The 72,089-nt window shown below is 46.3% G+C and overlaps 1 long non-coding RNA gene across 1 annotated transcript; it reads left to right on the top strand.

Annotated features, from left to right (window-relative positions):
• Positions 1-31,001: 31,001 nt before the first annotated feature.
• LOC139263053 (uncharacterized) lies at positions 31,002-37,999 on the top strand. The gene is made up of 2 exons (XR_011593030.1): positions 31,002-32,671; positions 36,627-37,999. It is a non-coding gene; the product is annotated as an uncharacterized lncRNA (long non-coding RNA).
• The last annotated feature ends 34,090 nt before the right edge of the window (positions 38,000-72,089 follow it).

The raw sequence follows: 72,089 nt of genomic DNA, 5'->3' as shown, positions 1-72,089 counted from the left end.
TACTGTTTAACTAAGCAAGGTACAACCTTGGCTCTGCTTTAATTAGGCCCAAAGTGCCTGATTCTCAAAATAGCTGGCCTTTTATACCTGAGCAGCACCATGTGCGTGCTGCTCAGTGGCCTCCAACAATGACGCCATCTGGTGACTACAAACAGAATATACATACATGACATACTGCTGATGATTATTATATTTTTCCCATATATACAACTCTGCATCAGATAATTCTGATACCTTCTGATAGATTTTTTTTCTCAATCTTACTCTCTCACAAGCTGGGGATTAGTAATTGATTAATTAATTTACGCACACCACTGCCACATTTAAAGCAACCATTACCGCTGCCATTTTTTAACTTTACTGTTAAATAAAAATGTACGCCACTTCCACTGATAACTCATTTGTTGTTCAGTGTAAAACTGAACCATACGGATCAATGAGGTCCTAGTTTACTATCGCTAGCTAATCTCATCTCACCGTGGCACTTGTCACTGTCTCCTCACGAGCAGCATCCCCAACTGTCCAATCCTACTGTCTCACCGACCTTGCCATCCAGCTTGCCCGGGGGGGGCTAACTTTGGATGTTGTGTATGCAACACCTTGTAACCAGCATTCTACCACCACCAGAGGGCGCATCTGTTGGAGTCCCAAGGGATCCCAGCATCCCTTGGGAGCACTGCCAGAAAAGCAGGCCTCCCATGCTGTGCCAGCACTCTGGAGTCAGAATAAAGGGACTAAGATTACACTTACTCAAGTCTACAGTACTCAATCACATCGCTTTATTTGAGATATAACAACTGGCGATGAGGATGGGATAACGAACCATCACGTGAAAATGCAGAGAACTGTTGGTATCCTGGAGAAATTCTCAGAAGGTGATGATTGGGAAGCCTTTGTGGAGCGACTTGACGAATACTTTGTGGCCAATGAGGTGGAAAGGAATGAGAACGCTGCCAAATGAAGGGCGATCCTCCTCACCGTCTGCGGGGCAACAACCTATGGCCTCATAAAGAATCTTCTTGCTCCGGTGAAACCAACAACGAAATCATATGAAGAACTGTGTACGCTGATCCGGGAGCACCTAAATCCGAAGGAGAGCGTTCTAATGGCAAAGTATCGATTTTATACATGTCAACGGTCTGAAGGCCAGGAAGTGGCGAGCTACGTTGCCGAACTAAGGCGCCTTGCAGGACATTGCAAATTCGATAGATTCGTGGAGAAAATGCGAAGAGACTTTGTTGTGCTTGGCATTGGCCATGAGGTTATCCTTCGCAAACTATTGACTGTTGAAACACCGAACCTGAGCAAAGCCATAACGATAGGCCAGGCATTTATATCCACCAGTGAGAACACCAAACAAATCTCGTTGCATAAAGATGCATTGGCAAGTATTGTACACAAAGTAACATTGTTTTCAGGCAAGAATGCATATAGCAGAACGTACACGCCTGCAGCTGCATGACCTCAGATGACTCCGAGTCTGCTATCAAGTGTGAAGGCGAGGCAATATACACCTTGTTGGCGCTGCGGAGGTGATCAGCGAGCCTATCAATGCCGCTTCAAACACTATTCGTGCAAAGGCTGTGGAGCATTGGGACACCTCCAGCGAATGTGCAGACGAGCTGCAAATCCTGAAAACCACCATGTTGCAGAGGAAGACCGATCCATGGCAGATCAAACTGAACTAGAGACTCGAACCGAGGAGGCAGAAGTGAACGGGGTACACACCTTCACCACAAAATGTCCACCAATCATGTTAAAAGTTGAACTGAACGGAATTCCAGTATCCATGGAATTGGAGACGGGTACGAGTCAGTCTATCATGAGCAAAAAGGCCTTCGAGAGGCTGTGGTGCAACAAGGCACAAAGGCCCAAACTCAGCCCTATTCATACCAAGCTGAGAACCTTACACTAAAGAGCTGATCCCTGTAATTGGCAGTGCAGCAGTAAAAGTCTCCTATGATGGAGCGGTGCACAAACTATCACTATGGATTGTACCAGGAGATGGCCCCACACTGTTCGGCAGAAGCTGGCTGGAATAAATCTGCTGGAACTGGGACGACATCCGAGCGCTTTCGTCCGTCAACGAAGCCTCATGTGCCCTGGTTTTGAGCAAGTTCCCGTCGTTGTTGCCAGGCATCGGAAATTTCTCTGGCAGATCCACTTGGTTCCCGGTACACGACCCATCCACCACAAGGCACGAGCAGTGCCATACATGATGCGAGAGAAAGTGGAGATTGAGCTGGACAGGCTGCAATGAGAGGGCATCATCGCACCGGTTGAGTTCAACGAGTGGGCCAGTCCAATTGTTCCGGTTCTCAAGGACGATGGCACAGTCAGAATTTGTGGGGACTACAACATAACGATTAATTGTTTTTGGCTGCAGGACTAGTACCCGCTACCCAAGACAGACGACCTATTTGCGACGCTGGCAGGAGGAACGACATTCATCAAGTTGGACCTGACCTCAGCCTACATGACGCAGGAGCTGGCTGAATTTTCGAAAGGCCTCACCTGCATCAACAAGCACAAAGGTCTGTTCATCTACAATAGATGCCCCTTTGGGATTCGATTGGCCGTGGCTATTTTTCAAAGGAACATGGAGAATCTGCTAAAGTCGGTTCCGCGCACTGTGGTTTTCCAGGACGACATATTGATCACAGGTCAGGACACCATCGAACACTTGCAGAACCTGGAAGAGGTTCTAAGTCGGCTAGATAGTGTGGGACTCCGGTTGAAAAGCTCGAAGTGTGTTTTCCTGGCGCCAGAGATTGAGTTCTTAGGGAGCAGAATCGTGGCAGACGACATCAGACCCACTGCCGCCAAGACGGAAGCCATTAAGAACGCGCCGAGACCACAGAATGTGACGGAGCTGCGGTCATTCCTGGGACTCCTCAATTATTTTGGTAATTTCCTACCCGGGTTAAGCACCTTGCTAAAATGTCTACATGTGTTGCTATGCAAGGGAGATGACTGGGTATGGGGGAACTCACAAGAGACTGCTTTTGAGAAAGCCAGAAATCTGTTATGTTCCAACAAACCGCTTGTTCTGTATAACCCATGTAAAAGTTTTGGATTAGCTTGTGATACGTCTTCGTACGGGGTCGGGTGTGTGTTACAACAAGCAAACGAATCGGGAACATTGCAACCAGGAGTTTGTCCAAGGCCGAGAGGGCCTACAGCATGATTGAAAAAGAAGCTCTGGCATGCGTTTATGGGGTGAAAAAAATGCACCAGTATCTGTTTGGGTTTAAGTTCGAGTTAGAAACTGACCATAAGCCGCTCATATTGCTATTCTCAGAGAGCAAAGGGATTAATACAAATGCCTCTGCTCGCATCCAAAGATGGGCGCTCACGCTGTCTGCATATAACTATGTAATTCGCCACAGGCCAGGCACAGAGAACTGTGCTGATGCTCTCAGTCGGCTACCATTGCACACCATCGGAGTGGAAATGACACAGCCTGCAGACTTGCTCTTGGTGATGGATGCATTTGAAAACGAAAAGTCACCCATTAATGGCCTGCCAGATCAGGACCTGGACTAGCCAGGATCCTTTACTGTCCCTTGTAAAAAACTGTGTCCTCCATGGGAGCTGGTCCAGTGTCCCAGCGGAGATTCATGAAGAGATCAAGCCATTCCAGCGGCACAAAGACGAAATGTCCATGCAAGCGGACTGCCTTTTGTGGGGTAATCGCATGGTTTTCCCTAAGAAAGGCAGGGAACCATTCATACGCGACCTACACAGTATCCACCCAGGCATAGTAATGATGAAAGCTATAGCCAAATCCCATGTGTGGTGGCCCGGCATCGACTCAGATTTGGAGTCTTGCGTGCGCCAATGCAACACTTGCTCTCAACTGAGCAATGCACCCAGGGAGGCACTGCTAAGTTTGTGGTCATGGCCCTCCAAACCGTGGTCTAGGATCCACGTTGAATTTGCTGGCCTGTTTCTAGGCAAAATATTTTTGGATGCTTACTCAAAATGGATTGAGTGTGTAATAATGTCTGTAAGCACGTCCACCATCGAAAGCCTACGAGCCATGTTTGCCACGCATGGCCTGCCTGATGTCCTTGTCAGTGACAATGGGCCGTGTTTCACCAGCGCTGAATTCAAGGAATTCATGACCCAAAATGGGATCAAGCACATCACATCTGCTCCGTTCAAGCCTGCATCTAATGGCCAGGCAGAACGGGCAGAACAAACCATCAAGCAAAGCTTGAAACGTATGTTGGAAGGCTCCCTGCAGACCCGTCTGTCCCGAATCCTGCTCAGCTACTGCACAAGACTCCTCTCACTCACCGGGGTTCCCCCTGCCAAGGGCACTCATGAAAAGGGCACTCAAATCAAGGCTCTCTCTAGTCCACCCTGATCTCCATTATCATGTCGAGGGCAGGCGGCGTCAACAAAGCATGTACCATGACCGTGCAAATTTGTCACGCGATATTGACGTCAATGACCCTGTATTTTTTCTCAACTATGGACATGGTCCCAAATGGCTTGCTGGCACTGTCAGAGCCAAAGAAAGGAGTAGGGTGTTTGAGGTCAAACTTGCAAATGGATTAACTTGCAGAAAGCATTTGGGCCAAACCAAACTGCGATTCACAGACAGCCACGAGCAATCTGAAGAGGACACCACCAACTTCGACCCTCTGATACACACATAAGTGGCAACCGACATTACGGTTGACCACGAAGCTGAACCTATCATCCCCAGCAGCCCTGCAAGACCAGCTGCGCAGCAGCCCAGCAAAGTCCAACTCACCTGCACCTGTGTTTGTACCGAGACAATCGATTATGGAGCGGAAAGCCCCAGATCATCTCACTCTGTAAATAAGTGTACTATTAACTTTGGGGGGGGGAACTGATGTTATGTATGCAACACCTTGTAACCAGCATTCTACCACCACTAGAGGGCGCATCTGTTGGAGTCCGAAGGGATCCTAGCATCCCTTGGGTGCACTGCATATAAGCAGGCCTCCCATGCTGTGCCAACCCTCTGGAGTCAGAATAATGAGACTAAGCTCACACTTACTCAAATCTACAGTACTCAGTCACATTGCTTTATTTGAGACATAACATTGCCAATCTCCTCCCTGTCCAACTCATCCCTCCAAGCATTGACCCTGCGTATGCTGTCACGGATCCTCTCCAGATCTCCTTGCAGAATATCCGTTCACTTGCGAACAAGGCCCTTGCCATCCATGACTTTATCGTGGATGATTGGATCGACATCATGGCACTGACGGAAACATTACCTTTAAATGAAGCCTCCCCACCCAGCTCTACCTTCCATCACTTGCCCCGCCCAGACCGCTGTGGTGGCGGTGTGGCTCTCATCACCAAATCACACCTTGGTCTGTTCCCCCTACTCCTCCGGCACTTTCTCATCTTTTAACCATCTCGCCTTATTCCACCCCTTTCACCTCTCATTTAAAATTCGCATTCTCTACCGCCCACCCAAGTATGATAAAAATGTTATCACGGATATGTCCTCACTGCTTTTTTCCCTCAACCTCTGCACCGAGCGACTTCTCATCCTTGATGATTTCAACCTCCATCTCAATTCATCATGCTCTCTCTCCTCTGAGTTCACTACCCTCCTGTCCTCCCTTAATCTCTCCCTCCATGTGAATTCCTCAACCCCTATTCACAGCCATTCCTTTGACCTTGCCATCTCTTGGCCTCGCTATTCCAACCATGTCAATTAAAGATAAGGCCATCTCTGACCATTTCCTTGTATCACTCTATACCCATATCTCCCTTCCCCCACCCAATCCCACTTCCTTGTGCATCCATCCCTGGAAAACAATTCTCTCCAAACTCTCTTAAAACTGCACTTATCAACTCCAAATTTTCCAGCCTTTGGCCCTCCTTTCACAATGACATTTTTGCAGCCGCCGATCTGCTCAACCACATCGTCACCACCACCTGTGATGCCCTGGTCCCAATTAAAAAGATTATTCTCTCCCATGCTGGCCGTTCCCCCTGGTACAGCCCTCATCTTCGCTCCCTGAAATGCGAGGGGCGCAGACTTGAACAGATGTGGCGAGTCATGTATTCCACTATCATTGTAACCCATGTATAAGTTGACCTAAGTTGTACACCTTTGAGAACACTGACCACAGGAGGCGAACTTGTGGGAGACACTCCTCATCTGGACTTTCCGGTATAAAAGGGGAAGCTCCACCCACCTTCATCACTTGAGGTCTTGTTAATAAAGGTAACTGGTCACAGAGTGACCTTCTCTCAAGTATGGGCCTCGTGTGCATTTATACTGTATAGTAAGGACATATTATTGGCGACGAGAAACTGGGATTTAAACCATGCGAGCATGGCCACTAGCAGTACAGAAGAGAGGTACTGTGTTGGTGATGATTGGGATGACTTTATTGAGAGACTACAGTAAAGTTTTGTCACTAAGGAATGGTTGGGACAGGATTTGGCCAACAAACGCAGAGCTCATCTCCTGATGGTTTGTAGATCCAGAACGTACTCCCTGATAAAGGACCTTCTAGCGCTAGAGAAGCCGGCAGACAAGACGTTCGAAGAGCTCAGTAAGTTGATCGGGGAACACTTTAAACCAGCGAGCAGCATGCACATGGCAAGAAACCAATTTTACATGCACCGGTGGCGAGAAGGGCAAAGCATTCCAGACTTCGTGGCAGATCTCCGGCGACTGGTGAGCCTTTGTAAGTTCCCAGATGCATGCAGAGCGGAGAAGCTGCAAGACATTTTTATTGAGGGCATCGGGCATGCTGGGGTTTTCAGGAAACTGATTGAGATCAAAGACTTGACCTTGGAAGCGGCAGCTCTGATAGCCCAGATAATTATCTCAGGGGAGGAAGAGGCCAGAATGATTTATGGCAAAAATCTTGGCTCAAATGCAGCAAACAACCAGGGAGTCAATATTATTAATGCATCATACAGTTCTCTCGGCAGACAAGGGCAATCGGACATGCCCCAGCATGCAGTCGAAACCAAAGGGGGAATTCAACAGAGACAATGGCAAGCTGAACGGCGATTTATGCCATCGCAATGGACAATGCGGTCAGTAATGGGGCCATCAGCACCTGTTAATGTTGCGCTTAAGGACAGTTGCAGAGACAGTCAGAGACGATCGACTGGTAATGGACCTTTTGTTTCCAACAATGGGGCCTCCAGCTCATGTTGGAGGTGTGGAGGCAAACACCCAGCCAGAGCTTGCAGATATCAGCAATATACCTGCAGAAACAGCATCGTCAGCGGTCAATTGGCATGTATGTGCAGGAAGCCTGCAGCCAGGTTGATGTACGAGGAGGACAGGCCCGATGTAAGCACTACGAGGCCAACTGAATACTGAGGGAAATCGCTGGAAGCTGAAGTTCAGCGAGTTCATGTGGAGTACATATACAGTTCATATACCAGGACGCCACCGATAATGATGAAAGTGCTCCTCAATGGCATCCCAGTATTAATGGAGCTAGACACGGGGGCTGGCCAGTCCCTGATGAGTATCAAACAGTTCGAAAGGTTGTGGGTGTCCAAGGCCAGGAGGCCAAAATTATTGCCGATTGACGCACTGCTACGGACATATACAAAGGAGATCATTCCGGTGCTAGGCAGCGCCACGGTAGTCATGACCCACAAAGATTTGGAGAACAGGTTGCCAATCTGGATTGTCCCGGGGGACGGTCCCGCACTACTGGGGAGGAGTTGGCTGGCTATCATGAACTGGAAATGGGACGATGTCAATGCAATTTCTTCTGTGGAGCGAGTATCATGCTCACAGGTCCTGGACAAATTTGACAATTATTTCAACCCGGCATCGGCACTTTCATGGGGACCAAGGTCGTGATTCACATAAACCCGGATGCCAGGCCAGTACACCACAAGGCCAGAGCGGTGCCGTACGTGATGTGGGAAAAGAATTGGGCTGGTTGCTGAGGGAAGGCATCATCTCGCCAGTCGAATTCAGTGACTGGGCGAGCCCAATCGTGCCGGTGCTCACGGCGGATGGGTCGGTCAGGATATGTGGCGATTACAAGACCACCATCAATCGGGTGTCACTCCAAGACCAGTACCCGCTTCCGAGAGCGGAGGACCTCTTTGCAACGCTATCCGGTGGCAAACTTTTTTCAAAATTGGACCTGACCTCAGCTTACATGACCCAGGAGCTGGCGAGTGAGTCGAAGAAGCTGACCACCATCACGACACACAAGGGGTTGTTTGAGTATAACAGATGTCTGTTCGGGATTCGTTCGGCCGCCGAGATCTTTCAGCGAAAAATTTGGAAAGCCTCCTCAAGTCGATTCCAAGGACGGTGGTTTTTCAAGACGACATCCTCATCACGTGTTGTAATACTGAAGAACACCTCCACAACCTGGAGGAGGTGCTACGCAGACTGTACCGGGTAGGGCTGCAACTGAAAAAGGCGAAGTGCGTCTTCTTAGCTCCAGAGGTAGAATTCCTGGGGATGAGGGTAGCAGCAGACGGATCAGACCTACTGCGTCCAAAACGGAAGCGATCCAGAGAGCACCCAGACCCTCTAACATGACGGAGCTGCATTCGTTCCTGGAACTCCTGATCTATTTTGGTAACTTTCTTCCCAAATTGAGCACACTGCTGGAGCCGCTACACATGCTCCTATGCAAAGGTTGCGATTGGGTCTGGGGGGACAGCCAGGAAAGGGCTTTTGATAGAGCACACAATTTGTTATGCTCCAACAAATTGTTAACGTTATCTGACCCTTGTAAGAAACGAGCTTTAACATGCGATGCATTGTTCTATGGGGTCGGGTGTGTGTTGCAGCATGTGAATGCCAATGGTCAGTTACAGCAGGTAGCTTATGCCTCCAGAAGTCTGTCCCAGGCAGAAAGGGGCTGAGGGATGGTAGAAAAGGAAGTGCTAGCATGTTTATATGCAGTAAAAAAAAATGCACCAGTACCTGTTTGGCAGGAAATTTGAGCTGGAGACAGATCACAAACCCCTAACGTCCCTTTTGGCCGACAACAAGGCCATAAATGAGAATGCATCAGCCCGCATACAGAGGTGGGCACTTACGTTAGCCACCTATACAATTCGGCACAGACCGGGCATTGAAAACTGCGCCGATGCACTCAGCAGGCTCCCACTAGCCACCACTCAGGTGGCAACTGAGCATGATGCTGAGATGGTCATGGTTGTTGAAGCTTTCGAAAGCGAAGGCTCACCTGTGACAGCCCATCAGATTAAAGTCTGGACAAATAAAGACCCACTACTGTTTTCAGTTAAGAAATGTGCCCTGAATGGGGACTGGGCAGCGACGTACGGGGCATGCCCTGAGGAATTTAAACCGTTTCATAGGCGTAAGGATGAACTCTCGATTCAGGCCGATTGCCTACTGTGGGGAAACCAAGTCATCATGCCCCAGAAGGGCAGAGAGATGTTTATCAGAGAACTTCACAATGAGCACCCGGGCATTGTCATGATGAAGGCAATTGCCAGGTCACACATTTGGTGGCCAGGGATATATGCAGATCTGGAACTTTGTGTTCGCAGGTGCAGCACGTGTGCTCAGCTGGGTAACACACCGAGGGAAGCCCCCTTAGCCCCTGGTCATGGCCTGCCAAGCCATGGTCACGCATCCATGTGAACTACGCAGGTCGTTTCATGGGAAAAATGTTTTTGGTTGTAGTAGACGCCTACTCCAAATGGATTGAGTGTGCCATTTTAAATTCAAGCACATCCTCTGCCACGGGCAATGTTCGCCACCCATGGTCTACCGCACATCTTGGTCAGCGACAATGGCCCATGCTTCACAAGCACTGCATTCCAGGATTTCATGGCAGGCAATGGAATCTACCGTGTCAGAACGGCACCGTTCAAGCCGGCCTCAAACGGCCAGGCGGAACGAGCAGTGCAGATAATCAAACAGGGGATGCTCAGAATCCAAGGGGGTTCCCTACAAAGCTGCTTATCACGCCTCCTGTTGGCCAATGGATCCCGACCACACTTGCTGATAGGGGTTCCACCCGCAGAGCTGCTAATGAAAAGGATGCTCAAAACCAGGTTATCCCTTATACACCCTACTATGAAAGAAATTGTTGAGAGCAGGCGTCAGTCACAATGTGACTACCATGACAGGAATGCAAGGGCGCGATGTATTGATATCAATGACCCTGTTTTTTCCTTAATTACGCTGCAGGGCCCAAATGGCTTGCAGGCACTGTGATTGCCAAAGAGGGGAATAGGGTTTTGGTAGTTAAACTTACCAATGGACAAATCTAAAATGAGGTTCAGCAACCCCATAGAAGAAGCATAGGAAGAACACGATGTAGAGTTTATTCCACCACAGGTGACCGAACACCGGAACCAAGTGGAGGAGAGCCCAGTCACTGTGGGCTGTCCGGACAGGCCTGAGGCACCACAAACAGCAGACACTCAGGCTAGCGCCCAACAACCGAAGCCCCAACTCAGGCGCTCTACAAGGGAGCGTAGACCACCAGAGAGACTTAACCTGTGATCCCAATAAGACTTTGGGGGGGAAGTGATGTCATGTATTCAACTATCATTGTAACCCATGTATAAGCTGACCTAAGTTGTACACCTTGAGAACACTGACCACAGAGGGCGAACTTGTGGGAGACACTCCTAAACTGGATTTTCCGGTTTAAAAGGGGAAGCTCCACCCACCTTCATCTCTTGAGGTCTTGGTAATAAAGGTAATTACTCACAGAGTGACCTCCTCTCAAGTATGGGCCTCGTGTGCATTTATACTGTATAGTAAGGACATGTTATGGCGGACAATTGGTTTAACCATTGACCGCCAGATCTGGCTTGAACACATAAAGCATTATCAGGTCCTAGTCTTGTCTACAAAAACTGCTCACTATTCCAGCATCATTCTGGAATGCAAAGATAACACCCGGCTACTATTCTCTACTGCTAACCGTCTTCTTAAAACCCCTCTCCCCTCTCTCTACCACACTCACCTCCAACAACAAGTGTGAGGAGCTCATGGACTTCTTTGTCTCAAAGATTGAGACCATCCGATCAGCTGCTTCTGTGAGTTCTCTTCCTTCACCTAACCCACAGGGCCAAACTTCATCTGAAGCTCCCACCTGCCCTCGCCCTAAACTCACATCTTTCTCCAGTTTCTCTTTGATCCAGTCTCTTGACCTCTCCAAGCTCATCTTGTCCATGAGACCACTTCCTGCTCCCTTGACCCTATTCCCACTAAACTGCTGACCACCCAACTTCCTTTTTTGGCTTCCATGTTGGCCAACATTGTTAATGATTCTCTCTGCTCGGGTACTGTTCCCCTCTCCTTCAAATCTACCGTCATCACCCCTCTCTTCAAAAAACCAACCCTTGACCCCACTGTGCTTGCTAGCTATCGCCCCATCTCCAACCTCCCTTTCCTGTCCAAAGTCCTTGTCACCTCCAAAATTGTGACTATCTTTCCCGGAGCTCAATGTTTGAATCCCCTCAATCTGATTTTTGCCCCTGACACAGTACCGAAACGGCTCTCATCAAATTCACAAATTACATCTTTTGTGACTGACAAAGGTAAACTATCCCTTCTTGTCCTTCTGGACCTGTCTGCAGACTTTCACACAGTTGACCATTCCATCCTCCTCCAACACCTCTCCACCATCGTCCAGCTGGGTGGGACTGCACTCACCTAGTTCCATTCTTATTTATCTAATCGTAGCCAGAAAATCTCCTGCAATAGCTTCTCTTCCTACTCCCACTTTGTTAACTCTGGTGTCCCCCAAGGATCTATCCTTGGCCCCCTCCTATTCTCATCTATATTTTGCCCCTTGGCGACATCACACGAAAACAGGGAGTCAGTTTCCACACCGGCACCAATCTGAGGGAGCTCAGGTCGGTGCTGTGGCACCACACCGGAAGATCCCCCTGTGGCCCATGGTGGACCCAGCCGCGAAAGCAACACTGAGGTGTCAGGTGGCATCGAGCTGAGACTGCATGAGAGCAGCCACAGTCTGAAAGCCACCAGAGATGACAGCAGTTTGACGCTCCATGTCCAGAGTGCATAAGAGCATTCTGAGCTTCCAGGGCTGCGGCCATCCTCTCCAAACCAGCACTGATGCGCCCGTTCCCTTGCACCTGTGCTGCAATGGCAGCTGCCACATCACCAATGAGTCGCGGCATCACAGCTGGATCCGCACGGTCACTCTGGGAGTCCACCATCGTCTGCACACTGGCAATGATGGGCCCCATGGTGTGTGCAGAGCTGTCGACAATGCGGGAGGTGGACTCCTCCATGCTCCTGACCACTTCTGACAGCCTATCAGGCACCCTTGCCACTGTCCGCAACATCTGGGAATGTATGGCCTCCACCCTTCTTTCATAAGCCCCAACATCAATGGGCTCGTCTGAGTCCTCTTCAGCAGAACTCCCATGCGCACTCACCCCCAGAGAGATGGCATCAGAGGTTCCCTATGCCCGTCATCATTCGACAGCCCGCTGGGCCCCGGTGCAACACCCAGTGCAGACCTCTCTGCTACGTCTAATAGATCCAACCACGTACTCCCAGTATCTGAGCTAGTGCGTGTGACTGTAGGAAACAGTGACACGGTGCTGACAGCATTGTCCCTCTCTTCCTCCACCTCATCTGAGATGGCACCAACAAATGGAGTGGGCTCCAGGCTCCCATCCAGGCTCCAGCGCCCAATGTCCTCCAGCGTGTTGGGATTACATTGGTGTTCAAGGCATTGCCTTCAAGGCTGTCCTCCAGGCCTCGCCTCTCAGTCTCTAGTTCATCCTCTCCCTGGCCCCGGCTGGCACTGCCTTCAAGGCTGTCGTCCTGCACTGCCCTTCCACTCATACCAGCTAGGACCCTAGCCTTGTCTCTCACTTGGCCTCTCATCTGCAAGCATAAATGGCACAAGGGCTGCCGTGAGGGGGAGGTAGGGGATTGACGCACGGAGGCTGAAACTTGCACACTTTCGGAAGGATAAGCACAGTAGGCGCTGGCGCTTTCAGAGAGAGATATCATTAAAGGAGAGCCTCACTGACCCATGCTGCCCACAGCGAAATCAGCAGTATCGGAGGCCACAGGGAATGCAGCATGTCTGCCCACTAACGCCTCAACCGTCTCTTCCAAAGGTGTAAGGATCTGAAGCTCGGTCTCGCCACCACCAGTCCTCCTTTGCTCCATGCGGTTGTGAGCAACCTTGGCCTGCAACACAAAGAATGGTTGCTGAATAGCACTGTCGTGAGGCATCAGAAATGAGTGCACAAGTGTGTGTCCCTGACATGCAGTTGTAATTGTGACATGGACGAGAGCCTCCATTGCGAGAACACCACATATATATATATATAGAGGCCTCAACAATGAAATGGTGCTTCAGTGACTATATAGTGAAGGTGAGAAATAAGAAAAGGGTAAAGGAGAGGCTAACAGATGGAAGGTCAGCAGTTGGTGGAACAAGTACTCACTTTCATCAGACGAATGAAGTCGTTCATCCTTTTTCTGCATTGGGTGGTGGTCCGATCATGAATGGAGGACCTGCACAGCTATCTCTCTCCAGGCATTAGTAAAAACCTGCCGAGTCAGTCTGCGTGCATTGGGGTACAGGACTCACCTCCTTCCCTCCACAGCCTGCATGAGTGTCTCCAGTTCTGCCTCAGAAAAGTGGGTTGCCCTCCTTGCTACAGATGCAGCAGCCATGGCCTTCAAGCAAATGCTAACAAGGGAAATTAAGCATAGTGTTAAATCCAAGGAAGAGGCATATACATTGGCCAGAAAAAGCAGCAAACCTGAGGACTGGGAAAAATTTAGAAATCAGCAGAGGAGGACAAAAGGTTTTATTAGGAGGGGGGAAATAGAGTATGAGAGGAAGCTTGCCGGGAACATAAAAACTGATTGAAAAAGCTTCTATAGATATGGGAAGAGAAAAAGATTAGTGAAGACAAATGTAGGTCCCTTGCAGTCTCATTCAGGTGAATTTATAATGGGGAACAAAGAAATGGCAGACCAGTTGAACAAATACTTTGGTTCTGTCTTCACAAAGAAAGACACAAATAACCTTCTGGAAGTACTAGGGGACCGAGGGTCTAGTGAGAAGGAGGAACTGAAGGATATCCTTACTGGCGGGAAATTGTGTTAGGGACCTTTTCAGAATGGCAGGCAGTGACTAGTGGGGTGCCGCAGGGCTCAGTGCTGGAACCCCAGCTATTTACAATATACATTAATGATTTGGATTAAGGAATTCAGTGTAATATCTCCAAGTTTGCAGATGACACTAAACTGGGTGATGGTGTGAGGTATGAGGAGGATGCTAAGAGGCTGCAGGGTGACTTGGACAGGTTAGGTGAATGGGCATATGCATGGCAGATGCAGTATAATGTGGATAAATGTGAGGTTATCCACTTTGATGGCAAAAACACGAAGGCAGAATATTATCTGAATGGCGGCAGATTAGGAAAAGGGGAGGTGCAATGAGACCTGGGTGTCATGGTACATCAGTCATTGAAAGTTGGCATGCAAGTACAGCAGGCGGTGAAGAAGGCAAATGGTATGTTGGCCTTCATAGCTAGGGGATTTGAGTATAGGAGCAGGGAGGTCTTACTGCAGTTGTACAGGGCCTTGGTGAGGCCTCATCTGGAATATTGTGTTCAGTTTTGATCTCCTAATCTGAGGAAGGACATTCTTGCTATTGAGGGATTGCAGCGAAGGTTCACCAGACTGATTCCCGGGATGGCTGGACTGACATATGAGAAGAAACTGGATCGACTGGGCCTTTATTCACTGAAGTTTAGAATGATGAGAGGGGATCTCATAGAAACATATAAAATTCTGATGGGATTGGACAGGGTAGATGCAGGAAGAATGTTCCCAATGTTGGGGAAGTCCAGAACCAGGGGACACAGTCTAAGGATAAGAGGTAAGCCATTTAGGACTGAGATGAGGAGAAACTTCTTCACTCAGAGAGTTGTTAACCTGTGGAATTCCCTACCACAGAGAGTTGTTGATGCCAGTTCATTGGATATATTCAAGAGGGAGTTAGATATGGCCCTTACGGCTAAAGCGTTCAAGAGGTAGGGAGAGAAAGCAGGAAAGGGGTACTGAGGTGAATGATCGGCCATGATCTTATTGAATGGTGATGCAGGCTTGAAGGGCCGAATGGCCTACTCCTGCAGCTATTTTCTATATTTCTATGTCTCTATGTTTCCCTCCTCAGGGTCTAGTTGCAAACTTTGGCCTTTAAGGAGGTCAGGGAACAACTGGCTCGTTAAGAGCAAATCAGCAGAAGGTGAATTTCATCGTGCAAGCTGTGCTCCAAGCTCCCCACCCACACCATTGTAAAGTGATGATTCTCGCCAGCTAATACCGCTTGGTACTATTTAAAAAGAAATGCTGAATTTCGATCAATTGGCCGCCATAAACATTGCAGCGGTAACAGCGGCCCAAAAGCTGACCTGAATTCGGGCGGACCTGAATTTCGACTCTATTGTCTTTGGTCCATGCCACAAAGTGTATTCCCTAGCCACTCTCCCTCTCCCTAGCATCAATCTGAGGCTAAACCAGACTGTTCGCAACCTAGGCATTATATTTGACCCTGAAATGAGCTTCCTCCACATATCCGCAGAATAACTAAAACTGCATATTTCCACCTCAGTAACGTCGCCTGTCTCCACCCCTGCCTCAGCTCATCTGTTGCTGAAACCCTCATCCATGCCTTTGTTATCTCTAGACTTGACTACTCCAATGCACTCCTGGCTGGCCTCCCACATTCTACATTACGTAAACTTGAGGTCTTCCAAAACTCGGCAGCCCGTTTCCTAACTCGCACCAAGTCACGATCACCCATCACCCCTGTGCTCGCTGACCTACATTGACTCCCGGTTAAACAACACCTCGAGTTCAAAATTCTCATCCTTGTTTTAAAATCCCTCCATGGCCTCACCCCTCCTTATCTCTGTAATCTATTTCAGCCTCAAAACCCCATGAGATGTCTGCGCTCCTCAAATTCTGCCCTCTTGAGCATCCCTGATTATAATCGCTCAAACATCGGTGGTTGTTCCTTCAGCTGCTTGGGCCCTAAGCTCTGGAACTCTCTCCCTAAACCTCTCCGCCTCTCTACCTCACTTTCCTCCTTTAAAATGCTCCTTAAAACATACCTCTTTAATGAAGATTTTGGTCATCTGCCGTAATTCTGTCTTATGTGACTCGATGTCAAATTTATCTGTTTTGACTTGTAACACTCCTGTGAAGCACGTTGGGACATTTTACTACGTTAAAGGCACTCTATAAATAAAAGTTGTGTTTGTTGTTACAATAGGAGTACTACAGTTAGCCTCAATGCCCTTGAGCTTAGAAAATGTAAAACAGCAGCTAGGTTCCCAGATTCTAACTGTAATTCTGTGATTGATGATGGAAGGAACATGCAATAAGGACCGGATGGGATAACAACAGAAAATGCTGCAAACACTCAATATATAAGGCAGCACCTGTGGAGAGAGAATGATACGACCAACGAAATGTGTTCAAGTTCCAAGCCAGCAGTGTGCTAAAGATTGCTGCATTGAAAAAAATAAATGGTAGAAAAATTGCAAAGGAGAAAATCTTCCATAAATGGAAGCTGATCTCCGCTCCCCCCGCCCCTCCCCGCACCCCCGCCACCACCCCCCATCGCTGTCTGGTGGAAATTAGTACCAAGCACACCAGAAGTGTTTCCCATAGGGACCAGGAGCAGAGCAGAACTTCCTCTGGGCCGCGTTTGAATTTAAAAAACAATTCTTTATTCATTCACATGATGTGGGCATCGCTGGCAAGGCTAGGAGTTATTGCTTATCGCTAATTGCCCTTGAGAAGATGGTGGTGGTGAGCCACCTTCTTGAACCGCTGCCGTCCATGAGGTGAAGGTACTCCCGTAGTGCTGCTACGTAGGGAGTTCTAGGATTTTGACCCAGTGACAGTGAAAGAACAGCGATATACTTCCAAGTGAGGCTGGTATGTGACTTGGAGGAAAACTTGGAGGTGATGGTGTTCCCATGCGCCTGCTGCCCTTGTCCTGCTGTGTGATAGAGACCGTGGGTTTGGGAAGTGCTGTTGACCGAAGCCTTGGCAAGTTGCTGCAGTGCACTTTATAGATAGGACACACGGCAGAAATGGCGCGTCGATGGTGGAGGGAGTGAATGTTTCAGCATTCAGCATTTGAATTCTTTGCATCTCTTTGTTGACTCTCTGGTCAGCTCATACTTGTCTTCGACGATATGAGATGTGAATTGGCTAGGATAGACTGGCGAACGATACTTAAAGGGTTGACAGTGGATAGGCAATGGCAGACATTTAAAGATCACATGGATGAACATCAACAATTGTACATCCCTGTCTGGCATAAAAGTAAAACGGAGAAGGTGGCTCAACTGTGGCTACCGAGGGAAATTAGGGATAGTGTTAAATCCAAGGAAGAGACATATAAATTGGCCAGAAAAAGCAGCAAACCTGAGGACTGAGAGAAATTTAGAATTCAGCAGAGGAGGACAAAGGGTTTAATTACGTGGGGGAATTTGGAGTATGAGAGGAAGTTTGCAGGAAACATAAAAACTGACTGGAAAAGCTTCTATAGATATGTGAAGAGAAAAAGATTAGTGAAGACAAACGTAGGTCCCTTGCAGTCAGAATCAGGTGAATTTATAATGGAGGACAAAGAAATGGCAGATCAGTTGAAAAATACTTCGGTTCTGTCTTCACTAAAGAAGACACAAATAACCTTCCGGAAATACTAGGGGACCGAGGATCTAACGAGAAGGAGGAAAGGAAATCCTTATTAGTCAGGAAATTGTGTTAGGGAAATTGATGGGATTGAAGGCCGATAAATCCCCAGGGCCTGATCGTCTATATCCCAGCGTACTTAAGGAAGTGGCCCTAGAAATAGTGGATGCATTGGTGGTCATTTTCCAACATTCTATAGACTCTGGATCAGTTCCTATGGATTGGAGGGTAACTAATGTAACCCCACTTTTTAAAAAAGGAGAGCGAGAGAAAACCGGGAATTGTAGACCGATTAGCCTAACATCGGTAGTGGGGAAAATGTTGGAATCAATTAGTAACGATGTAATAGCAGCGCATTTGGAAAGCAGTGACAGGATTGGTCCAAGTCAGCATGGATTTATAAAAGGGAGATCATGCTTGACAAATCTTCTAGAATTTTTTGAGGATGTAACTAGTAGAGTGGACAAGGGAGAACCAGTGGATGTGGTGTATTTGGACTTTCAAAAGGCTTTTGACAAGGTCTCACAAAAGAGACTAGTGTGCAAAATTAAAGTACATGGTATTGGGGGTAATGTTTTGAAGTGGATACAGAACTGGTTGGCAGACAGAAAACAAAGAGTAGGAATAAACGGGTCCTTTTCAGAATGGCAGGCAGTGACTAGTGGGGTAACGCAAGGTTCAGTGCTGGGACCCCAGCTATTTACAATATACATTAATGATTTAGATGAAGGAATTGAATATAATATCTCCAAGTTTGCAGATGACACTAAGCTGGGTGGCAGTATGAGCTGTGAGGAGGATGCTAAGAGGCTGCAGGGTGACTTGGACAGATTAGGTGAGTGGGCAAATGCATGGCAGATGCACTTTAATGTGGATAAATGTGAGGTTATCCACTTTGGTGGCAAAAACAGGAAGGCAGAATATTATCTGAATGGTGACAGATTAGGAAAAGGGAGGTGCAGCAAGACCTGGGTGTCATGGTACATCAGTCATTGAAAGTTGGCATGTGGGTACAGCAGATGGTGAAGAAGGCAAGTGGCATGTTGGCCTTCATAACGCAAGGATTTGAGCATAGGAGCATGGAGGTCTTACTGCAGTTGCACAGGGCCTTGGTGAGGCCACACCTTGAATATTGTGTACAGTTTTGGTCTCCTAATCTGAGGAAGGACATTCTTGCTATTGAGGGAGTGCAGCGAAGGTTCACCAGACTGATTCCCAGGATGGCAGGACTGACATATGAAGAAAGACTGGATCGACTAGGCTTATATTCACTGGAATTAGAAGAATGAGAGAGGATCTCATAGAAACATATAAAATTCTGATGGGATTGGACAGGTTAGATGAAGAATGTTCCGATGTTGGGAAGTCCAGAACCAGGGGTCACAGTCTAATGATAAGGGGTAAGCCATTTAGGACTGAGATGAAGAGAAACTTCTTCACTCAGAGAATTGTGAACCTGTGGAATTCTCTACCACAGAAAGTTGTTGAGGCCAGTTCGTTAGATATATTCAAAAGGGAGTTAGATGTGCCCCTTACGGCTAAAGGGATCAAGGGGTATGGAAAGAAAGCAGGAATGGGGTACTGAGGTTGCATGATCAGCCATGATCATATTGAATGGTTGTGCAGGCTCGAAGGGCCGAATGGCCTATTCCTGCACCTATTTTCTATGTTTCTATGTTTCTAAGTGCTCAGTCACTCTGTCTCTGATGGTAGATTTTAATAACTTCCCCACAACTGATGTTAAGCTGACAGGTCTATAGTTAACTGGTTTCTCTCTCCCTCCCTTCTTACATAATGGAGTAACATTTGCAATTTTCCAATCCAAAGGCACAATTCTTGAATCTAAAGAGCTTTGAAAATTATGATTAAGCATCTTTCATTTTTTCACCTATTTCTTTTAATACTCTGGGAAGGAAACAGTCAGATATTGGAGATTTTTCTATCTTAAGCCTCATTATTGTCTCCATTAACTTTTTAAAATTTGTATTAAATCCAATAAGTACCTCCCCTTGACTTGTTTTTAGTTTACCTTGCACCGCTGGTATTTTGTCATCTTCGTCCACTGTGAAAATGGATTCTTATTTAAAACGTTTGTCATTTTCTTATAGTCTTGTCTTTATCTGTCTTTAATGGACTCATAATTTCCCTTACCACTCTATTTCTCAATATATTTTGTTGTTAGCTTTGACATCCCTTGAAAGCTTTTTATCATATTTCCTTTTTGAACCTCTTTGCATCACTTTGCTGCAATTTTTTATAGCACACCCAGTCATTGGATTTCCCTTTCCTCATGAATTTGTGTGTGCTTTTTCTTTGAGCTTGATACTGTGTATCTTACCTCATTTGTTGACCATGAATCATGTGCTCATCTTGGATGTCTCGCATTCGCTGCATGGATGGTTGGTAATGACTGCAAACTATCTGTGAATTCATGGAAAAGAACACTTTGCAATTCATGTATGGGATACATCTTCCTGGAGGAAATCTAAGGGACAAATTGATTCAATTTACTACGCTCTGAACTCTGGAGAAATCTGCTGCTGTTGAGCAGATGAGAAGAAACTCTGTCCCCTTAAAAATGGCACTTGTGACCTGGGTCATGCATCAATCAGTAGAAAATTAGCTTGTGCTGCACCACGGATAGAGTCCGTTGCAAAGAAATTGGGGGCTACTTTGACTTTGACTTCCACAGATGGAGCAGTGTCTATCTGAGAATGTAACTGAAAGTTGTATATAGCAGGTCACCGCATTTCCCCCTCCGCCACGTCTTTGGGAAATTTCAGTCAATGTAGTCACCGCTCCTCAAAACCTTGCTGCGGCCTGTACAGTTGTCTTGGGGATATTGATAAATTGGGGCTTTTTTCCTTCTGTGGTAGCTCTCACCTTCAGCTATTTCTGCCTCTGCCTTTCTTTCTCTCCTCCTCATCCACCCACCCTTATTCATACTCGTATAAGGGCATTCTAAATAGTACACTCACTTTTTTCTACTGCTGAGCTGAAGAAAAAAATTTAACAGTTTCCAGCATCTGCAATATTTTACTTCTAAATTAAACAGCCTTCTTGAGTACTGCCTTTACAGACGCAGCTGTAGATGCAGCAAAATGAATCAACAAGTTTCAACACTTGTTAGAATCTAACGAGTTGTCTCTTTAACACTGCTAGCACCCATATATCAGCATTGATAGCACTAGTTCCTGGTTTTTATTAGGACAATCTGTGCTGTTAGATGAAATCTGTTTGGTCGGACCTCGGACACTCATCTTAAAGTAATTTGCCTTGCTGCACCATCTTCAGACACAGACATGGGAAAGGGCATAGACAAAGTTTGTGTACAGTGCTAACCAGGAGCAAAATGGAAGCAAAGAATTGTCACCTACTTTTTCTCTGCATAAATTTGGGAACAGGGCAGAGAAAAATCAGCTCTAATAGCTCGTTGCTGTTCACTGTGTGGCCATTACAATGTCTGAGGAAAAGAAGATGACTACCTCAGTGTGGAGACGATACAGGGGCAGGTAACTGAGCAGGTTGACTCTCTGATTAAATTACTGACACAACCTATCTGCCTTGAACACACAAACCAACCAGGACACAGTCCATCAAATCTCCATCAAGACGTCATGCGGAATATTTTAACAGAGCATAATCCTTCGAGATTATGGTTAAACTACTCTGGTCTGATTTATTCAATAGGAAATAGGTTTTCCTCCTGTCTCAATATTGAATGGAAGTGACACTGTAAAATTCTTTAGAAACCATGGCATAATTCCTGGCCCATCTGGAACATCTGTTTGCTGCACAACCCAGGACTGATTGATTCATCTGTGGTTTCATTTCTAAATACTCATCGAAAATAATAATTTGGCTTTGGAGTTAATAATCTCAATAGCGACTAAACAGAAATAAAACAAAATGGAATCCTGTTGTGCAATCATTTTTAAAAATAATTTAAACTACAAATACTATGTTTAAGATTTGAAGTTTATATAACTATCAAAATATTGAACTTTTATGTTTCATATAAAATACCTTAAATTGTTGAATTTCAGATTTCTCTCTCACACACACAATGTAATTATTGAATTTTCCATCTACATTTACAGTTTTCTCCTGAGCAACCCATGAGAACATGCTTTCTGGAGGACATCAATATGTTATTGTTGGCAAAAGATTCCATTTGTAAATATCCAAAGAAAATACTACTTATTCTATTTCTGTTCTGGTTGGGCGGAGTCTATCATTGCACATGGTCTGTGGAACATCGCCTTGATGGTTTGAATGACCTATTCTTGTTCCACGTTTTATATAGTTTTCAGTGATGAGCCTAACACTCTCGCTGCTTCTTCTTCTTTTCTTGCTGGAGGAGGATATTCAGTGGGGAGAAGCCGATGACTAAGAAGAAAAGGATTAAGATAGAAATATTTAAAGTAAAACTAGGCCCACACCTCTCCCCTCTTGAAATGTGAAAATTGAAGTTTTGTGGAAAATAGGGGGATGGTTGGGAAAATTTGAATTTGTACTTCAATAACATTTGTCAGGTTTTTTTAAGTGTACTTTGGATTACTGATTCAGAGCATCAGCATCAGATATGAAATCAAATGCTATAGTTAGTTGTTCCAATTACTTTCAATTTTGATGATTAGCCTTTGAATAGTACACTTCTTGGCTTCTTCCAGTAAGAAGCAACTGAAAAGGAATAGGCAAAACACAGGCATGTCTCTGAAAGGATTGCACATTGGGACTGAGCTCCAAAACAGCCCGGCTGTGGTATCTCTCCAATGCATTTTAATTGGGAATAGCTGTAGTGCCCTCCGCAGTCAAACAGTCTCTGATACGACCTTTGCTCATAATGAAGAGTGGCCACTTGAGCGTGCTACTAAAGGATCACCGAACACCCATGGAACTGTACCCTAGGCAAGCAAGTGGGCAGAAGGGGAGCATCTCGGCAAAAAGAAACATGAGATAGCCACACTTAAAGTACACGCCTTTACGTGATTTGCACAGCATCAAGCACACTCTAGTCAGCTGGAGATGAAAAGGGAGGACCAGGCTTACGCTAAAGATATTTACTAAATCTGCACATCACCACTTGAACTTACACCAGCGAGTGGTGTAATCTGAACAGTTTCATTTTATAATGAGAACAGAAAATGTATTTGTGCTGAGAGGGTTAGATGTAGAGGGTGGGAGGAGGCTTGTGTGCAGCATAAACACTGATATGGACCAGTTGGGCCGAATTCTATGTAAGATGCTGGAAATACACAGCAAGTCGGTCAGCATCTATTTGGAGAAAAGATGGATTGTGATGCTTTGGGTGTATAAGCCTTCATGGAAGCAACAGAACCTGACTTTTTGCTTTACAGATGCGGACTGACCTGTTGTGTATTTACCACAGTTTCTAGTTTTATTTGAGATTTCCAGCATTTGCAATTTTCCCCGGTTTGTAGATTTGCAATAACTGTTCATTACGAAGGAGCAACAAATATACTGGCTTAAACACTTCTAATTATGGAAGCAATTATTTCTTGAAGAAATATGTTGTTTTCGAACTCCATGTCTTCAGGCATCTCACCAGCAATATTTGAATGTGAAATCCCGGATAATTGTTGGCCGACCTTGAATTATGAGACTGTAATTCAATCGAAAGATACTGATGACGTCTTGGACATCAGCAGAATCCAAAGATTCAATTTGTGCTCTGAACTTACTGTTGGTCTCTTGTTATTTTTTAATATTTGGAGATTTATTTTTGCATTATGCAAAGATTGTACTGAGCGCAGTGTCATATATGTGAAAAATAAAAACTGTAGGAGTTATAGGTAGATACCATTGTGTGCCTATCTACTGTAGTAATCGAGTGCAGTTAGCAATCTGAAGATTTGTGCCTGGAGTTTCTGCATAGTTGCACTGGCCTTTTCGGTGCAATTCACCCAAAATCTGTGTAACCCACGCAAAAAATCACGAATTACGTTCAGCGCAAATCAAGTTTCCACATTTTTATGCGCTAATTTAAATGAACATCACACTAGAAGCTGGGCTTGCCTACAAAACTGGATGAATTAATTACCATTGTAAGTTTCCACTAATTGCACTTGTTTGCAGGCCTTCAAGGAGGCTCGAAAAATTAAGCTGGTTCTTTGGGGCGCAAGGACACCAGTAGGTACGTTTTTAAAGCTTTTCAATATAATTTTTAAAAATTTACTAAGAAACTGACTACTGTACCCCAATATAACTAGAGAATGGTTCTGTATTTTTTAAAAGCCATTTTCAGTCATTTAAAATATGGTTTCTCGCAGGTGGTGGATTGAGACGGTGATTAAAAATGATTATTTTTTGTGATCAACCCACTTTCAGCTGTATTAATCAAACTGCACCAAGTTTCCATTCTTCAATATCTCAAGGAATATAAATTATTTTTGAGGAAGAAATTGCATTTTAAAAGGCTGCCCGATTGTATTGGTTTATGGCAGATTTTGCATTCAGCGATGTGCAAATGAGTTTGAGCGGAAACTCAAGAACAAAAGAGACTTCTCAAAACGAGCGCAATGTTGGGCGCTATTTGAGCTCAGATTGGAAATTACGCTAACGCGTAAACTCTACCCCTAGATACTGCTCCCCCCCCAGCCCCGTGTTATGATTTCCCCAGCCATCCATTCATGGGACGCGAGCCCGGGCACACACTTTTCATACACTTCCTGCTCAGTAAACAACATTGTGACTAATCAATGATCCTCCGAAGCCCTGGCAGCTGCTGCCAACACTATGCTGCAATAAATGTGAGTGAAATTTCTTGGATCATGGACATGATCCTTGGTAACAAGTTGCATTCTGTCAATACATTACGCGCATCCATCAGAGGAAATACATAGAATTATGTTATTTTTGTACATGCAAAATGCATAATTTGTGCAGTTAGCGGCAAATGATACAATGCCAAAAATTGAATCGCAGGAATGTGATGATATGACACACTTTGCTCTTATCCCCCACTCTCTAAAAGAAGTAAATGTTTGCCAAGCACTTTCTCATGAAGAAATGTGCCTTTTTAAGATCAATAACAACCGGAATTTGTACTTCTTTTGGAAAATGATCAATTATTTTTACAAGTCTTCAGAATCCGTACAATATTTCTGATTTTCCTTTGGTTTTCTATGGGATGCACTGTTGTTGTTTTTCTGTGATTAGGCAATAAGATAATACAATAAATTAAATAATGTATCCATGTCGCTTGAGTATTTTCTAACATTTTAAAAATTACTGTTCAATGATTGCAGTAGCACATCTTCAACCCTGCCATCCTCCACACTGTCTTCAAGTCAAGTCAGTGACTCAGATATAATGAGTTGCCACAACTGTTCCTGTAGGATATTATTTCAAGATGATTGCCTATCTTTCACAGCATTACATTTTGGCTGTTTAAATCCTTGTCTACAAAAAAGAGTGTTTTCTGCTCTAACATACGCAGCTAATAATATGAAGTGGTGATAAGATGTCAGGCCTTAAGCATTGCTCTTCTACAGCTTCAACCATGTTCCCAGCCAGGTATTAGCTGAATTGTTGTTTTTATCCCTGAACAGAATGGGGAACCTGTGCCACACCATGACATGGCGCAATGCATTGCTGCTCTATGGCATTGCTACCGCATCACTCAGATTGATTTTTTAGTTTTTCAGCTATGAGACTTGTGTCCTTTTAAGAATATAAGAAATAGGAGCAGGAATAGACTATGCTGCCCCTTGAGCCTGCTCCGCCATTCAATAAGATCATGGCTGATCTTCGACCTCAATCCATTTTCCCGCCAGATCTCCATATCCCTTGATTCATAAGAACATAAGAAATAGCAGCAGGAGTAGGCCATACGGCCCCTCAAGCCTGTTCCGCCATTCAATACGATCATGGCCGATCCGATCATGGACTCAGGTCCACTTTCCTGCCCGCTCCCCATAACCCCTTATTCCCTTATCGGTTAAGAAACTGTCTATCTCTGTCTTAAATTTATTCAATGACCCAGCTGCCACAGCTCTCTGAGGCAGCGAATTCCACAGATTTACAACCCTCTGAAAGATGAAATTCCTCCTCATCTCAGTCTTAAATGGCCGACCTCTTATCCTGAGACTGTGGCCCCTAGTTCTCAACTGTCCAGCCAGGGGAAATAACCTTCAGCATCTGTCAATCCCCCTCAGAATCTTATATGTTTTAAAACCTTAACATAAACCTTTAAATACATTTTTTATCCCAACACCGAGTTCCAGTTGTGAGGCTGCTGTGATTTTTTATCTACTGTGGCTTTTCCCATCAGTTTTCCAGCAATCGCAATCCTTTTATTTTATTCACAATATGATTATTTCTGCGCTCCTGGCAGGAAACCAAAATCCTAAAATGGATGCATTCTGTACCAATCGGCTACTCCTTGCTCAATCCATTTGTTCTGCCTGTTTATCTAATATAACACCAATACAATAGGCCCAACACATTCACATAGTTATAATCCAGGCACGAAAAGAAAATGACAAAACACTTGGTGCTCAAAAAAATTGAAGAATTCGTGTTACTTTTCCAACAGCATTAGCAAATTGTCTCTGCAATTGTTCTTGAGCTCGTTATGAAAACCATTATAATCAATCAAATGTTGTAAAATACATTAAAAAAAGTGGTATTAACATCTGCCCAACCTGCCACTCTCTCATTATGCCCATGTCATAGTCGAGCATAATAAACAACAGCAGATGGCTGAATGACAACTAAGCCCAATGCATTTCTTTCATTAACAAAAAAACACTTTTGTTTAGCCTATCTTTATTAAAACACAATATTGACAAATACCCCAGGGGCTGAAGGATGTCATAGTAGCACATGTTTCATAGTAAGTGGATTGTAGGCTCGAGGCAAATTTTGACCCGTATCTTGCTAAAAGCAGTGAATACAAACATGCAGTTGGCAACTGGAACTATAGGTAACAACTAGAGTCAACCCAATTACTTTAAGGAGGAGCTCCAGCTTTTTCTTGGACAAAAAGGGTACAGAAAGAAAGATGTGGATTTCTATAGTGCCTTTCATGACCACCTGATGTCTCAAAGCACTTTACAGCCAATGAAGTATTTTTGAAGGACAGTCACTGTTGTCATGTGGGAAACGCGGCAGCCAATTTGTGCACAAGCAAGCTCCCACAAACAGCAAAGTGATAATGACCAGATAAACTGTTTTTTTGTTATGTTGATTGAGGGATAAATATTGGCCAGGACACTGGGGATAGCTGCCCTGCTCTTCTTCAAAATAATGCCATAGGATGTTTTACATCAACTTGAGAGAGCAGGCATCTCTCGGTTTAACGTCTCATCCAAAAGATAGCACCTCCGACAATGCAGTACTCCCTGGGGTAGGGTTATAAAAGATTGATGTGACTATTTGTAGTGTCCTTTTGCGGTCCTTCTGCATCTGCGTCCCCTCGATCCCCTCGAGACTCCGCCCCCGATGCCTCCCGCCCGAAATCGGAACCAGAAGTGGGCCCCAAACCAGAAGTGGGACCCTGCAATCAGTCTGACCACATTGTTGATTTCTCCAGGAGCCTCTGGGTGACCGGGGGAGAGAGAGAAATGGCCGGGTGGACAGGGAGAGAGATAGCTGAACAGCAAGCTCCTGAGCCTCCTGTTGAGCCACGGCGGAGGCAGGCGGCAGGGGCGGAGACAAAGAGACTGGGAGGGTGGGGGGAGGGGGCGGGGAGAGAGAGAGAGAGATTGGCGGGGGAGGGGAGAGAAAGACTGGGTGGGGTTGGGAAGAGAGAGAGAGTGCGTGGGAGGGGGAGAGAGAGAGAGAACCTGGTTGGGGATGGGTGGAGAGAAGAGAAAGTAGGCCGGGGGAGTGGGGGGGGGATGGGGATGAGAGAGAGAGAGCCTGGGGGGCCAGAGAGAGAGAGAGCTAGGCGGGGGAGGGGAGAGAGAGAGCCTGCGCGGGGGTGGGGGGGAAGAGAGAGAGACTAGGCCGGTGGGGGGGGGGGGGGAGGGGCGGGAGAGAGAGAGAGAGAGAGAGAGAGAGACTAGGTGGGGGGTGGGTGAGAGAGAGAGGGTACCTGGGGAGCGGGGGGGGTGGAGAGAGAGTAGGCCGGGCGGAGCGGGGGGGGGGAGAGAGAGAGCTAGGCAGGGGAGGGGAGAGGGAGAGCCTGGTGGGGGGGGAAGAGAGAGAGACTAGGCGGGATGGGGGGGGAGAGAGACTAGGCAGGGGGCGGCGAGGGGTGGGGTGGCGGATGAATGAGAGAGAGAGAGCCAGCGGGGGAGAGAGGGCCTTGGGGTGGAGAGAGACATGGGGGGGGTGGAAATCGGATGGGAGAAAGGTTTTTCCAATCCAGAATTAACAACACTGGCACTATTCACTTCATAGCCAATGAACCGGCTAACAATCTGCACACAATGCCCCATCTATGGCAGGGGGGGATGGGGGTTAAGGTCTTGCACTTGTGCTGGGGTAACGGACTTCAGCTGGCACTTGCTGGCTTTTGGAGAGATCTATCCTCTGTGGCTTCTGAAGTCAAAATGGATCGAGTTACAATTTGCGAACTCAGTCAGAACTTGGGCTGGGCGGTTCCAAGTACACATTCCACAGAAAATTCAGGGTGTGGCTTATCCTCCAAAGGGGACCAATCAGCAATAGGTGCAGTGAAATTGGAAAGCCAATGAGAGACAAGGCAATACAAATAGATGCATCTATTAAGGATGCTGATGCTGAGGGACAAAATATTTTTACAGTTTTAGCACTACATCTCTACATTATCGCATTAAGCACAATCAAGTTAGGTATAGCTGAGTTACTAAACAGTTCAACTCACTCCCTGCTCTGCCTCAACAATAGACCTAGTTGCTTGCCTTGGAAAAGCACCCTTTAATCCAGTCTGCTATTTCTCCTTGTGGCCATTTTTCTATTAAAGATATACACCAATAAGAATGTAGCTAACTCTGTCACATAGTTATGTCACATACGCCTCTTTCAGTCAGCAGAGCCCTTTATTCCATTAGGCTGGGCTGGATTGGGACCGAAGTCTTGAAGGTGAAAGGAGTGTTAGTTGTAATTTATGTGAACTTAATTGAACACGATAATAATTCCCTTTGATGTAGTGTTTTTTGTGATTCCTAAAACTCTCGAAATCCTAAATAATCAGTCTGAAAGAAAATTAGTGAGAATTTGGGCTAGACTTTCCACTTCACATTACTGGGCAAGTGCCCATATATCGCCCAAAACGGCCTGCTCTCACCCATTTTGACTAAAAAGTGGAAAATTGAGCTGCAACATTGCTGGAAAAATCTTCCCCCAACTTTTGGCTCACATCGCCGAGGTGATCGCTGAGGTGATCGCCCGCACATCGCCCAGCGCTACTTTCGGCACATCGCCGGCACATCACCGGGCTGATCACTCGCCGAGAACATCACTAGAGAATAGTTGTTTTCCCGGGCCATCCTCACAGAGCTCAGCACTACGGACGCCATTTTGAATGTCGCAGGAAGAGAGGAGGCTGCTTAAACAGGGGCTTAGATAATTTGTGAATTATTTAAGTGCCTTTTAAAGATAGATCCACTCACAATTAGATGTTTTATTATATTTATATCAATAAGTGACATTTCGTCCTTACTTGGTCTGGCCTGGCCATTGTTTTACAACAGTTGCATTCATGTTTTACTAAAACTTACATTATTAGAAGACACTGCACAACAATTGTAAACTGAAACAAAATTGTTTCAATAAAATAAGAGCACTTGACTCTTATTTTTAAATAACAAACACAAAAACACCCTCCCACCTCTCTCCCCCCACCCACACGCCAACAGTGAAACAACAATAAAAACACCAACAATAAACAATGTGAACAATATGTACAATATAAAAAAGATTGCACTCCTCCCTACTTGCGGCCATGTTTTCCTCCAGATCCTGGACCCAAACGTCTCCTTACCTCACCCACCCGTTTTAGGCCCTGGGTACTGCTACAAAACTGGCGTGCAGTGGGCAACAGCTAAACTTCATGCCATGGTGGGGGATTTGGTGGCACGATCGCCTGTTGGGAGGCTGTTGGAGGGGAAGAAAAAACAATGGGAATCGCCTTCCGAGTCAGGAGGTGGTGCTTCCTCTGGACCCGCCTGTGTGCTGGTGTTTGTGGTCATGGGATCTTGGGGTGCAACGCCGTGTGCTGCCAAGAACGCATGCCGCAAGGCATGGGAGGAGGCGGTGTTTTCACGCATCTCATGGATCATCTGCTGCGTCGCCTCTGCTCGGCGAGCAGACACCCGGGAGAATTCCTCCATGAACCCCACAAACACCTGGTGCTGCTCGCGATTGATCGCGACAGACTCCTCACACAGTCATGCCAGGCTGTCTACATGATCATCCAGGGCAGGCCTTTGCTCAAGCCGCAGATTCGGCCTCCGTGGGGTCTGCGACAGCACCCTTGATACCACGTTGACTGTGGTCGGTCGCTGCTGCGATGGTGATGTTCTTCCTTCCTTCAGGACATCAGGACTTCGAGGCTGGAGAAGTTAGTTTACAACTGTCACGTTGGTTTCTCTCCTTCTATTGATGACACAGCGTAGTGTGTTACTAGTCTGTCAGTCAAAGTGTCATCTGAGGTGGTAGCAGCCTTGTAGCTATCTAGCAACTGTGGATATCTGAACGGAATATATGGAATTAAGAACAGTAAAGTAAACGGGATATATGAAAATGTATAAGCCATGGAAGAATAGCTGGGAGAATGTCAGATTGCAAATAGTGCAACATCAGCTTAGCTAACAGTCTGTCTCAAGGTTTCAAGTCACTAATCCTGCCAATAATATATAATTGTAACATGAAATACATCTGCAGAATTGCAAGGTCTCAGTAAATAGTCACACCATTAGATTGAAACATTTGGAGGCAATACTTGAGCTTTCAAGAAGAACATCTCATATAGATTGACTAATGAGTGGCTGAGTTAGACTGTCAATCCATTTGTATTTTGTTATCTGATTTCAAAACTGTATAACTGTTAACGCTTTACGATGTAACTTCACCTATCCGTAGGGAGTGTGTACGCTCTATCCAGAGAGTATATCTTCTGTCTGATAGGTCTTACTGGCCGGTAATAAAGACTGCTTTGTTCAAAGCACAAGAGGTATTCGACTCAGTAATTTTACTGAACCAGATTGAAGTAAAAGAATCCAGGAATTAACATTTGGTGTCAGAAGTGGGATCTCAACGGACGACTGCCGAAAACTTGCGAATTAAGAGCCAGACTAGCCTTGGACGAGACGAGGGGAAAATGGCCACTGGAGTGAGTATGATTTCAATACTGCTCCAGTTTCCCCCGGTTTCAAAAATCTGAGGAAAGTTTGGCCACTCGCTGGTTCTCAGGTAGTGTCTGAACGAGATCCAGGACAATCTGGTGAATACCTTTCAAACTTAGAATAGGGATAGAGATAGGGAAATTGTGCGATGACGCAAACCAAGCGGCGACTTGGAAAGGGAAAGATAGTTAGAGCTAGATAGGGATAGATGATCAATCATGGATCCAAAAAAATTTAATAGGAAAGAAAAGAGACTCTTGTGAATGTCTGTTTAAATGAGAAATGCTTCTGTGACTTTTACTGTAAAAAAAAAGCCGGGGAGTTGTGGTTTGTTTTATCTCAAACAGAATGAAAGTTTGTTTTAACCCTTCGTAGTGTTGTCCTGTATGTGGGAAGTTTAAGAGTGTGAACCTTATTGAATTACGTATATTCGGATGATAAGTTGCGGAGCCAGGAAATGCCCAAAGGATAGATTTGTTAAAAAAGAAAAAATTACATGGTCCCGGTGGTTAAAAAAAAAAGAAAAACTTGTTGAAAACAAACATTCAGAGAAGGCACAGCAAAACAACTGAGATGGATTCAAAAGGATTTAAAAAAAATAATAATTTATATTAAATAACACGACCTTGAGGCTGGAACAATTGAGATAACGAAAAGCAGTCCACAGCCTACGTGCCAGACTTCTCTCTAGTTATAAAAAAAAAAGTAACGTACTAAATAGATGCCGAAAGAAAAAGATGTTCTGAGATTTTAAATTATGAAAAATATAAAATCACTCCTGTCCAGTTGGCAGAAAAACTCCATTAAATTAGGGCTTTCATTGACTGATTGAATTTAAACTGCGCAGTAACGTCAAAGGATAGGGAAATTTGGAGACTAAAAGAAATTAATTGAGGCTCATAAGAAATCAAAATTAGAAAATTAGGCTCACAGGGAATAAAATGGGGATTTAAATAGAGGATAGGTGTTCAACTCAGGTACGACGAAGGGACCTTGAATATCACTTGGCCCGTCTAGGCTCTGATTGAATTTAAAAAAAAACCCTGCAGCAACTCGGAAGGTAGGGCCGACGCGAACGCGCGGCCGAGAGAGAGAAGGGCCGAAGCGAACGCGCAGCGACGTAAACGCGCAGTGAAGCGAACGCGCAGTGACGTCAACGCGCAGTGACGTAGACGCGCGGTGACGTAAACGCGCAGTGACGCCGACGCGTAGTGACGCAGAGGCGCAGCAACGCGAATCGCGAAAGTCAGTGCTAATGGCAGTAAGTCTGTAAGTCTTAAGGTGTTTAGAGTTTTAAGTTTAGTATTAAGATCGCACGGCTATGCGGACCGTGCGGTGATGCGGGTAATTTTGTAGATCGTGCGGCTATGCGGACCGTGCGGTGATGCGGGTACGTGTTAGAAGTCTTTGTCTATTTTGTAGATCGCGCGGCTATGCGGACCGTGCGGCGATGCGGGTAAAGTAAAGTTAAAGTATCTTAACTCGCGCGGCGACGCGAGCCACGGGTCGACGCGGATTGCGCGGCGGCGTGAACTGCGAGGCAACGCGGATTGCGAGGCGACGTGAGCTGCGGGGCAACGCGGATTGCAAGGCGACGTGAACTGCGAGGCGACGTGGTAGTTTAGTATTAAGATCGTGCGGCGACGCGGACCGTGCGGTGATGCGGGTAAGTGTTAGATTTGGAGTTAGTTAAAGTCCGTGTTAGTTCTGTAAAGTCTGTGTCTATTTGTAAGTTTGTTTAAATTGCACGACGACACGAACGCGTAGCGACACAGTAATACGAGGGGCAGTGTGAAAATGGGAAATCAGTTAGATAAAACCACGGATGCGGATAGTCCGCTACAAAAGTTATGTGAGGAATTCCCTGAAAGAGCTGAAGACTTTAGAAAATTATCAGGAGCCCTGAACAAATTATTAGGGGATGACCAGTGGCCTCTAAGTGACACTAGAAGCGTAGAGGTAAAAAAAAAAGCACAGGGATTAATTTGGAGAAGGGGACGAGGAAAAGGGGATAAAAAAAATTTAATTGCAACCTGGCGACATTATTGTCAGAAATTAAAAGATGCATCACTTCTATCGAGTTGGCAAACAATGCTATTAAATTAGGACTTGCATTGACAGAGGGAACACATGTTAAAACTGTAGACGTCTTTAAAAAAAAAGAATGAATGTGCGCACGAGAAACTTGCTAAGAGATCCTCTGGGACCTCTGAGAAAGGTATTGATCAACTATAAGTTAAAATGGCTGGCTTTGTGTTAACCGAGGCTGATGATGAAATTGATGAGTGGCCACTGACTCAGCGCCCAACGGCGCCTCCCGCACCCCCTGGCCTCTTGCTCCAGTCCTCTTCCCAACACCCTCCACCTAACACTCCGGTAAAAAGAGTTAGGAACAACCACATATCACCAAAGCAACAAACCCAAACTGACTCCTCATCCTCTGATAGCGATTCGGATCCCCAGTTTACAAGCAATACAGCCGAAAGGACCAGATCTCACACTCGAAAGGGCAGAACTATATCTCAACATCACAAACAGTCCCGTAAATCTTCTAGTCAACCTACCAGTCCAAGTTGTGAAAGACATAGCAAACACCCCCGCCGATCGAGACACAGAACTGTCAAGCAGTCAGACAGCTCTGAAACATCCTCCGGCCTAGAAATGATTTCCAAGATCCCAAAGTCCCGACACCAATTCCCTGTCAGACCAATGCCAAACCCTGATGCACAACAAGCTGCAGACCACCTCTCTATAGATGTCTGTGATCTTCAAACAACTATTTGATTGCTCACGCTATCCGGACAGATGGAAAGGGCAGTTAGATATTATTGGCAGAAAAAGAAAGGGGAGGGGGGAGGTGCGCCCCCAACCCGGGTCAAAACTGAATACGTGACTAGAAAGGAAGAGCCATCTCGGGAGGAAGGATCAATAGAACCGCAGTGTTGCATACAGGATTGGATGGATAAGCAAGGATACGGTTATACTAAACAACCAAACGGACCGAGCCCTGCTAATAAACCTCCCTATTGTCCCCGGCATGGTATGGGAAGAGGCTGGGACTGGGTAAGAGGAATTGACTGTTTTAATTGTGGGCAGGAAGGATATTGGAATAAAAATTGCCCCTACCGTCAGCATGGAAAAGGAAGAGGAGGAAGAGGAGGGGGGCAAGGGGGGAGAGGAGGATCTTACACTAACTTCTCCCAGAACAACCCCTTTGGTCAATTGTCCCCCAATTGACTACACAGCTTGATTGTGCAGGGATCCTCCCCGGACGACGAACCCATTCTGAATGAGTGGCAACCCTTTTTGATAGATACGGGAGCCTTCATGTCTTCTGTACAATCAAAGCTTAAACTCCCTGCTTCTACTGAAACACAGGAACTTTCAGGATTCCTGGGACAAATCTCGACATTCCCAGTGTCAGAACCGGTTAAAATGGGTTACCAGGAAGAATCGGTGGAACATCGAGTTGTTATCACAACCAATCTGGACTGTAACTTGATGGCTAGAGACCTCCTTTGCAAATTCCAGTTGCATTTGGAGTGTGGAGATAACGGGATTATTGTAAAACAGGAAACCCTTAAGCGGCAGTATTATACCACTAGAACCCCTCAGTGGTGGTCTCTGGACCTGCCGCAGGCACCCTGTCACGTGACCCTAGCATACGATCCCAGTGGAAAGAATCAGGTCCTGCAGAACTTTTATCAGGATCACGAAGGGGAAGTGAAGGGAATTCTATTTAGGGCTAGAGTGACTGGACTGGAAAGAGAGGCAGATTTTGTGGAAGTGGATAAGAATCTGTGGAAACAGCCCCTAACAATGGCACCGCATATTGCTCGTGAAGTATTAGCCCCTCACCATGCTAAAGATTTGGGAGTTATGGTACACAAGGCCATAGATGAGGCTGACCCTACCAGCCGGGATGTGCAAATCGTAAAACATGGCCGAACAGTCCAATTTAATGGGGACCCCGAGAAAGTATTAACAACTCTATGGCATCATACTGGCTCGGACATACCCGACTATGTGGATCCTCATGTGTGGGCAGAGGACCCCTCCCAAGTGGGTTATACTCCCATTAATTGAGATCCCAGTGCAGGGCAATGTGGACTGGCCCTCTATCCGACAGAACCCACTGAAATCACAGGCAATCCTAAACTGACTTTTCGGCACTGTACTGCAATTAATCCGGCCTGTTTTCTTACTGAGCCACCCCAAGATGAGGAAGAACCCAGTCATGATTGCTTATCTTTAATTTAAGAGGCCACATCAGTCAGGGAAGATTTAGTTGATGTACCAATGGAAGATCCAGACTGTATTCTTACTGAGCCAACCAAAGATGAGGAAGAACCCAGTCATGATTGTTTATGTATGTTGACGGAAGTACTTCTATTAATCCAGAAGATACACGAATCTCAGGATACGCCATAGTAAACCAGGAGAATCAGGTCTTGGAATCTGCCACTTTGAAACCGCCTATTCTGCTCAACAAGCTGAACTATTCGCCCTCACCCAAGCCTGTATCTTGGCCAAAGATCTCAAAGTCAATATCTATACCGACTCTAGGTATGCCTTTGGGGTGGCGCATGATTTCGGACAATTATGGAAAATAGGGGATTCCTAACCTCACAGGGGAATGAGATATCTCAAACAGCTAGTATCTGATTTGTTGCAAGCCCTCATGTTCCCCAAACGCATTGCCATTGTACCAAGAGGCCAAACAGGCCTCTCATGACCAACAGATGGTAGTGCCCAAAATTATGAGTCAGACTAAAAATCCTGCAAAGGATAAGTTAGCCTCGAAAAAACCAATGCCAACCATCCAAGATGTTATAAAAGCACAGGGGGACGCTCCTGAAAAAGATAAACTGTTGTGGAAATATTATGCATGTACTTATGACAATGTTTCTAAACTCTGGACCACTCCCGCGGAACAGACTTGCATGTCTGACGAGTTGGTTTCATGGGTTATAGAATGTCTGCATTTTGCTACTCATTGTGGAGCAAGGGCAACAAGTGATACGCTTTTGGCTACTTGGTGGCACCCTAAACTCCAGGCGCTCACCCAGAACATCAGTAGTCGTTGCCTGGTTGGCCAGCAACATATTCCAGGGAAGGGAGTCCCCTGTGATTGGGGTAAAACGCCCCTACCCGAAGGTCCCTTTGAGATATTTTAGTTGGACTACATTGAGTTGCAAAAAGTTCAGTGTTACAGATATGTGTTAGTAATAGTAGATGTGTTTAGCAGATGGATTGAAGCCTACCCTAACCTGGACAATAAGACTCAGACTGTTGTTAAGGTGTTAATGAGGGAAATTGTTCCTAGATATGAGATCTCAGCTAGACTGATGACCACCTATGTTCTTTCTCTGACTCAGGCTCTGCGACTAGTTCACAACCAGGTTCAAGATGCTTACCCGAATAGTCCCTCGTGGCACCAGGGAAGTATGGATTCGGAAGGGATTAGAGCCACAATAGGAGGGGCCTTTTTAGGTGTCACTCACTACCCCCACTGCAGCCAAGGTTGAGGGGAAAAGTGTCTGGGTTCACCTGCACCACTGCAAGCTCATCACCATTTAAACAAATTTTGCTGGTTAGTCTAATTCCTGTTTCTATTCCAGATCTCCTCCTCCCTATAGCTGAACAAGGCAGTTGAAGGAGGATCAGTTTGACCAAATACACTGACGGAGACCTGAAGGGAAACGTGAAAACAGAACTCTTTTTATCAGCTAAATAATTGGACTATTTATAAGATGAGACTGTGTCTGTATGCTACTGTCTGCATAATAGTGTTGATATATGACAGTTTTGGTGCACGGGAAGGAAGACAAAGGCGAGAGCTCCATGTAAACACCTTTTTGTTTATGTCTTACGTTTATGCGGAAAAAGGGCACTGCACTAGATGCTGGGTGTGTTCACATATCCCTATACATTCCAAAGGGGGAATTCCTTTGCGCACCGTTCCCCTGACCCTAACTGAGACTGTTAGATGGATTCAAAGAAACGATATTGGAACAGGTAGCTAACCGCACTGCTGAGGCTCTGGAGGGCATCACAGCTGAAATGGTAGCGATAAGGACCATAGCATTACAAAACCGAATGGCCCTCGATTACCTGTTAGCTGAGAAAGGGGGAACGTGTGCCCTGATAGGATCTGAATGTTGCACTTACATTCCTGATAGTTCAGAAAACATAACCCACCTTGCCGATCACATAAGGAGGGAGGTGAAAAAGTTATCCACACCAGCAAAAGAACTTAGCAGGTTTGATTGGTTTCTGGGTGGATCTTGGAGATCCTATCTAATACATGGGGCAATTGTTCTCATCATAATAATTACCTGCTGTTTGATTGTTGGTTGCCTTAACCTCTGCTGTAAAGCAATGACAAGGTTAGCAGACCCTCTTGTGGTCAAGGGTTCCCGGGTTATGATCCAACAAACTAGAGAACTACTCAACAATGCAATACTCATAGAATGATCCTAAATGTTATCATAGAATGATAAAAGGGGGGATGTGGATATCTGAACGGAATATATGGAATTAAGAACAGTAAAGTAAACGGGATATATGAAAATGTATAAGCCATGGAAGAATAGCTGGGAGAATGTCAGATTGCAAATAGTGCAACATCAGCTTAGCTAACAGTCTGTCTCAAGGTTTCAAGTCACTAATCCTGCCAATAATATATAATTGTAACATGAAATACATCTGCAGAATTGCAAGGTCTCAGTAAATAGTCACACCATTAGATTGAAACATTTGGAGGCAATACTTGAGCTTTCAAGAAGAACATCTCATATAGATTGACTAATGAGTGGCTGAGTTAGACTGTCAATCCATTTGTATTTTGTTATCTGATTTCAAAACTGTATAACTGTTAACGCTTTACGATGTAACTTCACCTATCCGTAGGGAGTGTGTACGCTCTATCCAGAGAGTATATCTTCTGTCTGATAGGTCTTACTGGCCGGTAATAAAGACTGCTTTGTTCAAAGCACAAGAGGTATTCGACTCAGTAATTTTACTGAACCAGATTGAAGTAAAAGAATCCAGGAATTAACACAACCACCTAACCTCTGTTGAAAACAGGGGTCAGTTATACGATTTCAGTGTTCTAATCTTGCCGCCAAATCTGTTCAAAATCCTTTGTATAATTTTGTCGGGCTTGGTTCTTCTTTGTAATATTTTGTCGGGCTCGTTAAAAGTTGATATGTCTTGAGTGGGTTGATGTTCAAAAACTGTTTTCTGATGGAAATATTAGTTTGGTAATTGCAATGTCCTTTTGTGCTTTTGTCTTTCGCATACAGGCTGGATTGGGCCTCTTTGTGATGTATATGCTGAAATGGTTGTTCAGACCCATGTTGATGGGTAGCTACCTCTGGGTGATTTTGTGATGTTAATGTCTCTTGTGGGGGAAGGATTTTCAAATACTCATTCTTCCAGACAGGTTAACTCAGTCCTCACATCCAGGGAGCTTTACTTAATTAGACTGTCTCTTGCTAGTTCCGTAGGTTCGCCCACAGCCTTGAGTTTGTCTTTTAAAATCCAAAATTCTACAAAGGTCGTAGTTTCTTCCATAAGCACTTTAGAGTTCCAAACTTTTCGGTAGATAGTCCCAAATTAAATTTCCTTTCGAATGAGCCCAAACACAGGGGAGGTTTCTTGTGAATTTTGCATTCCTTCAGCCTCTGGAGCTGGGAGTCCTGAAAAACACAATTGAGCTTATTAGAACAGAAGGGATCGTTGCGCTGCGCTGGCATACGTAGGAGGAACAGCACTACTCCAATAAATGAGAGCGAGAGACGTTACATATTAATGCATCATATGATAGTACATATGGTGGTGCATATGATGTAATTCTCTGCACCAGAGAGTTGTGATCTAGATCAGTCGCAGATAGACAGAATGATAAGGGAGCGAGGGTTTATGGGGTGCAGACAGAGAAGGGCACAGATGGCCAGGTGGTCTGCTCTTACATTCTTATGTTCTTATGTTGTCAACCTGAGAGTAGCACAGAGTAGCACAGAGGAGGCATGCATAACATGACATCATTTGTCTATTCTTTTACAAAGAAATGATGTTACATTACTTTAACACTGCTTGACACATTACTCACATGGCGCATGGGAGGGTCCGGCAACACCACGGGTGGCCGAGCGACTGTGGGCCCCCACTAGTGCTGCAGCACGTTCCTCAAGGCCAGTCAGTGGCTGTATTACAGCAGTACCCCCTCCGGTGCGCCTCTGCTGCGCCCGGTTATGAGATATCTTCCTCTGCAAACATGAAAAGAGCATGGCATAAGCTACTTGACTAGGTTATATCATTTATAGACAACAGTTTCCAATGTTATATGCTAATATGGTTTGTGTCCAGAATTGATGCACGGTTATAACAAAGATCGGGGTGTTTAGGAGTTAATGCTTGACACAAACATCTCTCTCAAATACAATCTACATTAAACTTGACAATGGCAGTAGCTAATGTCCAAAATTGTCCCAGGCCAGACAGTGAGCAAAAGCAGCTCTCCCCCAGTCCAAGGGCACAGGGTTATAGCCATGTATAGTTCTTAGCGGGGTTGCTATATCTTATATATGTTAGAATAACAAGCTTACATTCAATCCAGGAGATTGACTATTATAATTAAAATTATACTTAGAATTTGCATCATTATAATATAAAATCATACTGACTCTTGCTGAAGCCACAAGGCTGTTCCAGGCTTGCGGCGCTGGTCGGATCCCCTGGCTTTGTGGGACGCAGACGAGACGACAGCGGCGATCTCGCTCCATATTTGATGGTACACCCGTGGTGCTGGTTTCCCACCATGCTCCCCCCCCCCCGGTCAATTGGGCCCACTGGGAGTGGACCTCCATGACGAGGGCCTAGTTGGCCTCATCCGAAAAGGGTTTGGACCTCTTCCACCCCGTCGCCACATCGTTAACACTTTCATCACTCTCAGATATATTCTTTACCTCTCTCTCTCTATCTCTCTCTTTTCTCTTTCATCTCTGTCTCTGCCTTCTTCCTCTCTCGCTATCTCTCTCTTTCTATCCTCTCTCGATGTTTCTCCCCCTTCTGTGCATGTGCAGATGACCCCTGACCTCCTGAAACACGGGGGAACATGTCCACCAAATAAAACACACGCATGTGCAGAAGCCCATTGCTTAGGAAGCTTTTGCCTTCACCATCGCTGCACTATCGCAGGGTGATGTCACATCGCTGGGCTCTCGCTTCACCCATTTCACATCGCTGGGCTATCGCCAAGCCGAAAGTCGCTAAATGGGCGATGGTCCAGCGATCATGAAGGCTGAAACAGCGCTAAGGCTGGAACATTGCCCATTTTTTGGGCGCTAGTGAGCAAAGTGGAAAATCTCGTCCTTTTGGCTCGTCAATCTGCATCCTTCCAATAGACCATGTACAATTTGCATTGTAATGATTCAACCCAACTTATTTAAACATGAAGTCAATGACCACACGTAAATATATGACATTTTTATATTCCCTGAAGTCAATTCAGCAAATGATGTTAGTCATGACTCAGTGGTAGCATGCTAACCTTGGAGTCAGAAGGTTGTGGGTACAAATCCCACTCCAGAGTCTTGAACACATGATTGCTGCACTGTCGGACATGCCGTCTTTCAGATGAGACAGTAAACTGAGGTCCCGTCTGCCCTCTCAGGTGGACATTAAAGATCCCATGGCACTATTTTGAAGTAGAGCATGGGAGTTCTCCCTGGTATCCTGGCCAATATTTATCCCTCATCCAGCATCATTCAAACAGATTGTCTCATTTTCTCATTGCTGTGCACAAATTGGCTGCCTCATTTCATACATTACAACAGTGACTACAGTTCTTATTGGCTGTAAAGCCCTTTGGGATGTTCTGAACTCATGAAAGGCATTATATAAATGTAAGCTCTTTCTTTTTCAAATTCTCCAGGATATCACTGCAGTTATTCCTTTATCACTGAGAAACCACAAATTGAAAGGCCGTAAGTTCAAGACATCACCAAGGTTGCAAATAATACAAAAGGAGATGAGATAAATCAATTAGTTCTGGCTAATTGAGGGCAAGATGAAGGTGGTGAAATTGCTCTGCGCTTGGTTTGATTTTTTGTCGTCCGGTGGTAGGAGGACACATGAGCCCCAAGTAATTGGGTTCTTTACCTGAAAAAAATGATACAGGCGCTGTTGGGGTGGGAGGGAGGCGGGAGCGCAGAGCTGTGAGTCAGGGGAGGGACACTGCGAAGCCTTCGGCTGGCTCCGTGGCACCCACTGGGCCACCAGCGAGGGTATCGGCTGGGCCAGTGGACCAGTCCACAAGAGGGGATGTGAACCAACGGCTGCCATTGTCGGGCCGGCTCCAGAGTCGGCCCGACAATTAAACTAAGATGCCGGCCACAGCGCTAGCCCCTCCCCTTTAAGGGAAGCCGCAGCCACCGGCAGCTTCACACCCGCGAAGCTGTCGGTGGCATCGCCTGGCACCGACTGCGCTCCCGCGGGGCAATTCCGGCTGTGTCGCTTCCGCCGCCTACCCCTGATCGCAAACCACTTATTGCCCCTTTAGCACTGGGCAGAGACACTAACTGGCCTTGTGCAAAGAGGCAATTTTGGCCCCTAAATGTTTAAGGCCCATTAAGTGCAGAAGAGCAAGAAATATATGGGACCTGTTATTATCACTGGCCCTCTCCCCTCCTACATTTGGCAATGCAGTGATTGTCCTAACCAAGCTTAAACCGGATATATCGCAGGTTAGGTGCAGAGCAAAGGTCCCTACATTGTCTGAAAAATGTGCTTTAGTCCAACCTCAAGAGGGTTGCCTCCTATATCTTTGTTTTTTACACCAGCCAGTATTTTGGCTGCACTGAATGATGTTATTTTAGTGCCAAATTGTGGGGGATTTCATATTTTTTTTAATATTCGTTCATGGGATGTGGGCGTTGCTGGCAAGGCCAGCATTTATTGCTCATCCCGAATTGCCCTTGAGAAGGTGGTGGTGAGCCCCCTTCTTGAACCGCTGCAGTCCGTGTGGTGAAGTTACTCCCACAGTGCTGTTACGGAGGGAGTTCCAGGATTTTGACCCAGCGACGATGAAGGAACGGCAAATGGAGGGGAACTTGGAGATGATGGCGTTCCCTTGCGCCTGCTGCCCTTGTCCTTCTAAGTGGTAGAGGTAGTGGGTTTGGGAGGTGCTGCCAAAGAAAGGAGGGAGTGGAGGTTTAACATGGTGGATGGGGTACCAATTAAGCAGGCTGCTTTGTCCTGGATGGTGTTGAGCTTCTTCAGTGTTGTTGGAGCTATACTCATCAGGCAAGTGGAGAGTATTCCATCACATACCTGACTTGTGCCTTGTAGATCGTGGAAAGGTTTTGGGGAGTAAGGAGGTGAGACACTCGCCATAGAATACCCAATCTCTGATCCGCTCATGTTGCTCATGGCTGGTCCAGTTAAGTTTCTAGTCAATGATGACTCCCAGAATGTTGACAGTGGGGGATTCAGTGATGGTAATACCATTGAATGTCAAGGGACAGTGGTTAGACTCTCGCATGTTGGTCATTGTCTGGCACTTGTGTGATGCGAATTTTACTTGCCACTTGTCAGCCCAAGCCTGAATGTCGTCCAGGTCTTGCATCATGCGGGCATGGACAGCTCCATTATCTGAGGAGTTGTGAATGGCACTGAACACTGTGCAATCATCAGTGAACATCCCCACTTCTGACCTTATGATGGAAGGAATGTCATTGATGAAGCAGCTGAAGTTGGTTGGGCTAGGACACTGCCCTGAGGAACTCCTGCAGCAATGTCCTGGGGATGACATGATTGGCTTCCAACAACCATCTTCCTTTGTGCTTGATATGACTCCATCCAGTGGAGAGTTTTCCTCCTGATTCCCATTGACTTTAGTTTTACTAGGGCTCCTTGATGCCACACTCGGTCAAATGCTGCCTTGATGTCAACGGCAGTCACTCTCATCTCCCCTCTGGAATTCAGTTCTTTTGTCAATGTTTGGACCAAGGCTGTAATGAGGTCTGGAGCCGAGAGGTCTTAGTGGAACCCAAAGTTCGCATCGGTGAGCAGGTTATTGGTGCATAAGTGCCACTTAATAGCACTTTCACCTTCCATCATTATGCTGATGTATACCTAGGTTGAAACTAATTTCCCATTATACCCCTTGCAACCAGCAGAGAAGTGGGACCTCCACTCCACCAATCTGGGCTTCAATCCGAGACTCTAGTGATGAGGCAATGGGGTTGATTTTAATTGTTCCTGCTGGGTAGTAATTGATAAAACCCATTTCCAGCCGAAGGAACAATTAAAATTGATCCCCCACTCCAAATGTTAATCCACACTCTGCCATTAGCCTTAAAATACATTCTCATTATTGATTTTCATTGGCAGATATGTCTTCAGCTATCTCGACACAAAGCTCTGGAATTCATTCTCTGCCTCTCTACCTCTCTCTCCTCCTTTTAAGGCGCTCCTTAAAACCTACCTCTTTGACCAAGCTTTTAGTCACCTGTACTGTATCTGTTTATGTGGCTCAGAGTCAATCTTTGTCCGATTATACTCCAGTGAAAAAAAGAAAGACTTGCATTTATATAGTGCCCTTCACAATCACCGGACATCTCAAAATGCTTTACAGCTAATGAAGTAATTTTGGAGTATAGCCACTTGTAATGTGGGAAATATGGCAGCCAATGTGTGCACAGCAAGCTCCCACAAACAGCAATGTGATAATGACCAGATAATCTGTTTTTTTGTTATGTTGATTGAGGGAAAAATATTGGCCAGGACACTGGGGATAGCTCTTCTTCAAAATAGTGCCATGGGATCTTTAATGTCCATCTGAGAGGGTTTAATGTCTCATCTGAAAGATGGCACTGCCGATAGTGCTGAGCTCCCTCAACACTGCACTGAAGTATCAGCCTAGATTTTTGTGCTCAAGTCCATGGAGTGGGACATGAACCTGTTGTGTTCATACTCTATTTATTTGTTACAGCTCACTGGATAGGCATTAGGACCCTGCGGGAGCTATTCACAATTGCTGTATTCATTCTGGTTCATGCCGGTTTGAGGACACCATTTTGGGTTGTATAAAAGCAGAGTTAAGTTTAGTTACTTTACTCTTGGTGAAGCTTGTCAGTTATTTGCGCGTGCACAACATAATTTGGTGATGAGGATGATTCAAATTAACCGCCTTTCCTCTCCACATCCGGGGACCCTCCAATCCTGTGGCCGAGTTGGATAAAAAGCTTTTCTACGTACATCACGGCGAGTGGGTTAGACAGCGACAACGTAACACCAGCTCACCACCGGGCAATACTGATCCACTGTCTCGGCACCGAAGGCCAATGCAACTTTAGCCAAATCAAAGACACGGAGTCCTACGACACAACGGTAAGTGTTGTGTATTGTGCCGGTACCTCAAATGTATGACAAGTACAATGGTGCACCACAGAGGGCGCTGCAGTGGGAGACCTGAAAGTACCTGCACGAGGCAGTATATAAGGCCCCCCCCCCAGCACACTTGTGGGCACTCTGAAGCTAGTGAATAAAGGACCAAGGTCACAGCAGGTAGACTTACACCAGACCGTGTGGAGTCAGTGATTTGTGTGCTACATACACCACATTGGCAACGAGGAAGCGGACGAACTCCACACAACCATGGCTACTCTGGGCTCACTAAAGGATTTTACCGTGGGCAATGATTGGGAGGCCTTTACGGAAAGGCTCGAGTACTACTTCACAGCAAACAACCTGACGGAGGACACGGACGCACTGAGAGAGAGGCGTAAGACGATATTGCTTTCTCGTTGTGGTGATGAGGTTTACTGTCTCGTCAGGGATTTACTGGCACCCGGGAGCGCCAGGGACAAGTCATACGAGGAGCTGGTCGAACTCATTCGTGACCAGTTGCAATCGAAGGAGAGCATCCTCACAGCCAGATACAAATTTTATCATCACTGCAGACCCGAGGGCCAGGATGTCACCAGATATGCTGCGGACCTCAAGAGACTCGCGGCGCCGTGTGATTTTGGGGCACACCTTGACGAGGCGCTGCGGGACGTTTTCGACATGGGGATCGGCCATGAGGGCCTCCTTCACAAGCTGCTGGCCATGGAACCCACAGTCACCCTGACAAAGGCCATCACCATCAGCCAGGCATACATGACCTCGACTTGCAGCACCAAGCAAATGATCCACACAGTCTCGAACCCGACAGGCACTGTCCACAGGATAGCGGCCACCATGGACAAAACTGCAGAACGTGGCCCCGGGGTCCTGGAACTCAGAGTCCACTGAGGGGGGCCAATCAAGCAGCACCATGCTGGCGCTGCGGAGGAAGCCATGGGGCTCACCGGTGCAGGTTTGCGGAGTACACGTGCAATACCTGCCACATTAAAGGCCACCTTCAGCGCATGTGTAAAAGAAATTGGACTCACCATGTGGCTGAGGAGATGGTGGATGATCCACTGTTCAGCGAGGAGCAGGTAGAAGAAGATGAGGTGTTGGGACTGTATACGTGCACCGACGATTCACCCCCTGTGATAATGGAAGTAAAAATTGATGGAGTCCCAGTGAGTATGGCAGTGGATACGGGATCGGGTCCATCGTTGATGAGTCAGAGAACTTTTGAGAAACTGTGGGATAACCCGGCTGCACGACCGAAGCTGGTCCTGGTCTCGGCGAAGCTGCATACTTACACCGAGGCACTGATACCTGTTCTTGGCAGAGTGGATGTGCAGGTATCTCATGGGGGCGAGATGCACGGTTTACCTTTGTGGGTCATTGCAGGCGGTGGGCCGACGCTCCTCGGCAGAAGATGGATGGGAAAGGTCCGTGGGAGCTGGGAAGACTTCATCCCTCCACAGACTGCAGCCTCAGCCTCCACAGATGAGCAGCCTCAAGGAGAGCCAGACTCCAGGGGCAATGGGCCTATTGTTGGGTTGCGGGCCGGCGGGGCGCTGCGGCCGAAGCAGTCGGGCGGTCACGGCTGCCGCAGAAGGAACAGCCCCGGTGGTGGCAGGGGAGACGGCCTCGGCGGTGGCAGAAGGGTCAACTCCAGGCCCACTATAGAGCCGCCAATGGAGAGTGTGTGTCTGTCTGGCAAAGAGTTCAGGGCTCTGAACCTGTGTCCATCAAGTATTTCTGGGTTTTTTTCTTCTTTCTTCGCCAGCGAGCTCAAAATGGCGGTAAGCCCCGTGGCAATGGAGACAAAGGCCAGCAGAGAACCTAAGATGGCGGAGTCCAAGGAACACCTTGTGGGAGCCACAAGATAGCATCTTAAAAGGGAAATGCTCCCGGGAGTCTTAAAAGGGCATTACACTACTCCAGTCCCCACAAAGACTTTTTGACTTTTGTAAGGCTAGAGAGAGAGACCAAATGTGCTATGGAATGAGGATGATGCATTTATGACATGAATTAATACTTTAATGCCGGGTGGTCACTGCGTTTATAATAATGGACATGAACTGCGAATCATGATAAGAGTTGTTATTTCAATGCTGAAATGTATCTGTGGTTAAAATCAGGGATGCGGATTCATGACTAACAACATTAATGGGTTGAGGCGTTTTTCAATTTAGGGGATGCAGCAATGGCTTTTTGAATTGAGGGGGGAAGTGATGTTGTATATTGTGCCGGTACCTCAAATGTATGACGAGTACAATGGTGCACCACAGAGGGCGCTGCGGTGGGAGATCTGAAAGTACCTGCACGAGGCAGTATATAAGGCCCCCCCCCAGCACACCTGTGGGCACTCTGAAGCTAGTGAATAAAGGACCAAGGTCACAACAGTTAGATCAACAACAGACCGTGTGGAGTCAGTGTTTCGTGTGCTACATACACCACAGTAAGCATTCTAGAGAACTATTTTGGGCCAAAGAAAAGTATCGTGATGGAGAGATATAAATTCTGTCAAAGCGGGGCAAGAGAGCGGTGAACCAATCAAACAGTATATCATTGCATTAACTGAACTGGCCTCTACGTGTAACTTTGGAGCACTCACAGAGGAAATGATTAGGGATCAAATTATTAAGAAAACAACGATCCCCCGCATTCGGGAATGCTTGCTAATGGAGGATGACAAATTGTCATTGGATAAAGCAACTAATTTGGCCATCCAAATCGAATCAACGCTTTCCGATTCAAAAGCGATCAGATCCCTTGCTCCCCCTGTGCAGCAGACTGCAGCTACAGCCCATGTGCAAGACGTTCATCCAAAGTAGAAATTACAGCAGAGACCCAGGGCTAGTAATAAGCCACAAACTATGGATTGTGGGCCTAACTTCCACTGCTTTAACTCTGGGGACAAATCATACTCAGCAAAGAGTCCAAACCGCCCTGCATGTGGGAAGAAATGCTCAGCATGTTGTAAAGTGAACCATTTTGCTCGTGTCTGTCACTCATCGCAGCACATTCGACATGTGGACAACCCCAATAGTGATAAACACAGTATGGTTTACACCGTTAGTGACATTTCACACATCGGATTAGGTAAATTCAAGACTGTGATGTCCTGCTGCCTCCTCATTGACCTTGGAGCCAAAGTCTCCATATTGAGCGAGGCTGTGTAGAAAACCCATTTCATGCACTGTCAAACGCAGCCCACAACCTCCACTCTACATGTGTACTCCAACTCCAAAATTGAGGTACTTGGCATCATATCTGTCCCGATATAATACAAAGACATAACATTGGAAAATTTTCCTTTTATGTCGCGAAGGGACAAAGCCTCATGGGTGTTGACTTTTTTGACAAGCTTGGGTTCAAAGTTTACGACCCAACTGGCACACCTGTGTACATGGTGGACTTTGACAAGCAGTACCTTTCAATCTTCACAGAGTTTGGAGTGACATCAAAATTCTGCCATCGTCTCCACGTTGACCCTTCCGTCAAACCGGTTACACACCGTCTCCCATTCACGATTTGCAACCAAGTATCCGCAGAATTAACACGACTCGAATCTCGGGGAACCATTGAGAGCATCGATTCCTCACCCTGGATCTCGAACTTAGTCATTGCTTGGTGTAAAAATGGGGAGATCCGCCTATGCATCGACCTGAAAAAGGTCAACAAGGTCATCATCCCTGACAAGAAACTTCTTCCTACCATCGATGAACTGTCTTCAGAATTCCACGGCTCAATCGTTTTTACAAAACTCGACATGCACCGCAATTACCTGCAAATACCCCTAGCGGAGGACAGCAAACCGCTCACGGCATTCACAATCCATGATAGCCTGTATCAGTATCGACACATGCCCTACGGACTATCTTCTGCACCAAGTGCATTTCAGAATATTGTCACTACTATGCTAGCAGGCATAGAGGGAGCGCTCAATCTGCTTGACAATATTGTCATCCATGGTCAGACAATGGAAGAACATGACCAGTGACTTCACGCAGTTATGGCTCGACTTGCTACACATAACAATACACTTAATGTCGATAAGTGAACATTCGCTGCTGGAGAAATAAACTTTCTAGGCTACAGAATCACAGCATAAGGTGTCAAGCTGACACTTGACAACATTGAAGCGATCCAGCGAATGCAGGAGGCTACCAATGTCAAAGAACTTTCATCATTCCTCGGCACTTACAACTACTATCTGAAGTTCATCCCACACTACTCACACATTATCAAACCATTTCTTAAGCTGCTGTGCAAGGATGTCCTTTGAGAATGGACAGATTCCCAGGCCCAGGCATTCACCACACTTAAGAAGAAAATCACATCCCCTCCTATCCTCACGCACTTTGATCTGAATGCCACTACGTACGTCACCACGGATGAATCAGGCACCGCCTTGGGTGCTGTGCTCTCACAAATGATTGACGACCTGGAAGGCCCAGTCGCCTTTGCCTGTCGCACACTCTCATTTGCAGAACGTAAATACTCTACAGGGGAATGCGAAGCACTCACTTGCATCTACGCATGTGAACGCTAGCAATCTACCTCTACGGGAGGAAATTTACCTTCCTTACGGATCATCAAGCGCTAACTACACTACTCGCTACAGCTGGATCTGGGCACAGACTACCATGAATCAGCTGATGGTCAGATCACCTTCATCAGTATAACTTTGATGTACATAGTATTAGGCAGTCCCTCGTATCGAGGATGACTTGCTTCCACACCAAAAAGGGATGAGTTCATAGGTGTTTCAATGAGGGACCTGACAATCTAGGTCTTGAACTACATACCAAAGGGTGGAAGATGCCCATGCATGGATTCTTTTAATGTGGAGTGGCCGTTGCACACCAGCCACTACAAGGGCTTGACAGAGCTAGGTCTTGATCCAGTGGCAAGACGACTGGAGACCAAGCTCTGCTGCACGGACCTAGTGCGCACGCATGCTCCTACTATCCATAGATCACAGTGTGGGCTGGACCATGCTGCCACTGGGCCCTCGCCTCTTCTGAGCCCCGAACCCTCGCCTTTCCTGGTCCCCGATCACGATGCTCCTGGGCCCCAATCTCTCACTGCTCCTCCGCCCCGATCAAAAACTGAGCAGTCAGAAACAGGACATCAATTAGTCTCCTCTTAACTTGGAGATATCAAATATCAACACACTATTATTTGAAATATCAAAATATTAAATTCCGGCCTAGTTGAAGGGTTATTAACATCAACAGAAACAAACGCCAACTAACAGAATGAATATAATTCAGTAAGATGTGAATAACAGCAGCAATAACAGCAAAATCCAACCTTGCAGTCACTTGTGAACTCGCTGGTGTCTCAGCAGGCTGGAAGAGTGAGTAAATCCCTTCCCACACTCAGAGCAGGTGAACGGCCTCTCGCTGGTGTGAACTCGCTGGTGTTTAAGCAGCTTGGATGAACAAGTGAATCCCTCCTCACCTGTTGAACAAGTGAACGGCCTCTCCCCAGTGTGGACTCGCTGGTGTGCCAGCAGGTAGGATGAGGTACTGAATCCCTTCCCATACACGGAGCAAGTGAATGGTCTCTCCCCAGTGTGAACTCGCTGGTGTATCAGCAGGTTGGATGACTGAGTGAATCCCTTCCCACACTCAGAGCAGGTGATGTACAGTACATCGCTGGCAGTCGCAACCACGTAGCTGACATGCTCAGCCGCTCGACACCTGTTTCGGACTCTGATGCTGACTTGTTCACAGATGATGACACATATGTCACGTCGATCACCACTCAGTCCATCAGAAACCTTGTCTCCTGCGACAGACTCAAAACCGAATCACAGCTTGATGCTACCCTCCAGCATGTGTGTCACTTCTACCAGACTGAGTGGCCTACGCAAATTCCGGAAGAGCTGAAAACATTCCACAGGTTTCGCGATTAATTTTCCATTTGAATCGATGGCTACCTAGCTCGTGGTGATAGGGCAGTAATTCCCAAGTCACTTCAACAGTGCGTTCTCTCATTGGTACATGATGGACACCCTGGCATTGTCTGCATGAAGCAGAGATGTCGTGATTCAGTATAGTGGCCTGGGATTGACACTCACATCGAGGAGTTTGTCTCACACTGCGAAGCATGCAGTCTGAGCAAAAAGGCCACAAACATCCGACCAGCACCAATGAAGCCCAGTCCATGGGCACAAAGACCATGGCAACAACTTCAGTTGGATATCTTCGGTCCAGTTGAAGCAGCTCCACAGCACCAGTGTTTCCTTGTTGTATTACATGACCTGCATTCCAAATGGCCCGAAATCGCTCGAAGTTCAGTGACCAAGTTCAGTGACCTTATCAACGATCGTCACTATTCTGCAGCATATGTTCACGAAGTGGGGCTTACCAGAGATCATAATCACTGACAATGGGCCACAGTTTGTGTCCGACCAGTTTGTGGATTTCCTCACTCGTCAAGCTATCGAGCATCGCCTTACTGCTCAGTACAATCCTCAAAGCAGCGGAGGTGTTGAGCGTTTTAACTGCATCATCAAAGAGGGTTTGAAAGCCAACCTCGCAGCAGGCCAAACATTCGATGAAGCGGTTCAAACCATTCTCCACACATACCGTCCAACAAAGCACTCGCTAACGAGAAAGACACCCGCTGAGCTCATGATTGGGTGAAATCTTCGCTGTCTACTGGATATTCTCAAACCCCCAGACAAACCTCGCGCGAAGATAACCACACTTGCATCCCAGATTTCGGAATGCCAACGAAAAGCGAAGTCGTACACTGACACAAAACAACGCACTCAAAAGCCCCAATGAAGAACGGAGATTGGGTCAGAGTTAAGCGCCTAAACCATAGTCATAAGCTCGCATCTTCACTTTCGCCTCCAAAACAGATCAGGCAAAAGTTCAGCCCTCACACCTACGAGCTTAATGATGGAACTCGATGGAATGCTCGTAGACTGATCCCAACTCACAGGCCAACAGACCAGCAGGATGGAACAGACGTATCATTCTATTTCCCAACCAATAACCTCGATCAAACATCGCAAGCTCCATGACGGTCTCAGCATATCAGAACACGACCTGACTATGTCAAGGACTTTGTCTATACATAGACTGTGGTTTTAAAAAGGGGGGAAATATGTTGTGTTCATTCTGTATTTGTTACAGCTCACTGGGCAGGTATTAGGAGCCTTCAGGAGCTATTCACAGTTGTTGTATTCATTCTGGTTCATGCTGGTTTGGGGACACCATTTTGGGTTGTATAAAAGCACAATTGAGTTCAGTTACTTTACTCCTGGCTCAGCTTGTCGGTTATTTAGCATACACAACAGAACCCACAACCTTCTGACTCAGAGGCAAGTGTGCTACCCACTTTTTAAAAAAATATTAATATTTCTTGAACTTTAAGAACATTTACAACATCATGATCATTCCATTGTATCATACAAATCCATTTTGCCTCTCTGCACAGCCGTTCCTCCAACACAGATTAACATCAAAACCTGAAGTTTAATTTGCCTCCTGTAACATATAATAATCTATTGTACTTTACAAATTGATGATAAAATACTATCTTTAAATTCTTTTCTGAATAAAACATCCACAGAGCCTTATAATGATCTTTTAGTTTATATTTAAAATACTCTTTTAGGTTTATTCTCCTCCCCTTAAAAAACAGAGCATTCCTTCTTTGCATAATCACAAATCTAGCCAAACTGAACATTAAATTAATTGCTGCTCTGCTAGACTCGGGCAGATTCTTCTGCAATCCCCATCTCAAAATTGAGTCCTACAGGATTCCCATTCTTGCTCTTTGGACCTCACCCAGCAAGAAAACCTCACACAACTGTCGAACATAGTACTTAAAATACTTTAACTGAGGACATAACACCAGCAAGTGGGACAGAGTCTTACCCGTGTCCCACACACTGGGCAAGTTGCCACCTCTACTCGTCCAATCTTACATAAGACTATCATGGTAAAAATCCCGTTCTGAGCCAATTTTAAATCCAGTTCAATCCACTCTGGACATTTAAAATTCACCCACACTCTCTTCCAAATCCTGTTGAAGTCCAGCTGTGGTTATATATTCTGCCAAAACTCCTGATCAGCAGGTGTCTTAAATCTCCATTCTTTAAATACCCCATAGAAATCTCGAGTATTACTGTTGTCAACTTGGACCAATTCCTTCTCTTTCTCCAGCAGAAAGCTTGGAAAAGCGGGACGCATTATACCACATTTGGAGATTTGCGTATTTATATCTTCCATCCAATCCTGTGGCATTGCCCTTACAATATTCTCATACATGATCTTAATTGCTTTTTCCTCTACTTCCTGATGCTCCTCCCAAACCATGGCCCCGATATTGGTAACCATAACGCCCACTGCCGCCTGCTGCCGCCGACTACTGCCGAGTTTTTCTGCCGTTTTCCTCTCGCTCCCAGTTTCCACTTGGGCTTCAGTGGGCAGGAGGGGAGTACCGCCGGGAACCGCTCACTGACGTCTTCTGGCGGCCAAGTCGCACAAGTGATCTCAAGCCCGCCGAGATGCCAGATTGGAGGTTGACGCCAGCAGGGGGAAGGGCCGCTACATGGAGGCTGTTCTAACCCCAACAGTAGGTATGAAGACCTGAAAGAAAAGGTTAGTGAACATCTTAAAACATTTTTTTTTTATAGCGACTTTACCTGGATGGGGGCCCCTGAAGGTGCACCGGTATATTTTTTTCTTTGAAAATCTATTTTACTTTTCAGAGCTCTCCCCTCCCTGGGTCCAACTTCATCCTCGGCGGCACTAAGGCGGCAAGCTCATTTGCCGCCAAGATTGAGAGCTCCCGCCCGCTGCCGCCAAGATTGACGGCATAAGCCGTTATTTTGCCGCCGGTCGGTACCGCCACCTCTTTTAGAGGAATCTTTCAGGCAAAGTACCGCCCGGTCTCTCGGCGGCCATCTACGGTCCTTTGGGCGGCAAGTGGGCAGGCCTTGCAGCTCATGAAAACCGGGGCCATAGTCCCTCAATACCGCTCCAGCAACCAACCTGGAATTACCGCATATAATACATCTTTCACATATATAATACCAGCTTTTATAAAAGCTTTATTAAATAATACCTCTCCTTCAGTGTTGATCCATCCACCTGTTCAAAAATTCCTCAGCACCTTTTGGCATTAACTGCACACTTTAAAAAAATTGGGTCCAAGTGTCTACAACCCCCTTATAAAACCTAGCGAGAGGTTTAATCGATTTCAAAAACATATTGTTGTATTCCATATAACATATTTCCTGTCTTCCTATCTCACTTAATTTTAAAAAATGCTGGAAACAAATCTTCCAAAAACTTGTATTTGACTTCTAAAGAAATCTCTTCACCCATTTAATTCTAAAGAATTTTTTCTTCAAATCAATATCTGGAAAATTGAGTCCTCCCTTATTTCACTGTCCAATGATGGAATTGTAAGTAACCAAGGCTGGTTTCCCTTACCATAAAAACTTTACACAAGCCTCTTGGATAGACTTTTCCACCCACTCAGGAATATTCTCCACCATCACTAAGTACCATAGTTTAGAAAGCAGGAGAACTGAAGCCATTGTCGCTCTGCCTTGCACTTTCAACCACCTTCTTTCCGATCTTCCCAAAATCTTTTTAATTTTCATAACCTTCGGTTCCCAATTTAGTCAATCCACTTAATCCCTATCCTTCTTGCACTCCATATGCATCCCCAGAACTTCTACCGCCTTAAAAGGGCTTTTCTCCAACCACCCCTCCCCTCACTCCTTTTCACAACCAGGAATTGGTACTTACAATAATTTACAGAGTCCTGAAGCTCTATAATACTCCTCCACTACTCCCATAGCGTTCCTCACTATCTCCAGGGGCCCCGAAATTCACCGTCCCTGAAGGGACGGCTACTGCGGAGTTTGGGCTGTCGATCGCAAAAGTTGATCGGCCGCCGCGGTCGGGTACTTTTCCCTCCCTGAGCCATATTCAGCTCGAGGAGGATTTTAGCGGTGTTCACTGCCACCGGAAATGGTGCGGTGAAGCCGCTGTAAAGGAAGGTTTCCAGCGGAGAGGGAAGCAGCGTGCGAGCCGCTGGAAAGGGACTACCACAGCGAAATTCACCGAGGAAAAGGTAGGACTTTTCCCGGCAGTGACCCGCGAGGTTTTCGATGCGATGCTCAAATGCTGGGGCCCTTTGGTAGGTAAAAAGTTTTGTTACTTATTAGTGTTTTTATTTCATTTTCCAGCATCTGCAGTATTTATCTTATCATATGATTTTATTAATTGTTTTGGCTCCATTAAACCTGCTGAGTGCTGCTCAGAGGTTTGCACATACCCCTGTAAACCATGGGCCCGAAATTCAGTCCCGCTGGAAAGCTGGTGCTCCCCCACCTTTTTGTGGCCATTAGCGCCAAAAAAGTTTCATGGCTGGGCCACTGCATGTTCAGCTCCAAAAGTGAACAGCTGGGTTCCAGCGCCAATGAACCCTTCCAAAGTGGATTTTTCAGCGGTGTGGCTGTCTTAATTTGAATGTTATCACCACTGAGAAATTCGGCATGCAGGTAAGGGTTTCTAATGAGCCAGCTGCTCCCTGGCCTTTTTAAAGGGCAGGGTTTGCAGCAAGGCCCTGAGGGAGGAAGGAGGTTGGAAGGATGGCTGGTGTAAGAGGTGCAAAGAGAGCCAACAGGTTCACTGATATGGAGCTGGAGACACTGATGGACGGTGTGGAGGACAGAAGAAGAATACTGTTTCCTGATGTGGGGAGACCTGACAGACAGGCAGTCATCATCACAGGCAGTCCCCCGGAAACGAGGATGACTTGCTTCCATGCCGAAAAGGGATGAGTTCACAGGTGTTTCAATGAAGGACCGAATATTCTGGATCCCAAACTACATCTTGAAGGGTGGAAGGTGCCTGTGCATGAATTTTTTTAATGTGTGGTGGCCGTTGCACACCAGCCACCACACGGGCTTGACAGAGCTAGGTCTTGGTCCAGTGGCAAGGATTAACCAGGACGACTGGAGACCTGCTCTGCTGCATGGACCTAGTGCGCACACATATCACAGTGTGGCTGGTCCATGCTGCTCCTGGGTACATAATGCATGGAGGGAGATTGCAGGGGAGGTGTCAGGCACCTCCATATATGTGAGGGCGCACCCTCCCAGGAGGGTACTGGCCAGTCTGCACCTGGCCCTTCCAGGGTGGCAATGGGTCGACGCCTCCTAGCTCTGGGGTGACGGGGATCCTCCTCTTCCTCCGCCGCCTCCTCCTCCGCTGCTTCCTCTTCCTTCTCCTCCTCTGCCGCCTCCTCCTTCTCCTCCTCCTCCTCCTCCTTCTCCTCCTCCGCCGCCTCCTCCTCCTTCTCCTCCTGCGCCTCCTCCTCTGCCTCCTCCGCCGCCTCCTCCTCCTCCTCCTCCTCTGCCTCCTCCTCCTCCTCCTCAGGTGGTACTGCTGGCTCGACCTCCAATGGCTGTCCCCTCATGATGGCCAGCTTGTGCAACATGCAACAAACCATGACGATGATGGAGACCCATTGAGGAGAGTACTGCAAGGTGCCACCAGAGCGGTCCAGGCACCGGAATCTCTGTTTATGCACTGCTCGATGATGCACCTGGTGGCACAATGAGTGTCATTGTGTGCATGCTCTGGTGCTGTCCTGGGGTTCTGCAGTGGAGTGAGCAGCCAAGTGGACAGGGGATACCCATTGTCCCCACGCAGCCAATCGCAATCCTGTGAAGACTGTGGGCACACTGGTCTGGCGCAGAATGAACACATCATGGCTGCTGCCTCCCTTGCCCGCTGCCTGTCTGCATGGTGCTGATGGCGACACCTTCTCTTGCATGCTGCCCTGCTTCTGACCAGGTGTACCAGGTGTCGCCCTCCCAACACTCCTCCCATCCTCAGGGTGAACCCTGCCAAGCAGGTCTCTGCAGCCCACAGGACTCCACTAAAGAGTCAGACCTGAAAGTTGTGCAGAAGTACAGGGGTATGTGCAAACCTCTGAGCAGCACTCAGCACGTTTAATGGAGCCAAAACAATTAATAAAACTATTAAAAGATAAATACAGTGGATACTGTAATCTTAAATAAAAGCACTAATAATTAATAAAACTATTATAATATAAATACAGTGGATGCTGTAATCTTAAATAAAAATACTAATAATTAATAAAATTATTAAAAGATAAATACAGTCGATGCTGTAATCTTAAATAAAAATACTAATAATTAATAAAATTATTAAAAGATAAATACAGTGGATGCTGTCATCTTAAATAAAAATACTAAAATTAATAAAACAGTTTCCCTACCAAAGGACCCCGATTGCGGCAATTCTCCAGCGGTGTCCTGTTCAAGCATCTCGCGGGGGCACCGCTGAGAAAAGGCTTATCTTTTTGCAGCTGAAAATCTCTGTCCTTGCCGCTTTTCAGCGGCCCGCATGCTGCAGAGCTCTCCGCTGGAATGTCACCTTTACAGCAGCTTCACCGCACTATTTCCGGCAGAAGTGCACACCGCTCAAATCCGCCCCCCCACCGAGCTGAATATGGCTCAGGGAAGGAAAAGCACCCGACCGCGGCGGCCTATCAATTTTAAAGGTCGGCCGCCCAAACTCCGCGGTAGCCATCCCTTCGGGATGGTGAATTCCGGCCCCACAATCTATTTGGCTCTGTTTTAAAACATCACTCACACAACTTCTTCTGGCGAACTCCCTTTTTACGGGGTTCCGATTCCTCTATGTTTCTCAAATTTAGATTTGCCATCATTTTTACAATCATCTCTCTGGAGTTATCATCCTTAAAGGACATCTGGACTGAAATGTCCATCCAAGATAAAAATATATTAAAATCCCCCACCATACAAGGGTTTTCCGCCTCCGCTACTTCTGTGAATAACCACCAAAAAAACTCATGACGCTTGCAATGGTCATTCAGTGCATAGATATTAAAGGGGTCACAATTCAATTCATCCATTTGTACTTTTAGTTTTAAAAATCTCCCCTCAGTGTTCTTGTCTACCAATGCTGACTGTCCTGCTGAGAAATGTCGGCCACCACTCCAGCGCCCTTATCTGGCACGGGACTCAGCCGCCATTTTGATGAGGGCATGAGCGCTGCCGATAGCATTCACTGACCTTTACCACTGGTCTGAGGTCATGAAGCTTCTTTGGGCACTGGGGCCAGGTGGTGTGGATGACACTGCTGGCAGTGATGGCCTCGGTGATGTGGTCCCACATTGTTCTTTCTGGAGAGCCTCCTTGCCCCTGTGAGTAGAGGACCTCTCTTGCAATGTTGATCCCCTGCACAAAGCTGGAGTGCTGTGTGCGAGACACTGCTGCTTCCCTGGCTTGCTGAGCCATTTGTGTTGGTGCTGATTTCCATGTGGTGCAGAAGGCAATTCAGCTTTAGGAGATGAAGACTCCGATTTAGAAATTCTTTTTAATGTTAATTTTTTTATCAGAAGGCAATTGAGCTGTAAGGGCTAAAAACTATCTATTTTACATGATTTTTATTTTTTCCATTTTAGATGGCAATTCCCCTTTAAGAAACTGAACCTGTAGAGATGACCTATAACCACTAGCTTACCATACCACCAGGGTTGCACTTGCAGGAGACACTGGATACCGGTCCCAGACAGGTGTAATGACAGGTCTCAGGCAAGTGTGGCATTGGAGAGCTGTGTAATAAAGGTGCAGGTCCTGAGTGACCTTGACTTCAGCATGTGCCTCGTGTGAGTCTGTACTGCAGGGACAGGACTCTACAGTGGTGACGAGTTACGGGATTGCAGAATCCACAGAGTGGCAACCAACGGCTCAGATGAAAAATACAATGCTGGAGATAATTGGGAGGACTTTATAGAAAGGCTCCAGCAAAGCTTCTTAACCAAAGACTGGATAGGCGACAATAAGGCAGACAAGAGAAGAGCCCATCTCTTGACCAGCTGTGGCTCGAAAACATACGCCTTAATGAAGGACCTGCTGGCACCCGAGAAACCAGCAAGCAAGTCGTTTGAAGAGTTGAGCACACTGGTAAGAGACCACCTGAAGCCAATGAGCAGCCTACACGTGGCCAGACACAGGTTCTACAACTGCAGACGCTGTGTGTGCCAGAGCATACCCGACTTCGTGGCGGAACTTCGGAGGTTGGCAGGCTTATGAGAGTTCTCCGATGAACAAAGGAGAGAAGTACTGAGAGACTTTTTTATTGAGGGAATAGGCCACGCAGGCATATTCCGAAAGCTCATAGAGACCAAGAACTTGATCCTAGAGGCAGCAACACTGGTTGCACAGACATTCTTGGCAGGAGAAGAAACGAGGTTGATCTACACTGTGGGTACGACAACTAACGAAACATCGGAACAAGGGGTTCACAGCGTGAAACAAGCCGTTACCCCCACACACAGACAAAGGCAGGAGAGCAGGCTCTCAACAGCAGGCAGTGGCGCCAGAAGCCACCAAGGGCCACATGTATATAAATTGGGCTAACCAAACTCGAAACAATACGGTGGAGGAGGATTTCCTGGAGTGCAGAAGGGATGGTTTTCTAGACCAATATGTCGAGGAACCAACTAGCGGGAAGGCCATCTTAGACTGGGTGTTGTGTAATGAGAGAGGATTAATTAGCAATCTCATTGTGCGAGCCGCCTTGGGGAAGAGTGACCATAATATGGTGGAATTCTACATTAGGATGGAGAAGGAAACAGTTAATTCAGAGACCATAGTCCAGAACTTAAAGAAGGGTAACTTTGAAGGTATGAGGCATGAATTGGCTAGGATAGATTGGCGAATTATACTTAAGGGGTTGACAGTGGATGGGCAATGGCAGACATTTAGAGACCGCATGGATGAACTAAAACAATTATACATCCCTGTCTGGCAAAAAAATAAAAAAGGGAAGGTGGCTCAATCGTGGCTATCAAGGGAAATCAGGAATAGTATTAAAGCCAAGGAAGTGGCATACAAATTGGCCAGAAATAGCAGCGAACCCAGGGACTGGGAGAAATTTAGAACTCAGCAGAGGAGGACAAAGGGTTTGATTGGGCAGGGAAAATAGATTACGAGAGGAAGCTTGCTGGGAACATTAAAATGGACTGCAAAAGCTTCTATAGATATGTAAAGAGAAAAAGGTTAGTAAAGACAATCATAGGTCCCCTGCAGTCAGACTCAGGGGAAGTCATAACTGGGAACAAAGAAATGGCAGACCAATTGAACAAGTACTTTGGTTCGGTATTCACTAAAGAGGACACAAACAACCTTCCGGATATAAAAGGGGTCAGAGGGTCAAGTAAGAAGGAGGAACTGAGGGAAATCCTTATTAGTCGGGAAATTGTGTTGGGTAAATTGATGGGATTGAAGGCCGATAAATCCCCAGGGCCTGATGGTCTGCATCCCAGAGTACTTAAGGAGGTGGCCTTGGAAATAGCGGATGCATTGACAGTCATTTTCCAACATTCCATAGACTCTGGATTAGTTTCTATGGAGTGGAGGATAGCCAATGTAACCCCACTTTTTAAAAAAAGGAGGGAGAGAGAAAACAGAGAATTATAGACCGGTCAGCCTGACATCGGTAGTGGGTAAAATGATGGAATCAATTATTAAGGATGTCATAGCAGCGCATTTGGAAAGAGGTGATATGATAGGTCCAAGTCAGCATGGATTTGTGAAAGGGAAATCTTGCTTGACAAATCTAATGGAATTTTTTGAGGATGTTTCCAGTAGAGTGGACAAGGGGGAACCAGTTGATGTGATGTATTTGGACTTTCAGAAGGCTTTCGACGAGGTCCCACACAAGAGATTAATGTGAAAAGTTAAAGCACATGGGATTGGGGGTAGTGTGCTGACGTGGATTGAGAACTGGTTGACAGACAGGAAGAAAAGAGTAGGAGTAAATGGGTACTTTTCAGAATAGCAGGCAGTGACTAGTGGGGTACCGCAAGGTTCTGTGCTGGGGCCCCAGCTGTTTACACTGTACATTAATGATTTAGACGAGGGGATTAAATGTAGTATCTCCAAATTTGCGGATGACACTAAGTTGGGTGGCAGTGTGAGATGCGAGGAGGATGCTATGAGGCTGCAGAGTGACTTGGATAGGTTAGGTGAGTGGGCAAATGCATGGCAGATGAAGTATAATGTGGATAAATGTGAGGTTATCCACTTTGGTTGCAAAAACAGAGAGACAGACTATTATCTGAATGGTGACCGATTAGGAAAAGGGGTGGTGCAATGAGACCTGGGTGTCATGGTACATCAGTCATTGAAGGTTGGCATGCAGGTACAGAAGGCAAATGGCATGTTGGTCTTCATAGCGAGAGGATTCAAGTACAGGGGCAGGGAGGTGTTACTACAGTTGTACAGGGCCTTGGTGAGGCCACACCTGGAGTATTGTGTACAGTTTTGGTCTCCTAACTTGAGGAAGGACATTCTTGGTATTGAGGGAGTGCAGCGAAGGTTTCACCAGACTGATTCCTGGGATGGCGGGACTGACATATCAAGAAAGACTGGATCAACTGGGCTTGTATTCACTGGAGTTCAGAAGAATGAGAGGGGATCTCATAGAAACGTTTAAAATTCTGACGGGTTTAGACAGATTAGATGCAGGAAGAATGTTCCCAATGTTGGGGAAGTCCAGAACCAGGGGTCACAGTCTCAGGATAAGGGGTAAGCCATTTAGGACCGAGATGAGGAGAAACTTCTTCACCCAAAGAGTGATGAACCTGTGGAGTTCTCTACCACAGAAAGTTGTTGAGGCCAATTCACTAAATATATTCAAAAAGGAGTTAGATGTAGTCCTTACTACTAGAGGGATCAAGGGGTATGGCGAGAAAGCAGGAATGGGGTACTGAAGTTGCATGTTCAGCCATGAACTCATTGAATGGCAGTGCAGGCTCGAAGGGCTGAATGGCCTACTCCTGCAACTATTTTCTATGTTTCTATGTTTCTATGAATGGCCGTTCACACCTCATCAACCCACAATGTGAGCAATCAACTACAAACTGAGAGAAGCTCAAGAGAGATCAGCCAGACGCAGCTCATCCATCGGAAACAATGGAAGCGGTCTGTGCTGGAGATGTGGAGGAAGGCACTCATCAAGCGGGTGTCAATTTCAGCATGCTGTTTGCAGAAACTGCGACTATACAGGGCATCTGGCCCGCATGTGCAGAAAAACGGCAGCTCGGCTGGTATACGAATCGGAAGGGTCGGAAAGCGGACCAGAAGACGGTGGGGACAGTACCTGGGACACCGAGGTACAGTGGGTCCACACAATCAAACCCACTGCTCTTACAACAAGACGCCTCCAATAATGATGAGGGTCCTACTCAATGGGATACCCGTCAACATGGAGTTGGATACGGGAGCAAGTCAATCTCTCATGAGCGCTCAACAATTTGAACAGCTGTGATCGCACAAAAGAGACAAATCAAAGCTCACAAGGGTCGACACCAAACTAAGGACCTATACCAAAGAAATCGTCCCAGTCCTTGGCAGCGCCATGCTCTCAGTTACACACAAAGGGACAGTGAACCGACTTCCCCTGTGGATTGTCCCCGGAGATCTCCCAGCATTGCTGGGGAGAAGCTGGCTGGCAAAACTAAACTGGAAACAGGATGATGTTCATGCCATGTCGTCAAAGGAACGGACAGCCTGCTCAACAGTTCTAAGTCGATTTGAGCATCTCTTTCAGCCAGGTGTGGGCACCTTCAAAGGGTCTAAAGTCAAAATCTGCATCACACAGGATACTAGACCGGTTCATCACAAGGCTAGAGCTGTGCCCTATGTGATGAGGGAAAAGATTGAGCATGAACTGGACAGGCTTCTGCGGGAAGGCATTATCTCATCCGTGGAATTTAGTGACTGGGCAAGTCCCATTGTCCCAGTCATGAAGCTTGATGGATCCGTACGAATCTGTTTGGACTACAAATCTACCATAAACAGAGTCTCCCTACAGGACCAATACCCACTGCCCATAATGGAGGACTTATTTGCCACATTGGCTGGAGGAAAACTTTTCTCAAAACTAGATCTCACACCTGCGTATATGACGCAAGAACTGACCGACGAGTCTAAGCTACTCACCACCATCAACACACATCGAGGCCTTTTTGTGTACAATCGATGCCCATTCGGCATCAGGTTGACAGCTGCTATATTCCAGCGCAACATGGAGAGTCTGCTCAAGTCCATCCCCGGGACGGTTGTATTTCAAGACGACATACTTATCACGGGCAGGGACACCGACTCCCATCTCCGCAATCTGGGGGAAGTACTAAAGCAGTTAGATCGGGTAGGCCAAAGAGTTAAGAAATCCAAGTGCCTGTTTCTCGCCCCCGAGGTTGAATTTTTGGGCAGAAGGATTGCCGCTGATGGAATCCGCCCAACAGAGTCCAAAACAGAAGCAATTCGTGTGGCACCCAGGCCCCGGAATGTCTCAGAACTGCGTGCCTTTCTCGGGCTACTCAACTACTTTGGGAACTTTATGCAGAACTTAAGCACGCTGCTGGAGCCTCTCCACGTGCTACTCAGAAAGGGATGCGATTGGTTTTGTGGGGACGCCCAGGAACGCACCTTCAATAAGGCACGCAACCTTCTGTGTTCCAACAGTGTTTTGACTTTCTTTGATCCAAGTAAAAAGCTAGTTCTTACATGTGATACATTAGCGTATGGGGTCGGGTGTGTTTTACAACATGTCAATAGTGCGGGCAAATTACAACCCATAGCTTATGCCTCCAGGTCACTTTCACGGGCGGAGCGCAGGTACGGAATGGTGGAGAAGGAGGCACTCGCGTTCGTGTACGGTGTCAAAAAGATGCACCAATACCTTTTCGGGGCCAAGTTTGCATTAGAAACCGACCACAAGCCCCTCACGTCCCTACTATCCGAGAGCAAAGCAATAAACGCCAACGCCTCGGCGCGCATTCAACGGTGGGCACTCATGCTGGCCTCTTACGATTGCACCATAAGGCACAGACCAAGCACAGACAACTATCCCGACGTGCTTAGCAGGCTACCCTGGCGACCACGGAAGGGTCTGACGAACAGGACTGAGAGATAGTCATGGCAATCAATGCCTTTGAGTCCACAGGTTGGCCCATGACGGTTCGCCATATCAGAGCCTGGACGACCAGTGACCCCATGTTATCCCTAGTAAAAAGATATGTCTTAACAGGTGACTGGGCAGAGGCTCGTGATGCCTGCCCCAAGGAGATCAAACCTTTCCATAGGCGCATGCATGAGCTGTCACTACAAGCAGAGTGCCTGATGTGGGGCAGCCGAGTAGTTATGCCTCTGCAAGGCAGAGAGGCATTTGTCTGGGAACTCCACTGCGAGCACCCGGGGATCGTTCTCATGAAGGTCATAGCCAGATCACACGTCTGGTGGCCTGGCATTGACGCGGACTTGGAGCTCTGCGTCCGACGTGCACTATTTGTGCCCAACTCAGTAATGCCCCCAGGGAGGCCCCCCTGAGCCCCTGGCCCTGGCCCACCAAACCGTGGTCGCTGGTGCACGTAGAATATGCGAGCCCATTCATGAGCAAAATGTTCCTCGTAGTTGTAGATGCATTTTCAAAGTGGATCGAATGCACCATTTTAAACTCGAGCACTACCTCCACCACCGTGGAGAGCCTTGGAACCGTGTTCATAACGCACGGCATTCCTGACATATTGGTCAGTGACTGTAAGGAAAGACATTAGCTTGGATGATGTGGAATCGGTATGGGTGGAGTTACGGAATACCAAAGGGCAGAAAGCGCCAGTGGGAGTTGTGTACAGACCTCCAAACAGTAGTAGTGATGTTGGGGAAGACATCAAACAGGAAATTACGGGTGCATGCAATAAAGGTGCAGCAGTTATCATGGGTGATTTTAATATGCATATAGATTGGGCTAACCAAACTGGAAACAATACGGTGGAGGAGGATTTCCTGGAGTCCATAAGGAATGGTTTTCGAGACCAATATGTCGAGGAACCAACTAGGGGGGAGGCTATCTTAGACTGGGTGTTGTGTAATGAAAGAGGATTAATTAGCAATCTCATTGTGCGAGGCCCCTTGGGGAAGAGTGACCATAACATGGTAGAGTTCTACATTAGGATGGAGAATGAAACAGTTAATTCAGAGACAATGGTCCAGAACTTAAAGAAGGGTAACTTTGAAGGTATGAGGCGTGAATTGGCTGGGATAGATTGGCGAATGATACTTAACGGGTTGACAGTGGATGGACAATGGCAGACATTTAGAGACCTAATGGATGAACTACAACAATTGTACATCCCTGTCTGGCATAAAAATTAAAAAGGGAAGGTGGCTCAACCGTGGCTATCGAGGGAAATCAGGGATAGTATTAAAGCCAAGGAATTGGCATACAAATTGGCCAGAAATAGCAGCAAACCTGGGGACTGGGAGAAATTTAGAACTCAGCAGAGGAGGACAAAGGGTTTGATTAGGGCAGGGAAAATAGATTACAAGAGGAAGCTTGCAGGGAACATTAAGGCGGATTGCAAACGTTTCTATAGATATGTAAAGAAAAAAAATTTACTAAAGACAATCATAGGTCCCCTGCAGTCAGAATCAGGGCAAGTCATAACGGGGAACAAAGAAATGGAAATGGCAGACCAATTGAATAAGTACTTTGGTTCGGTATTCACTAAGGAGGACACTAACAACCTTCCGGATATAAAAGGGGTCAGACGGTCTAGTAAGAAGGAGGAACTGAGGGAAATCCTTATTAGTCGGGAAATTGTGTTGGGGAAATTGATGGGATTGAAGACCGATAAATCCCCAGGTCTGCATCCCAGAGTACTTAAGGAGGTGGCCTTGGAAATAGCGAATGCATTGACAGTCATTTTCCAACATTCCATAGACTCTGGATTAGTTCCTGTGGAGTGGAGGGTAGCCAATGTAACCCCATTTATTAAAAAAGGAGTGAGAGAGAAAACAGGGAATTATAGACCGGTCAGCCTGACATCGGTTGTGGGTAAAATGATGGAATCAATTATTAAGGATGTCATAGCAGCGCATTTGGAAAGAGGTGACATGATAGGTCCAAGTCAGCATGGATTTGTGAAAGGGAAATCTTGCTTGACAAATCTTCTGGAATTTTTTGAGGATGTTTCCAGTAGAGTGGACAAGGGGGAACCAGTTGATGTGATGTATTTGGACTTTCAGAAGGCTTTCGACAAGGTCCCACACAAGAGATTAATGTGCAAAGTTAAAGCACATGGGATTGGGGGTAGTGTGCTGACGTGGATTGAGAACTGGTTGGCAGACAGGAAGCAAAGAGTAGGAGTAAATGAGTACTTTTCAGAATGGCAGGCAGTGACTAGTGGGGTACCGCAAGGTTCTGTGCTGGGGCCCCAGCTGTTTACATTGTACATTAATGATTTGGACGAGGGGATTAAATGTAGTATCTCCAAATTTACGGATGACACTAAGTTGGGTGGCAGTGTGAGATGCGAGGAGGATGCTATGAGGCTGCAGAGTGACTTGGATAGGTTAGGTGAGTGGGCAAATGCATGGCAGATGAAGTATAATGTGGATAAATGTGAGGTTATCCACTTTGGTTGCAAAAACAGAGAGACAGACTATTATCTGAATGGTGACAGATTAGGAAAAGGGAAGGTGCAATGAGACCTGGGTGTCATGGTACATCAGTCATTGAAGGTTGGCATGCAGGTACAGCAGGCAGTTAAGAAAGCAACTGGCATGTTGGCCTTCATAGCGAGAGGATTTGAGTACAGGGGCAGGGAGGTGTTACTACAGTTGTACAGGGCCTTGGTGAGGCCACACCTGAAGTATTGTGTACAGTTTTGGTCTCCTAACTTGAGGAAGGACATTCTTGCTATTGAGGGAGTGCAGCGAAGGTTCACCAGACTGATTCCCGGGATGGCGGGACTGACCTATCAAGAAAGACTGGATCAACTGAGCTTGTATTCACTGGAGTTCAGAAGAATGAGAGGGGACCTCATGGAAACGTTTAAAATTCTGACGGGGTTAGACAGGTTAGATGCAGGAAGAATGTTCCCAATGTTGGGGAAGTCCAGAACCAGGGGTCACAGTCTAAGGATAAGTGGTAAGCCATTTAGGACCGAGATGAGGAGAAACTTCTTCACCCAGAGAGTGGTGAACCTGTGGAATTCTCCACCACAGAAAGTTGTTGAGGCCAATTAACTAAATATAATCAAAAGGTAATTAGATGTAGTCCTTACTACTAGGGGGATCAAGGGTATGGCGAGAAAGCAGGAATGGGGTACTGAAGTTGCATGTTCAGCCATGAACTCATTGAATGGCGGTGCAGGCTCGAAGGGTCGAATGCCCTACTCCTGCACCTATTTTCTATGTTTCTATGTTTCTATAATGATCCGTGCTTCACCAGCGCAGAATTCCAAGATTTTATTAGTGACCACGGCATAAATCACGTTAGGACGGCACCGTTCAAGCCGGCCTCCAACGACTAGGTGGAGCAAGCAGTGCAGATCATTAAACAGGGCATGCTCAAAATCCAAGGTCCCATGCTGCAGGGCCGCCTGTCGCGACTGCTGCTGGCATTCAGATCTCGTCCACATTCATTGACTGGAGTTCCCCCCGTGCAACTATTGATGAAACGGACCTTAAAAACAAGGCTCTCATTAATCCTCCCAGACATACATGAAATCGTTGAGGCAAAGCGCCGTAAGCTAACTGAATACCATGACCGAAATTCGAGGGGGAGGTGGAATGAGATAGCAGAATGGTATATAAGGACAGGTCTCAGGCAAGTGTGGCATTGGAGAGCTGTGTAATAAAGGTGCAGGTCCTGAGTGACCTTGACTTCAGCATGTGCCTCGTGTGAGTTTGTCCTGCAGGGACAGGACTTTACAGAACCTGCTTTCTGAAATGTTCCAGCTGCAATGATGCTACATCCACGCTACATTGGAGCCTCCTGCCGGGACGAACGCCACCAGAACAGCGTTGCAGAGTGAGGTATGCACTGAGCTAATGTTAATTAGGCCCCAGCGCCAAATCTTCGGACCTGCCAATGCCACCACTCTCGGCAGCCGTTAACACCCGCCCGCGGTGACATCGGCAGATTTTGTGACGTTCATAAATTTCTTGTCTGAAGATCTTGTGTCAAAACGTCTCAAAGTGCTTTGCATAATTATTTCACTTTCTAAAGTTCTGCGAATGTTATGTAAGTAAATGGGAGACTAGTTTGGACTAAGCCACACTAATTGGATAATAAATGCAACTGAGTTCATTAGAATGGAAACATAGAAACATAGAAATTTACAGCACAGAAGGAGGCCATTTCGGCCCATCGTGTCCACGTCGGCCGACATGGCCCTTGGTCGGCAGCCCTAAAGGTTATATATAAACCTATGAACAATGACAGAAAGGCAAAGAACACCCAGCCCAACCAGACCGCCTCACACAGCTGCGACACCCCTTATACTGAAACATTCTACACTCCATCCCAACTGGAGCCATGTGATCTCTTGGGAGAGGCAAAACCCAGATAAAAACCCAGGCCAATTTAGGGAGAAAAAATCTGGGAAAATTCCTCTCCGACCCATCCAGGCGATCGAAACTAGTCCAGTAGATCATCCTGGCCGTATTTGATTCCCTGCAGTACTTACCATTATATCTGCGCCGTCCAACAAAAGGTCATCCAGTCTAATCCCAATTACCAGCTCTAGGTCCGTAACCCTGCAGGTTACTGCACTTTAAGTGCCCACCCAACCATCTCTTAAAAGTGGTGAGGGTTTCTGCATCCACCATTCTTCCAGCAACGAGTTCCAGATCCCCACAACCCTCTGCGTAAAGAAGCCCCTCCTCAAATCCCCTCTAAACCTTCCACCAGCCACCTTAAAACTATGCTCCCTCATAATAGACCCCATCACCAATGGAAATATACCCTTACTATCCACTATGTCTAAGCCCCTCAATATTTTGTACACCTCAATTAGGTCTCCTCTTAACTTCCTCTGTTCCAATGAGAACAAAGCCAGCCTATCCAATCTGTCCTCATAACTAAGATTCTCCATTCTAGGCAGCATCCTAGTAAATCTCCTCTGCACCCTCTCTAGTGCAATTACATCCTTCCTATAAAACGGTGACCAGAACTGCACGCAGTACTCCAGCTGTGGCCTAACCAAAGTCTTATACAATTTAAGCATAACCTCCCTGCTCTTATAGTCTATGCCTCAGCCAATAAAGGCAAGCATTTTGTATGCCTTCTTAACAACCTTATCCACCTGGCCTGCAACTTTCAGGGATCTGTGGACAAGCACTCCAAGGTCCCTTTGTTCATCTATACTATTAAGCGGCCTACCGCTTAATGTGTAAACCCTTTCCTTATTAGCTCTCTCAAGTGCATCACCTCACACTTCTCTGAATTAAATTCCATTTGCCACTGCTCTGCCCACCTGACCAGTAGATTGATATCCTCCTGCAGCCCATGACTTTCCTCTTCATTATTAACCACACAGACAATTTTAGTGTCGTCTGCAAACTTCTTAATCATACTCCTTATATTCAAATCTAAATCTTTGATATATACCACAAAAAGCAAGGGACCCATTCCTGAGCCCTGAGGTAAGGGGCTGTGTCTTCACAAAATATGTCAGAAAGAAAAGAAAGAACTTGCATTTATATCTTGGCCAACAACAACAACATATGTAATAAAATGTCCCAAGCTGCTTACATAGCAGCTTGCAACTCCTCAGGGTGTTCCGAAGTACTTCACTGCCAATTAAGTACTTTTGAAATGTAGTCATTGTTGTAACATCAGAAGATCAGCAGCCAATTTATGCACAGCAAGGTCTCAGAAATGGCAGCATAGTAGCAGCAGGTGATGTTGGTTGAGGGAGAAATATTGGTCAGGACATCAAGGAGAATGCCCTCCTCCTCATCTAATAGTATCATGGGATCTTTTACTTCCACTTGACAGGGCAGATGGGGCTTCGGTTTAACGTCTCTTCTAAAAGATGGCACCTCTGACAAAAGATGCCAGTTCAGATTATGCATTCAAGTCTTTGGAGTGGGGTTTGCAACTCTGACCACTGACATATAAACATTCCATAAACTGTTTAATAAACTTACTTTCAGTTATGAATAAGCAGATGGCTGGTTATTTCTGTATGATTATATTGTGACAAGTAATTCTGAGCTCTTCTTGCCAATTAAAAACTTATGAGTAAAAGAAATATGAGCAGGAGTAGCCATATGGCCCTTCAAATCTGCTCCGCCAATCAATAAGATTATGGATGAACTTCTACCTCAACTCCACTTTCTTGGCCTATCCCCATATTGTTTGATTTCCTTCGTACTCAAAAATCTATCAACCTCCATCTTGAATATATTCATCGACTGTGCCTCCACAGCCCTTTGGATTAGAGAATCCAAAAGATTCACAACCCTCTGAGTGAAGAAATGTCTCCTCATCTCAATCCTAACCCCTTATCCAGAGATTATGACTCCTAGTACTAGACTCGCCAGCCAGGAGTTCCAGCCTGTCAGCATCTACCCTGTAATAAAATGTTCAGTGTAATTATTTGCAAGGGATTTTCTGGGTATGTATTCTGTATGGGGGCGGAGCCTAAACAGCATCCCACCCTCACCGGGGGCGGGGGGGGGTGGTGGGAGAGAGAAGGTCAGGAACTCGGTGGAGTTGGGGAACGAAGAGAAGGTCAGGAACTCGGATGGGGGAGAGAAGGTCAGGAACTCGGGGGTGGGGTTGGTTAGAGCACAGAGAGAACAGTGGGCATCAGAGAAGAATGTGATCCAGGTCACAGCGGGAATGAGGGTGGGGGATGAGAAAGAGAATGAGAACATGATGCAGTTGGGAAGATGGATCACGTTTTCCCCTCTCTGTTCGGGTGGATCATATTCTCTCTCCTGTGTTAGACGTGGATCACGTTCTTACAACTGGATGAACTGGTGAATCACATCTCACACATTGAATGGTCCCCAGTGTGAACTCACTGTCAGAAGGCTGAATACACACACAGGTGTGTCTTATCCTCCAAGGGGACCAATCAGAAATCTGGTCCAACCCACTGGTGTTGCAAATAAATACAGTCTAAAATGTTTACCCCAGTTATTTTTATAAAGACTTTTTAAAACAATTTTATGATAGAATCTTAGAAATTTACAGCATGGAAGGAGGCCAGTTCAGCCCATCGTGTCCATGCCGGCCAACAAGAGGCTATCCAGCCTAATCCCACTGCAGGTTACAGCACTTCAAGTGCACATCCAAGTACTTTTTAAATGTGGTGAGGGTTTCTGCCTCTATCTCTTTCAAGTTCCAGACCCGCACAACCCTCTGGGTGAAGAAATTTTCCCTCAAATCCCCTCTAAACCTTCTACCAATTACTTTAAATTTATTCCTTCTGGTTGTTGACCGCTCTGCTAAGGGAAATAGATCCTTACTATCCAATATATCTTTGCCCTTCATAATTCTATACACCTCAATGAGGTCTCCCCTCAGCCTACTCTGTTCCAAGGAAAACAAACCCAGCCTATCCAATCTGTCCTCATGTGCAATTGGAAAATGGCAGCACATTCATTTGCATCATGATCTGCCAGCTCTGCATGCTGCTGGCGATCATTAGATGTGTGTACACATAAATCCCTTTACCAAGATTTCAGACCCCATTTTCGAGCATTAAAAAAACTGGCACTAAACAACCCAATTTAGCCCCTGTATTTGTATTGCACTCCTCACACACGGGGAGATGACTTGCAGTGCTTTACGCTGAGGAGGAACTATGGTGGCACTGAGCAGGAGGGGAAAAAGGGAAACCTGAGATTATGAAACAGTGGGGAGAAAGTTTTTGAAAGCAAAGAGTTGGGATGACAAAGCGGAGGGAACTGTAAGGCAGGAGTGCAGTGGCTGAGAGGAAAACAATGATGGAGCAGGGATGAAGGAGTAACCTGATGCCACAGGTTACCTGGATGGATGTAAAGCTGAAGGAGATTGCGAAGTTAGGGAAATGTGAAGTTGTGGAGGGATTTGAAAGTGAGGGCAAGATTCTTTGAAGTCAATTTGTTCAAGAATGGGAAGATAGTGGAGCTAGGAAAGGGTGAGGTAAGTGGATGGCAAGGCTTTGCAAGTGGGGATACTGCCCATGGTGTTCTGAATGAGTTGGAATTTGTGCAGGATGAATACAAGAAACTCTTCGATAAGCATGAGAGAAGTTAAGCCTTTAAGTTTTTATCATGTACAGGAATTTACTTGTAAATATAAAAAAAATTGCATTTTCAAATAATGGTGCAATTTACTGCCCACTTGATGCCAAGAGGGAAAAATATAACTTTAGGCAATTTAAGTGGAATCACTGCAATTGTAACCTAAGAAGATTATTCTTAATTATTATGGGGAGAATTCTATTAACTTTATAGGCATAGATACTAACAGGAGCAGGTTTCTGTTTTGTATGCAATAACTCAATAGACTGAATAATGTAAACTCCGAACAGGTACAAACCTGGCTCTACTTTATTAGAGACAAAATGATTACATTGCAAGATGGCTGGCCTTTTATACTTGAACCACACACACGTGCGCATAGCCCAATGAGCTCCGACAATGGCGCCACCTGGTGGCTAGTAAACCCAAGCATACATACATGACAATATCCCCCTTTAAGATATCAGTAACAGTCTTTTTACAAATTGAGATGGTCCGGGGCTTTCCACTCCCGAGTTGAACATCTCAGTTCAACTCAAGCCTTGGGAGA

Source organism: Pristiophorus japonicus, chromosome 4, assembly GCF_044704955.1.
Source record: "Pristiophorus japonicus isolate sPriJap1 chromosome 4, sPriJap1.hap1, whole genome shotgun sequence".
Classification (NCBI taxonomy): Eukaryota; Metazoa; Chordata; class Chondrichthyes; family Pristiophoridae; genus Pristiophorus; species Pristiophorus japonicus.
Note: the sequence above shows the minus strand (reverse complement) of the source record. Positions and strands in the feature narration are given on the sequence as shown.